The sequence below is a fragment of the Grampus griseus genome (assembly GCF_964374135.1).
Source record: "Grampus griseus genome assembly, chromosome: 11".
In the NCBI taxonomy this organism is placed as follows: domain Eukaryota; kingdom Metazoa; phylum Chordata; class Mammalia; order Artiodactyla; family Delphinidae; genus Grampus; species Grampus griseus.
The window spans coordinates 93,677,132-93,747,930 of NC_139005.1; the positions used below are offsets into that span (position 1 = coordinate 93,677,132).

The window sequence follows — 70,799 nt, forward strand, 5'->3', positions numbered from 1 at the left end:
TCCCCTACACCATTACATCCCTCTGCCTAAATCAAGCACTGCCAGCCACCTGAACCCGGGAAGCATTAATCGATCCTAAAATATATTTCCATTGTGATATCTAGAGGTTCTGTTGATCTCTCCAAAGCCTGCTCTCCTGAGAGCTTGGCCCCATCTAGTCAGTTCCCACCAACTCCTACCCTCCCATCAGCTAGGAAGGTGCAGCATGTACTTACTGGACCCTGGCCTATCGACCTCCCTCACAATGTGGGTCATGCCAGCCTTGTAGCCGAGGAAGGCTGTGAGGTGCACGGGCTTGCAAGAGTCATCCTTGGGGAAGCTCTTCACCTTCCCGCGGTGCCGGCTGCTGCGCTTCCGAGGCAGAAAGCCCAGGGACCCGTGCCTGGGAGCGGAGAACTTCCTGTGAGACTAGGAGAAAATGATCGATCAACGTTAGCACCTTCTAAGTAGCTCACGCCTCTGCATCCCCAGAGGCCTAGGTTCTAAGATTCCCAGCAATGCTGGACCCACACCAGGAACCCAGGTCACAGGCTTATGCGCTGGATTTACTTTTTTCGGGATCACACGTCTAAAAGGCATTATTCAGCCAAATGCGTTAAACCTGTATCTCAAACCCTCACCCTATAATTTAAAGGACATGAACCACCCACCTTTTCCTCTAAAGAGCACAAAGGCACACCAGGTAATGGCATTAAAAATCGCTTAACAAGCAGCCTTATATGCGAGTCAGTTAAGATTCTGACCACGCATGTATATACAATGGAATGTTACTCAGCCATAAGGAACGAAACTGAGTTATTTGTAATGAGGTGGATGGACCTAGAGTCTGTCATACAGAATGAAGTCAGAAAAAGAAAAATACCGTATGCCAACGCACGTATATGGAATCTGAAAAGACAGTACTGATGAATCTAGTGCCAGGGCAGGAATAAAGACGCAGACATAGAGAACAGACTTGACGACACGGGGGTGGGGAGAAGCTGGGACGAAGTGAGAGTAGCATGGACATATACACACTACCAAATGTAAAATGGATGGCTGGTGGGAAGCTGCTGCATAGCACGGGGAGATCAGCTTGGTGCTGTGTGACGACCTAGGATGGGATAGGGAGGGCGGGAGGGAGACGCAAGAGGGAGGGGATATGGGGATATATGTATACGTATAGCTGATTCACGTTGTCGTGCAGCAGAAACACAACATTGTAAAGCAACTGTACTCCAATAAACATTCTGTCCACAATAGGGACTCCTGGTCAAACGGCTGGGTGGCAGGTAATGGTAGTAAAGGTTCCTCATGCTCCCAACGGGAGCTAACTGGCAAGTGGAGGCCACTAGAACTCGACAGAACCAAATCAGAACATGACAATCAGCACACAAATCTCTGTCCGCCCGTCAATAAGCTCATCATCTCTGGTTTCTGATAACTCTAGAGGCCCAAGGAGTTGTACCAACCGTCCCAGACGTTTCAGAATGAGGATTCAACAACCCATACACAAGCCTCCCCTGCCGCCTGCGGCCTGGACTTCTGCACCTCCCACTTTCACAACAGTGCCAAACGCTCCCACCCAAGGTCCTCCTGGCGAAAGCGCTCATGACTCGGATCTCGAATGCTAAGGCCGAGATCTAGGAATAATCCATGGCTTGGAGATTGTCGGGCCTGGGCCCCCCAACCCAGCTCCCGTGGCAAGGCCTCTCGCCAGCCGACCGGCAGGCCCAAAGCCAACCTCAGGCCTCGGACATTTTCAGAAAATACACCTGACTGCGGATTCTGTTGAGTGCCCCATGCCCCTAGAGCAGAACTCCGGCACCGGGTGAGGCGAGATGGCGGGGATGTGCCGCGGATTCACTCATGCCGCCGCGACAGACAAGTAGAAGTCCGCCATAATGTCCCTTACCATCCTGCCGTCGGATGCTGCCGGTAGAGATCGTTCGACTCTCGGCGCGCGATATATAAATTCCAGTTTGGCTCCGCCCCTTCCGGCGTGCGAGCGCGCGCCCGCGGCAGACGTCGGGTCGGGGGGCGGGTACTGAGTGCCGTTTCCACGCACGCTCGTCCTCTCCTTGCATACGTTCCGACCGGGACGTCAGTTTCGTAGGCGGGACTTAGAGGTTCTACGGCGAGCGGCTGAGTTCAAACTTAGTGAAAAGCCTCGGACTCGCCGGCAGAGAGTTGTCCTGAGGCGTTGGGCAGCAGCCAAATTTGATGAAACGGCTGTTACGGTGAAGGAAAATGGCTACGTCGGTTCTTTTCATATGAAATCCAGGTTTCATATGAAACCTCTGGAACTGAGTAACCCTGTTGGGGCTTCAGTTCCAAGGCGCTTTCCCACGTGGTATCCCGCTTCCGTCCCACACAGCGTTGTTGCCATTTTGCAGGCACATAGAAGTGGGACGAGTCGCACCGCTTCCACCAGCTCGAAGTTGGAGAGGAAAGACGGGAACCCTGGTTTCCTGGCTCCCAACCCAGAGCCGCTTCCCGGTACCAGCTTGTCTTTAATGCTTCCTGATTTCGGGCCCCCCTCCCTCAAGCCCCATCTCGGCTATTCCTCCGAGAATCTGGCTGTGGGGGCCCGTGCTTGGTTCTGAAGGTCTTAGGCGACGGAACCACCTCACCGTCTAGGGTCATGGGTCCAGCTGCCCGGCCTCACGGACCCTGGCCCTCCCTGCTTCCCAGACTCTGCATGAATCGCCCTTGCTGATGTGTGCTTGGGCTCGGGGTCACCTAGGTCCTAGGCGGCTCCTAGCGGCTCTCCCTGCCGCCAGGCTTGCCCCTCCAAATCTTTCTAAGAATCAAATCCCTTTTTGTTACTTCCCATGACCCTGCCCACGCCCACCCCCAACCCTTGTTATTTTCCGTGGATTAAGCCTTAACTTCTGAGCCTGCCAGCCAAGAAGCTGCCCTAACTAGCTACTCCAGCCTCTTCGCTGCAGGCGAATACACACACTTTTTCATAGATCACCACCTTCCACTTCCATCCTACCCCGTCCTGTTCTTGGATTCTGGGACTGACCATTGCTCACACCATTGTTAAAAAACATTCTCTCGGGCTTCCCTGGTGGCGCAGTGGTTGAGAGTCCTCCTGCCAATGCAGGGGACGCGGGTTCGTGCCCCGGTCCGGGAAGATCCCACATGCCGCGGATCGGCTGGGCCCGTGAGCCATGGCGGCTGAGCCTGCACGTCCGGAGCCTGTGCTCCGCAACGGGAGAGGTCACAACAGTGAGAGGCCCGCGTACCGCAAAAAAACAGAACAAACAAACAAACAAAAAAACATTCTCTCATGTAACCCTCGCGCCATCCCCCAGTGGCAGTTCTGACAATCCTCAGCCCCTTACTGGAAACCTTTGGGGCCAGATATGTATCCAAATTCAGCATTCTTCATGTTTTAGATAATACCGTGCAATATGGTGCACATACTATATATTATGTAATCATCCCTAAGCTGTTGAATGAAACACGCTAATTCTGCTAAGAAACGTGAATATTCACATGGAGTGGGATAAGTATAAATAGCCTCACAGTTAAAGGCTAACTTAGCTACCTAAAAAATTCAGGTTAGGGCTTCCCTGGTGGCGCAGTGGTTGAGAGTCCGCCTCCCGATGCAGGGAACACAGGTTCGTGCCGCGGTCCGGGAAGATGCCACATGCCGCGGAGCGGCTGGGGCCGTGAGCCATGGCCGCTGAGCCTGCGCGTCCGGAGCCTGTGCTCCGCAACGGGAGAGGCCCGAGTACCGCAAAAAAAAAAAAAAAAAATTCAGGTTAGTTTGGTTTTTGCCACCAAATGACTTAAGAAGATTTTTCTTAATGCCATTTACAGCAACATGGATTGACCTAGAGATTATCATACTGAGTGAAGTAAGTCAGAAAGAGAAAGACCAATACCGTGTGATATCACTTATATGTGGAATCTAAATTATGATACAATTGAACTTATTTACAAAACAGAAACGGAGTCACAGACATAGAAAACAAACTTACAGTTACCAAAGAGGAAAGGGGGAGGGATGGATTTGGCGTTTGGGATTAGCAGATACAAACTACTATACATAAAATAGATAAACAAGGTGCTACTGTATAGCACAGGGAACTATATTCAATATCCTGTAATAAACCGTAATGAAAAAGAATATGAAAAAGATATAACTGAGTCATTTTGCTATACACCAGAAGCTGACACAACATTGTAAATCAACTATACTTCAATTAAAAAAAAGTTTTTTCATTTCAGAATTGCAGACAAGGAATTATGGCCCACATGGCACAAAAAACTAAGTTCAGGCCAAGAGGAAATAATTTGGCAAGTCATGCAATTAATAAAGGACAGAGCTCAAGTCTGACTGAGTCTAGGTTGGGTTTTCATGACATCAGACTCAGGGTTCAGTAGCCCCCCTTTCACTGGAATAGGAGCTCTGTGGTCCTGAGTCACTCATTCACTCAATAAGAAATTCTTCCTAAAGGCCTGCTCTGTGCCGGTACTGCACCAGTCTGTGGGAATTTGTAAGAGAACAAGACAGCTACCATTGCAGACCAAATAAGACTGTTTAAAATTGTGATGAGGGTTGAAAAAGATTTAACAATGTTACCAAAGGTCCTGGACAAACCATTCCCCCTAAAAGGAATTCCCTCTTTCCAGTCAGAGAAAAGAGAGTATCAACAGACCTGCACAGTCCTGCCAGTAGTGCACATAGCTCACTGGGTTATTGCCTTGGACCTTCTTTCCCCATCTGTCAAATAAGGGATTCATTCATTCACTCAGCAAATGTGTACTGAGCCTACTCTGCCTAAGAATGACATTAAAGGACCAACTAAAGGTGAGAATAAGGTAGAAGGGCTTTCACTACTCTATGGAAGCTGTCAGGTGGGTGACCTGGAAAAGGACACTGAGGGTAGACATGAAGGAGCAGAATCAGGAGATATTTAGGATAGCAGGATCTGGAGACTATTTGGATGAGTCATTGTGGGTGGGGGCAGGGAGAGGAAGCAGAGATGGCAGGAGTCAGGATATCCGTTTTGGAATATTGGATAGATAACGTTACTTTTAGAAAGGATAGATTATATATGTAGGTTTGGATTCAGTTATGGGGTTAACTGTATCTTTCCTTCTTCCAAGAACATGTCTAAGACTACAGAGCGAGGTGTATGCAAATCAACAAGAAAAAAATAAGGGACTTCCCTGGTGGTACAGTGGTTAGGAATCCGCCTGCCAATGCAGAGGACACTGGTTCGATCCCTGGTCTGGGAAGATCGCACATACCTAGGAGCAACGAAGCCCGTGCACCACAACTTCTGAGCCTGTGCTCTAAAGCCCGCGAGCCACAGCTACTGAAGCCGGCGCACCTAGAGCCCATGCTCTGCAACAGGAGAATCCACCGCAATGAGAATCCCGCGCACCGCAACGAAGAGTAGCCCCCTCTCGCCGCAACTAGAGAAAGTCCACGCGCAGCAACGAAGACCCAACGCAGCCGAAAATTTTTAAAATATATTAAAAAATTATTTAAAAAGGAAAAGTCTAGGGCTTCCCTGGTGTCAGTGGTTGAGAGTCCGCCTGCCGATGCAGGGGACGCGGGTTCGTGCCCCGGTCCGGGAAGATCCCACATGCCGCGGAGCGGCTGGGCCCGTGAGCCATGGCCACTGGGCCTGCGCGTCCGGAGCCTGTGCTCCGCAACGGGAGAGGCCACAGCAGTCAGAAGCCCGCGTACCGCAAAAAAAAAAAAAAAAAAAAAAAAAAAAAAAAGGAAAAGTCTATTTAAAAGAAAAAAAAAAGTAAGGACGTGAGTGAAGGGAAATAAGATGAAGCCAGAGAGGGATTGATGCCGAAAGCTCAGCCTCTCTGTACGCCCATGCCGAGTCGAATCTTGGAGACAGTTTTGGGTGAAGCAGAAAAGAATAGCTTTATTGCTTTGCCAGGCGAAGGGGGACACAGAGGGCTCCTGCCCTCGAAAACTATGTCTCCCAACCCAGGGTGGGGTTCTTAGTTGCTGCACGTGGGGTCTTCGTTGCGGCTGGCGTGTGGGATCTAGTTCCCTGACCAGGGATCAGAGCCGGGCCCCCTGCATTGGGAGGGCGGAGTCTTAACCGCTGGACCACCAGGAAGTCCCTGGTCCCTTTAATCTTGCCTCAGGGGGTTTCTCGGCTGCTCCTCCCTTGATTAGCAACGGTTCGAATCTGCCCTTTGGAACTCAGGGAAGGTCAGGAAGGCTGCAGTCTTGCCTACAAGAAATGGGGGGACAAAAAGGCCTCCGTGCCCGGGAGCCCCACAGGGCCCCGGTTTCACGATCACACCCCAAACAAACATTATAGAACTCTTGTTTGCACTAGAGTAGTCCTCGCATTAGGTTTCAAGCCTCTGTCCAGCTAAATAAGAAAGGTAAGTATGATTAGTAACATGATTCACAATATCCACATGATAAAAACAAACCAGTGGCCAAAGGAATCCACTATGCCTAAAACAAGGCTTGAAAGAAATTTCTCTGGGGAGATGGGCTTCTCCTAAAGGAGCCAAAGTGGGATGCAGCTGATGACACCCTGAGCTATCACCCCACAGCGAACACACAATGGTTGCGCATATTTGATGTGGACCAGTGAAATCAGGGTGACTCACCAAGCCCATGTGTGCGAGCTCTTTACAAAAGGCCAAAACAAGGGGGTTGGGTTACCCGATGCCGGATTGCTGGTTTAATCCAAAGGTAAAATCCAGAGTCTGGAAAGAAATGGATTAATTTTGTTTACAAATGATCCCCCATCGATACTGTTTTTCAAAATGGAACTTCTAGTAAGGAATGGAAAAGGGTCCAAGGTTTTGCTCACATCCCTGAAGGGCAGATGTTCTCTGCTGCCAGGGAAAACCAGAGACATGGACTAAACTCGGCAGAAGTTAGGGGGCTTGAGGAGCAGAATGGGGAAGCATGGGGGAATTCCCCGGTGGTCCAGCGGTTAGGAGTTGGCGGTTAGGAGTTGGCGCTTTCACTGCTACGGCATATGAAAGCACCAGGTTCATCCCAGGTTCAATCCCTTGTCAGGAACTAGGATCTTGCAAGCCACATGGTGTGGCCAAAAACAAAAGAACGGGGAAGCACGAGTGATGCAGTTTCGTCACGAGGGCGTTTCAATGTCCATCCCTCTTGCTGGACGGGAGGCTTTGTGGCGACAGAGATTGCAGGTCCTAGCCCAGAGAAGGCTCTGGGTCACATTTCGCGATGTGCGCATGAACTAGAACATCACAGTTTCCAAGGCTGCCTCCGTTGCCCATTGAAGCAATAACACTCTCTCTCTTTTTTTTTTTTAATTTATTTTATTTTTGGCTGCGTTGGGTCTTCGTTGCTGCGCGCGGGCTTTCTCTAGTTGCGGCGAGCGGGGGCTACTCTTCCTCGTGGTGTGTGGGCTTTGCATTGCGGTGGCTTCTCTTGCTGCGGAGCACGGGCTCTAGGTGCTCGGGCTTCAGTAGTTGTGGCACGCGAGCTCAGTAGTTGTGGCTCACGGCTCTAGAGCGCAGGTTCAGTAGTTGTGGCACACGGGCTTAGTTGCTCCGCGGTATGTGGGATCTTCCCGGACCAGGGCTCGAACCCGTGTCCCCTGCATTGGCAGGCCGGTTCTTAACCACTGCACCACCAGGGAAGCCCAGCTCCCTCTTTGACAAGAGCTCACATCCTGATCTTTTGTGCTGTCATTGATTGTCGCAAAGCCACCTGGCTCAGATGACAGGGCATTTGGGCCAGAGGCTCAGTTAATATGAGCTTGTGGCATGAGTGCAGCCCCTTGCCCCTGGAGCAGGAGGCTGGGCACAGAGCCTCTGGGTCATGAAGGCCCCCCTCCCTGCTCCTCCACCGCCAGCTGCCACGGGGATGCCCCTCAGAAAGGGAGTTGGCTGGCCAGAGGCGCCTGGCAGCTTCTGCTCCTGTGCGGGCCGGGCCTGGTGAAATTCTATGGAGCCCTGCTGGGGCTGCAGGCAACCATGGCAAACATGGCTTCTCACTGCCCTTCTGTTTCCATGCTGGGCCTCTGCATCCCGTGCGGCAGGAGTCTGCAGGTGACTGGGGGGCTTGTCCTGGCCTGGAAGCTGTGTGTGGCTGTACTGCTGCCCATCCAGCAGGCCTGCGGCAGCTGCTGACTGTCGTGCAGGGCTAGGGCCTTCAGCTGCTTGCCACACTGATGCGTCCTGTGGCTCCAGTGGCACTTGCGGTGGGAGGCCCCCCTAGCCCTGCTCTCTGTGGCCCAGTGGGCCTACTATAGCCTGGTCGACTTCCACCATGAGAACTGCAAGGCCTTGGAGTTGCTGCTGCGGGCTGTGCTGCAGCAGGTGGCAGTGTCCCTGCTGCTCCGCTGCCAGGACAGGCTGTGGGTGATCGTGGGACAGGTGGCTTAGGCCCTGCAGGGCAGTGGCCGGGCCGTGCGGGGCACCCTCCAAAGACCTGGATGCGGTCACCACCATCCTTCCAGCGACCACCATCCTTTTTAGCCAGCACTTCCCTGGACCTGACCTGGCCACCGTGAGGTGGGTTCATGCCAGCCTCCATCAGCCTGTGCCTAGTGGCTGGGGACAAGGATGCCAGTGAGGGAGAGGGAGGCTGCAGACTGGGGGCCAGTAAGGTGCCTATTAGCACCAGTTTCCAGAGCAATAGTACAAGCAAGATAGCCTTCAGGTCTTCATCCAAGCAGGCCCTTGCACGACAAGTCAAGACGACCTGTATTCTCATCGTTCTTCTGTATATCTACGCCATGTGTCTCTTCGTGCAGATCTTAAAATAAATGACCAAGTGTGAGCCAGCCTCTGGTATGTCCATGACTTGCTTTGTCAAGAAAAGATTGAATGGCATCAGATCTGTCTACCCAAGCCTTTGCTGGGCTGGGGGCAAGGGTGGGTGGTAACCAGTATGCAAGCCACATTGCATAGCAGGGCCTGGGCTAGGGGACCTGGTCTCAGCTCTGTCACTTCTATGTGTCCCTGGGGAATTTCCTGGGCCTCAGTTTCCTTCTCTGTAAAATGTGGATAATAAGCCTCCAGGGAGAAGAGATATATAAAACGGAGCCATTTGTAAGTTACAGAGTGCTCTTCCCCCTCAGGTATCCTAACAGCGTACAAGGCCTCCTCGGAGAACACTTAGATTCTATTAAAGGACATAAAAAGAAGACCCGAATAAAGAGGGACATAATCAATTTACGGGTGAACTGGCCTAATGTCTTAAAAAAGTCAATTGTCTCCAAATTAATCTACAAAGTCATTAGGATTCCAACCAAAATCTCAAGGGAGGCTTCCCTGGTGGCGCAGTGGTTGGGAGTCTTCCTGCCGATGCAGGGGACACGGGTTCGTGCCCCGGTCCGGGAAGACCCCACATGCCGTGGAGTGGCTAGGCCCGTGAGCCATGGCCGCTGAGCCTGTGCGTCCGGAGCCTGTGCTCTGCAACGGGAGAGGCCACAACAGGGAGAGGCCCGCGTACCACAAAAAAACAAACAAACAAAAAAAAACTCAAGGTATTTGAGGGCAAGGGAGAGGACTCATAAAGTGATTCTAAGATGTATATGGAAAGTCAAGGTCCTTAAAATTTTAAAGCATTTAAAAAAAAAATGGAGCCAAGGTAGGAGACGTGCTCTACCAAATATTAAGACATAGTATGAAATCACAGTAGTAAAAACAATGTGGCAGAAAAAAACAGGCAGATGAGTGGAGCAGAATGCAGAGCCCAGACGTAAGCTGTGGCGACACATAGGAACTTGGTACATGGAAAAGGTGACATCGCAAACCAGTGGGGAGAGCAGGAGATATTTAGCAGATAGAGTTGGAGAAATTGGTTCACTCTATGAAAAAATAAATAAATATGCGTCTTCTAGTTGGTTGAATGGTGGTCCCCCAAAGATATGTCTATCTAGAACCTGTGAGTGTGGCCTTATTTGGGAAAAGGATCTTTGCAAAGGACACTTTGAACTAAGGATCTTGAGATTAGATCATCCTGGATTAGGATGGGGGACCCAATGACACGTGTGTTTATAAGAGAAGCTAAAGGGAGGAGAAACACAGAAGAGAAGGCCATGTGAAGCGGGAAGCAGATTAGCCAAGGAATGCCAAGGGTTGCCAATAGCCACCGGAAGCTAGGAGAGAGGCATGAAACAGTTTTACCCTCAGCCCCTCCAGGAGGAACGAACCCTGCCGACACCTGATTTCAGACTTCCTGTTTCCAGAACTGTGGCGGAGTGAGTTTCTGTTGTTTTAAGCCACCGAGTTTTTGGTGATTTCTTACCGCAGCCATAGGAGACTAATACAGATCCTTACCTTGTATCTCAACTCTATACCTAAGGTCCAAAAATATTTGTGGCAGTATACCAACGCAGAGGTTATTTTAATGTTCTTGAGGCATTTATTATTCTTGGGGAAATGATATTAGCTGCCATTTACTGAGGGCAGAACAGTCTTTTATTTCATCGGATCATCCAATCCACACTTTGAAGAAAGCACTCTTTTATGTCTCCATTTTATAGTTAAGGAAATTGTCTCAAAAGAATTAAGTAACTTCCTGAGATCATACAGCAGAGCTCACACCTTCAACCACAAGCCTTCACCTCCTGCTCAGGTGTCATGTAGATGGGCTCTGCTGAGTTCCCTGCTAAAGTCCTAGAGCATTTATCCTATGAATGAAATCAGATGCAGGACTTCCCTGGTGGTCCAGTGGTTAAGAATCCACCTCCCAACACAGAGGACACGGGTTCAATCCCTGGTTGGGGAACTAAGATTCCACATCCCTCAGGGCAGCTAAGCCATGTGCCACAACTAGAGAGTCCACACAGCCAAAAATAAAAATAAATAAATATTAAAAAAAGAAAGAAAAGAAATCAGGTGCAGTGTCCCCTTGTAGACTTTCGCCTGTGCCATCCCCATTTGTTTGTGGTTCAGCAGATACTCAACCCTCAACTCACCAAGTCCAGGTCACGGTCACCTCCCACCTGGATTGCTGAACCAATCTACAGGTGCATCCTCTTGGTCTCCCTCCTGCCCCTTCAAGCCGTTCTCCACTCAGTAGCTAGGTAGGTATTATGCTGAGAATCAGACCATTATCCCACTGATTAAGACCTCCAGTGGCTTTCCATATGAGGCCTCTGGGGACTGCCAGCTGGGTCCCAGCACATCCCTTGGTCCCAGGGTTTCCCCTCACGCTGACCTCCCCCCTTCCACATGCAGCCCTCCCCGCAGCAGAGTCTTTGGACCTGCTTCTCTTTCTGCCCGGAACATGGGCTGACTTCTATTCTTGTTAAAGCATAAATTGTAAAAGATGATAAAATCACGACACTTGTACAGATATAAAAGGAACATATGTGAAAGATTTTTATTTAGCTCATTAATTAACGAGGAAACCAGGCAGATGCTGCAAATGGTTCAAAGGAGAACACAGAACCACGTAGTTATATGGAGCAAAGAAATGTTGAAATGAATTTACAAATAGACATAAAACTGGCTTTTTCCACTGGTGGGGGTGGGAGTGTCCTTCCACTGGACAGGATTTATTTGCATGTGTACAGATAAGGATTATGTGCATTGCTATCCTTTGTCTACAGTGTACAGAGATGCAAAATAGTTTAAGGGCAAAGAAGAACCTTTAAACTACAAAGAACTAGATGATCTCTGAGGCTCCAGCTTGTCATTAAAAGGATAGCCAGTGATCTCTTTTGTTTATTCCAAAAATCTTTAAATATTCCTATACTCTTCACATCTTATCTTGTATGTTATCTCTTCGGGAGCCTTCCTCAGTCACCTGATCTTATAAACTGGCCTCTCTCCCTTCCTCAGATCTTTTTTTTAATTTTATTTTTATTTTTGGCTGCGTTAGGTCTTCGTCTCTGCACGCGGCGGGGGGGCTTTCTCTAGTTGCGGCGAGCGGGGGCTACTCTTCTTTGCGGTGCGCAGGCTTCTCATTGCGGTGTCTTCTCTTGTTTCGGAGCACAGGTTCTAGGCACGCAGGTTCAGTAGTTGTGGCTCACGGGCTCTAGAGTGCAGGCTCAGTAGTTGCGGCGCACAGGCTTAGTTGCTCCGGGCATGTGGGTCTTCCCGGACCAGGGCTCAAACCCGTGTCCCCTGCATTGGCAGGCGGATTCTTAACCAGTGCGCCACCAGGGAAGTTCCCGCTTCTCAGATCTTATCCTGCATTGTGGATTCTAACTTATCAGCTTCTTCAGAGATGGGGCTATTTTCTGTTTTGTCCAGCAGCAAGCACAGAGCAGGGCTGCATAAATATTTGTGGGTAAATGCAATGGTGAGCCTGTTTGTTTTGGGGATATGTAAGTATTGTCAGTGGAGCCTCAAGCTTGGACATCCTGAGTCTCTCTAACAAAAAGTGTAGTGGTGTGTCCTGGCCTTCAAGTCTCTGGAAACTTCCCTTTTTGCCATCCCCCAAACACCATGCCCATCGCCCCCAGCATTTTACTAATTCGACCAGCTAACCTAATGGCCAACTAAACCATTGTTTCCTCAGCTGTAGAATGAGAACAATCACATCTAAATCAAGGCGTCGTTTATTCATTCAGCGAACACATAAGGAATGCCTGTTACCAGATTCTGTTATACTCGTTACATATAATTCATTATATAATTATAATATTCACTATCTCAGTGATTCTTCAAAATCTCCTGAAACAGTGTTTTTCAAACTTTACTATGCAAACAAATCAGGCAGCTTGTTAGAATGTGGGTTCCGATTCAGGAGGATTGGGGTTCCGAGGCCGCTGGTCCAAGGTACACACTTTAAATAGCAAGGCCCTAAGTACGTCTTATTAATTATACCCATTTTACAGCCCATTCCTGAGGCTCAGAGTGGCTGAGGGTCCCACAGCTGGCAAAGGTGGAGAGTGGTTTCAGGGACAGAGTAAAGCAGAGATTCTTCAGCATTGACTGAACATTAGAATCACCCAGGGAGGTTTTAGACATTCTGAGTCCCAGGCTGAATCTCAGCACAACAAATTGTGGTTTCTGAGGGTGAGACTCAGGCATTAGACATTTTGAAAAGCTCTCCAGGTGATTCCAAGTATAGCCCAAACTGACAACTACTGGGCTAGAGAATTCAGGAGGAGGATGAAGTTGTAGGTTTCGACGTTATCCATTCAACCAATCTTTTCTATTTTCTGAATGTGTGCTATGTTCTGCCCTGGGGGGTTGGGGATTTGGAGATGAATCCCCTTGGTGTTCATTCAATTTACCTGGAGAGAGGTGGGGAAGGGCTGTAGGAGGGGAAGGATAGAGGGGGAGGAGTGGGGAAGGGGAGGGGGAGAGGGGGCCGCCTTTCAGAAGGAGGCAGATCTCCCCTGAGGTGAGAGCGTTTCTGTGTCCTGCCCTACAGGCTCCTGGGCTGAGTAACTTGTGCTGGGGTAAGTCTCCCAGGGACCTGAGGTGACCCTGGTGTTGTTCGTGGGCACAGAATCCCCTGAAAGATAAAAAAATACATATCAGTCAGGGGTGGTGAAATAAATCACAGCTCACCTTACCCGACATTAAGACATTTCACAAAGTCACTCATTCAGCACATATTTTTTGTGCACCTGTTGTGTGCCAGGCACTGATTTAGGCATTTGGGAAAAATCAGTGATTAAAACAACGCTTCCTGGGCTTCCCTGGTGGCGCAGTGGTTGAGAGTCCGCCTGCTGATGCAGGGGACACGGGTTTGTGCCCCGGTCCGGGAAGATCCCACATGCCGCGGAGAGGCTGGGCCCGTGAGCCATGGCCGCTGAGCCTGCGCGTCCGGAGCCTGTGCTCCGCAACGGGAGAGGCCACAACAATGAGAGGCCCCCGTACTGCAAAAAAAAAAACAAAAAAACACAACGCTTCCTGCCCTCTGGGTGCTCACATTCCAGCCTTAATGATAAAAAGAGCATGGAACCGGGACAGGTACAGACAAAGGAGTAAAGACAGAGCATGGAAGCAGATCTCCATGCACATTGGGACCGGACCCATGATTGATGAGCCACAGGCCATGGGGCACAGATGGACTGACAAGTGATATGTATGGTGTGGGGAGAACCGATTCACTGGGGGGAGAAAAACTATGGCATCTTCTACATATGCCGTATATGAAGGCAAATTTTAGGTAGATTAAAGAAATGTACGACTATAAAGATAGCTCTTTTTAAAATGGAAGCAAAATCTTTGTGACTTACGGATGCTGAAAGACTTCTTATATAAGGCCCCAGAGGGCTTCCCTGGTGGCACAGTGGTTAAGAACCTGCCTGCCAAAGCAGGGGACACGGGTTCGAGCCCTGGTCCAGGAAGATCCCACATGCCGCGGAGCAACTAAGCCTGGGCACCACAACTACTGAGCCTGCGTGGCACACCTACCGAAGCCCGTGCGCCTAGAGCCCGTGCTCCGCAATGAGAAGCCACCACAATGAGAAGCCCGCGCACTGCAATGAAGAGTAGCCCAGGTTGGCTGCAACTAGAGAAAGCCCGCGCGCAGCAACGAAGACCCAACAAAGCCAAAGATAAATAAAATTAATTAATTAATTTTTTTAAAAAAAGAAAAAAGAATCTACCTGCCAACGCAGGGGACACGGGTTCGAGCCCTGGTCTGCGAAGATGTCACCTGCCGCGGGGCAACTAAGCCCCTGCACCAAAACTACTGAGCCTGCACTCTAGAGCCCGTGAGCCACAACTACTGAGCTTGAGCACCACAACTACTGAAGCCTGCGCGCCTAGAGCCCATGCTCCACAACAAGAGAAGCCACCGCAATGAGAAGCCCGTGCACCACAACGAAGAGTAGCCCCCGCTCACTGCAACTAGAGAAAGCTCGCACACAGTAATGAGGACCCAATGCAGCCAAAAAAAAAAAAAAGATCGACACCATTGTAAACCAACTTACTTCAATAAAAAAATTAAAAACAAAATTTTTTTAAAAAGCCCCAGAAAAACACATTATAAGGGGGTGATTGTATTCATCTATGTCAAAATTAAGGATTGCTTTCCATTGAAGGAGATTATACTTAGCACTTGCAGAGTATTTCCTAGGTGCCTGGCACTGTTCTATGTGTTTACAAATGTTAACCCATTTCATCTCCCAGCTCTATGAGCTCTGTTCCATTCATATCCTCATCTCATACATAGGAAAACAGAGCCATGGAAAGGTACACTTGAAAGTGATGAGAGCAGATTCAAGCACAAGTAGTCTGGGTCCAAGGCCTGGGGTCATTAGCCAGGGATCCACAAAAGCGTTCTGTAAAGGGCCAGAGAGGAAATATTTGGGGTTTTGTGGACCATATAGTTGTGGGGATTCAAAATGCACTCCAGTGGCATTAAGATTATTTTAAGCTGAAAATATCTGAACAAACCGCAGCCACAGAAACAAAACTTACCTAAATGTCTTTGCTGCCTTAAGCAGGACCTCCTGAAAGATACAGCCACCATAAATCCCCGGTCTGGGAGGTTCACGGTCAGAAAGGAGACTAAGCATCATAACCTGAATATTGCTTAAACCAATTTTATCTGAAACTGTCACACCTTCCATTTGTTCTTCCATAGAAGCCCTTTCTACCCACTCCCTATCCCCTTATTAAGTGGGTATATAAATTTATTTATTTATTTATTTATGGCTGTGTTGGGTCTTCATTGCTGTGCGCGGGCTTTCTCTAGTTGTGACGAGTGGGGGCTACTCCTCGTTGCGGTGCGTGGGCTTCTCATTGCGGTGGCTTCTTTTGTTGCGGAGCATGGGCTGTAGACTCGCGGGCTCAGTAGTTGTGGCCCTTGGGCTCTAGAGAACAGGCTCAATAGTTGTGGCACACGGGCTCAGTAGTTGTGGCTCACGGGCTCTAGAGCGCAGGCTCAGTAGCTGTGGTGCACGGGCTTATTTGCTCTGTGGCATGTGGGATCTTCCCAGACCAGGGCTCGAACCCTTCTCCCCTGCACTGGCAGGCGGATTCTTAACCACTGTGCCACCAGGGAAGTCCCTAAGTGGATATATAAACCCTTATCTTCCTTTCTTTTTCTTTCTTTTTTTTTTTTAAGTATAGTTGATTTACAATGTTGTGTTAGTTTCAGGTAGTACAGCAAAGCGATTCAACTATACATATATATTCTTTTTCAGATTCCTTTCCATTATAGGTTATTACAGATATTGAAGAGAGTTCCCTGTGCTATACAGTACATCTTCCCTTTACTTTAATTCAGTAGTTCTTGAAGCAAATGTGAACAGTGGAATTGAAGCAGGAGGTGGCTGCAGCCCCAGTGGCCACCACTAGGGGGATGGATGAATAAGATGTGGGGATGTACACAATGGGATGCTGGACCACATTTGGAATTGCCAAGTTCGATGCTCCTACTATAACATGGAGAAGTCTTAAAACATAATGTGGAGTTGAAAAAGGGAAGAAACAGTAAGATGTATAGCCCAATGCCATTAATACTATTTAAAAACACAAACACAAATGCATCCATACTTAATTTACAAGGGGGAACAAGGTAGAAACACAAAAGCCCAGGCCATACCTGTCAGCAAAGCTCGGGCTCCGTGTTCTTTCTTAGCTCTCCCGGGGAGGCTGATGCACTCCAGCGTTTGAGAACCTCTCTTTAGAAACTGTTGTGAGGAAGGGCCTGGGAGAGGAAAAGGCAAGAAATTAGAGGAGACAGGAGAGGGCTTTTGACCCAGTCTGGAGACCGAAATGTGTTGTGAGCTGAGGAGACCAATGAACGCGGCAGTTTGCACTTGAGGTGAACAAAGAACAATAATTATTATTATTACCATGATGCTTGTAGGGGAGGAAAAAATTATTTTTCCTTCTACGCTTCTAGGTTCTTGGCTGGGGCTCTATAACATATGACTGATTAACAAGAGAAAAACAAACAGAAGTTTATTAACATTTATATAGTATATACACATGGGAGAAACCCATGAGTAACTCAAAGCAGTGGCTAAACCTTGGGCTTATCTTGCAGCTGCAATAAGGAACCACACGATTATAGAAGAATGACGGGACAAAGGAAATGGGTTTAAGCTTCCAAGGGTGGCAAACTGTGGGGAAGTAAGTACATGGGGGGGAAACGAATGGAATACAGTTTGTTTTCAGATTCCTCTGGTGCTGTCTCTGGGCTAATAAGAGTCTAGAGTTGTCTCCAGGAAAGGAAAATTTATACCCTAGAAAAGGGGAGGGGAAAGAGAGCTTTTCCTGTATTTGCTATTTATTAAAAAAATTTTTTTCTTTTTTTTAATAGATTTATTTTATTTATTTATTTATTTTTGGCTGTGTTGAGTCTTCCGTTGCTGTGTGCGGGCTTTCTCTAGTTGCCACGAGCCGGGACTACTCTTCGTTGCGGTGCGAGGGCTTCTCATTGCGGTGGCTTCTCTTGTTGCCAAGCACGGGCTCTAGGCATGCAGGCTTCAGTAGTTGTGGCACGTGGGTTTCAGTAATTGTGACACGCGGGCTCAGTAGGTGTGGCTCACGGGCTCAGTAGTTGTGGCTCATGGGCTCTAGAGCGCAGGCTCAGTAGTTGTGGCGCACGGGCTTAGTTGCTCCACAGCATGTGGGATCTTCCCGGACCAGGGCTCGAGCCCGTGTCCCCTGCATTGGCAGGAGGATTCTCAACCACTGCGCCACCAGGGAAGCCCTTGTATTTGCTACTTCTTAATTGCCTTCAGCTCAAAAGAATTCTTATGTCAAAGAGACATATTTGGGGGTGACACATTCTGGTTTCCTTCAGTGATATTTCTGTACAATGAAATAGTTTACAGCGTGTTAATCAGAATTAGGTAGATCTACATATAGTGACGTGAGAAGACTTTCGAAACACATCAAGTTAAAGAAAGAAAGCAATTCATGGAATAGTCCAAATGCTATAATCCTATTTATTTAAAAATTAGGGACTTCCCTGGTGGCACAGTCCACTCAGCTAGGGAAAGTTTGGGCAAATCATTTAAGCTTAAAATCCGAGTAATTGTGTAAGTCTTTGCTGTGCACCAGAAAGCTCCTGTAGGACGTTACAAAGCGCTTGTTGGGAGCCTTTGAGCAAATCCCTTCCCGTCTCTGGAAAATGAGGGGGTTGGACCAGAATCTCTTTAATGGATGGTCCCAGGCCCCTTCCACTTAGCTTTAGGATTCTAGATGAGCTGTTTCTAATCCAACCAACCAAAATCTACTACTATGTTGTTAAAAAACAAAACACCAGATAACAGCTGTGCTAATAAATACAGAAAAATAATAGAAAAATCACCCCTTTGTAATTCCTAATTGAATCAAGCAAGGATCGTCAAGAGACGTTAAAACCGTTGGGTGAAACACGGCTGGGAAACGGGCTAGTCAGGCGAAGTATCAGCTACAGATTACTTATTAATAACCAAGGAAAAGTGCGCTTCAACATCAGGGAGACTGATGGTCACACTTTAAGCCAGCAGCACATAGTAGGACAACCTGGCATAATGTCCCTCCCAGTGGGGTGCACGGTGAAGTGCGTGACATCATATGTGAACTACTAACGTCCAAATGTTTCACATAGGTGTTATCATGAGGAAACAGACAAATCGTGCCGCTCTGGCCTCCACTTTCCCCCAGCCCCTTCTCAAGCTCTCCCCTACAGCTCCTCTAAATTTATTGCAACTCCCACAGATGGGGTTTGCAGTGTATGTAGAGGTGACACATATGACAAGTACAACATAGAGCAGGGAGGGTAAAGGGACTTCTACGATGGCGAGATTTTTACAACCTACCTGTATGAGTTGAAGTTCTCCAGAGAAACAGAACCAACAGAACCAATAAAAATATATGTATGATTTATTTTAAGGAATTAGTTCATGGGATCATGGGAGCTGGCAAGTCTGAAATTTGTAGAGCTGGCCAGCAGCCTGGAAACTCAGAAAGGGGTTGATGTTGTAATCTGGAGTCTGAATTCCTTCCCCTCTGGGAAGCCTTCAGGCCTTTACCTGATGAGATGAAGCCCACCCATATTATTGAGGATAATTTCCTTTACTTAGTCAAATGATTATATGTTAATTACATCTACAAAATACTTGCACAGCAACAACTAGACTAGTGTTTGACCAAACAGCAGGGCGCTCTAGCCATCAGTAAACTGTACCAAGGCATTTAATTACTCTGGTCATCCATCTCACTAATTCATTCTTCAGCTGTATCCATGCTGTGTCCTTTATTTCAACATTTATATTTTTCATTCAGTACTTCAAGGGACTTCCCCGGTGACTTAGTGGTTAGGATTCTGCGCTTTCACTGCCATAGCCCAGGTTCAATCTTGGTCAGGGAACTGAGATCCCACAAGCCATGCAGTGCGGCCAAAAAATAAAATAAAATGAAATACTTCTGCTGGATTCACTTTGATTATTTCTTATTCCTCATTTATATCATTAATATCATCCCTTAGCTCTGTCAGGTCTATTTTATATTCTTGGTTTGTGTTTTCCAGTAGCCGGGCTTCAAATGGTATATGTCCTGCAGTTTACTGTGTTTATTTTCAGGGACTTGTCCTACTCAGACATTTAGTTATTTTAGCCTCTGAGCCCCACCCTCCCCCACAAGGATTTCAACTATTCAATCTGGTAATGTGTATTGGGAAAAGAAAAAAGGCAGTTTCAGGCTTCCCCGGTGTCGCAGTGGTTGAGAATCTGCCTGCCAATGCAGGGGACATGGGTTCGATCCCTGGCCAGGGAAGATCCCTCATGCTGCGGAGTAACTAAGCCCGCGAGCCACAACTACTGAGCCCGCGTGCTGCAACTACTGAAGCCCGCGCGCCTAGAGCCTGTGTTCCACAATGAGAGAAGGACACTGCAATGAGAAGCCCGCGCACCACAACAAAGAGTAGCCCCCCACTCGCCACAAATAGAGAAAGCCCGCATGCAGCAATGAAGACCCAACACAGCCAAAAATAAATAAGTAAAATTAAAAAAAAAAAAAAGAAAGAAAGAGGGCAGTTTCTAGTGTGTGTTTGTCCCAGGAAATTGAAGTAGAGGGGAGGGTGAGCCCTGGGGCAGTAGAGCTCCAGGCTCCACAAGACAGCCAAGCATCCCCTCTTGCTGACACTACCTCTCACTTTACCATGGTTTTACCTGAAAACGCTTAGGGTGAAGGGGTTTTGGGAGGAGGCCGTCTCCCAGCTGTCATCCCTGAGCTGCTGATTTGGAGGGGAGGGGTGGGTAAGTGACTCCTGCGGCCAGTCCACGCCTGTTTTCACAACTGTCACACCCGCTGGGGCTTTTGATTTGCGCTGATGGTACTTGCAACCAGCATGTGGAATTAACTTGTGTGAATGATGTGAGGTAGGAACCCAACCTCATCTTCCCCCCCATATGGATAGCCGTTCTTCCCAGCTACTACTTACTGAATGGCCCATCCTTCTGTTTGCAGTGTCACTTCTGCTGTATAACACACTTCCATATGTTCACTGTTCTGTTTCTGGGCTCTGTATTCTGTTCCATTGTTCTTTCTGTCTACCACCTTCCTTTAGCTTTATAATCAACCTTTACAGCTGCCCTACCTGTCCAATAGGGCTTGCCTTGCTTCCTCAGACTGTTGTACCAATTCTTGGCCCTTTGTTTTTCCATAAAAATGTTAGAATCAGCGTATCAAGTTCCACTAAAAAGCTTATTGATATTTGAATTGGAATTACACTGACTCTGTAGATCAATTTGGGAAGAATTGAGATCTTTATAATATTGAGTATTCATACCTGATTATCTTGGACTACATCTCCATTTTCTTAGGTCTTCTTTACAGTAAGACCCCTACATACGAATGAGGTCTGATCCAAGAGCGTGTTTGTAAGTCCAATTTGTTTGTAAGTCCAACAAAGCTAGCCTAGGCACCCAACTAACACAATTGGCTATATAGTATTGTACTATAATAGGTTTATAATACTTTTCACACAAATAATACATAAAAAACAAACACAAAACATAAAGAAAACAATTTTAATCTTACAGTACAGTACCTTGAAAAGTACAGTGGTACCGTACAACAACTGGCACACAGGGGCACGTTCGCATCTTTGAAAGTTCACAACTTGAAGGTTTGTATGCAGGGGTTACTGTGTTAGGGCTTAGGTTTTATTTTTATTTTAAAAATATTTATTTATTTATTTACTTAATTTGGCTGCGCTGGATCTTAGTTGCAGCACGTGGGATCATCGTTGTAGCACGCGGGATCTTTTAGTTGTGGCATGTGGACTTCTTAGTTGCGGCATGCATACACGATCTAGTTCCCCAACCAGGGATCGAGCCTGGGCCCCCTGCATTGGGAGCATGGAGTCTTACCCACTGGACCACCAGGGAAGTCCCCACACACCCCCTTTTAAAATTACCCCTAGATTTTTAAAAAATGCATTATAAATGACTCCCTTTTAAATTTTACATTTTCTAACTATTGGCTGTGGGAATATAAAAATATGATTGCTTTTGGTATTTTGATTTTCTAGTCAGCATACTTATTAAACTCTAATCAATTCTAATAATTTGACTGTACGTTCTTTAGAGTTTTCTATGTACAGTAATGATATCACCTGGAACTAATGAATATTTCTTTCTAATCTTTGTACCTTACACATGGTTTTTCCTTGTCTTACTGTGCTGGCTATGATCTCCAGAGCAATGTTGAATATAGTGATGGCTGGTATTCTTGTTTTTTCTCTAATTTTTAAAAGGAATGCTTTTAATGCTTCATCTGTTAAGTACACTCATCCTGGGGCTTCCCTGGTGGTTCAGTGGTTAAAATCCACCTGCCAATGCAGGGGACACGGGGTCGATCCCTGGTCCGGGAATATCCCACATGCCGCGGAGCAACTAAGCCCGTGTACCACAGCTGCTGAGCCTGTGCTCTAGAGCCTGCAAGCCACAACTACGGAGCCCGAGCGCCCCAACTAATGAAGCCCACGTGCCTAGAGCCCATGCTCTGCAACAAGAGAAGCCACAACAATGAGAAGCCCGCACACCACAATGAAAAGTAGCCCCCATTCGCTGCAACTAGAGAAAGCCTGCGCGCAGCAATGAAGACCCAACGCAGCCAAAAAAAATAAATAACTTTTTAAAAAAATTAAAAAAAAAGTATACTCATCCTATAGGACTTTTGTAGATAATCTGAAGTTAAGGATGCTGTATTTTTAGTTTGGTAAGAGATTTTATATTGAATGGGTATTGATTTTATCGAATAGTCTTAATGCATCTATTGAGATGATCATGTAGTTTTTACCTTTTAATCTGTTTATATGAAAAATGACATTTACTGATTCCCTAAAAATGAACCAAGTTTGCATTCCTAGGATAAAGTCAAGTTGCTCATGATGTATTATCATTTTATGCGTTGCAGGACTAGGTTTGCTAATATTTTCTCAGCACTCTTTGCAATGATATTCATGAATGAGATTGCCCTGAGCTTTTCCTTTCTAGTACTATCTTTCTCCGATTTTGATGTCAAAGTATTCTAACTTCATAGAATAAAATAAGTATACCCACTTTTTTTTTTTTTTTTTTTTTTTGCGGTACGCGGGCCTCTCACTGTTGTGGCCTCTCCCGTTGCAGAGCACAGGCTCCGGACGCGCAGGCTCAGCGGCCATGGCCCACGGGCCCAGCCGCTCCGCGTTATGTGGGATCCTCCCGGGCCGGGACACGAACCCCTGTCCCCTACATCGGCAGGTGGACCCTCAACCACTGTGCCACGAGGGAAGCCCAAGCATATCCACTTTTTCACTCTAAAAGAATTTGTGTGAAAATGAAATCATCTTTTTTGGGTGATTGTTAAAATACACTCATAAAATTATCTGGGCCTTGTATTTTATTTGTAACTAGATTTTTTAGCCACTGTTTCAGCTTCTTTAATGGTTATAGGACTACATAGATTTTTCTATGTCTTGTTGCATCCGTTTTGGTAAGCTATATTTTTCTATAAAAACATAGGCAATTGTCCATTTTTCTTTATTTTCAAATTTTATTGGCATAAAGTTCACAATACTCTCTTGCTATATTGGTATTATTATTTTAAATCTCTGCAGCTCTCACAATGATGTGTTAGGGCTCTTTCCTATGGACATATCGGGGATGCCTTGTCTGGGGATGCAGTGGGAGCCTTGCTTCAGCATTCGGTGGCAAGCTAAATCTTTGTCCTCCCTTCCCGGACCCATCACTTTCTTAAGTCAGAGTCCCAGGCAAGAATCCCCCGCAGTTCTATTCTTTGCTTCCTTTCCCGGTGATGGAGTGCCACCCCTGTTGCTGCCTTCAGGCAAGAGCCTGGCTCAGGTTCCGTCTCTTTTGGAAAGTTTTAATCTCTGTTATCCTACAAAAGCCAAAGCTTCGGTGGCTGCTTGGATCCAGAGCTCAAGTATCCATGACTTCCGCCCTCTCCCCAGCTCGTATTTCTGCTCTGTGGTATTCAGCTGGTACGTGATCAGTCTGGAGGGTTCAGGACCGTGGTGGTGATGGCTGGAAGGATGCGCTCAGCTGGGAAAGTGCTGAGTCGTCACCACTGGACTGCCAGGGGATTCCCTCAGCTGGGATTCTTAACCTGAGTATGGACATGATGTCTCAGCGGTGTCAACATAGTCAGACTTCTTACATGACAGCTCAGGGCTGAGTGTTTCAAGAGGTGGAATGTGAAAGCTGATATGTTCTTAAGGCCTGGGCCGGGAAAAGGGCACAATGCCATCCTATTGATCAACGAATCACAAGCCTGCCCATATTCAAGGGGAGGAGACACAGACTCCACCTCTCTGTGGGAGGAGCATCAAAGAGACCACGTACTACGTCACTGTTGGAGGGTCTTCAACGACTTGGAGCACAGTGGTGTTAATGATATATTGAACAAATGACTAGGCGAATGTGCAACCCAGTCTTAGAGCTAACTAGGTCTGTGTGTACTTCCTACATCCCTTCCTTGGGAAAAGAATGGGATTTCTGTATCAAATGGCACACTGCCAAACAGCTCTCCAGAAACGTACCTTTGGCAAATTTTTAACGTTATCATTACGCTGTGGCTCATGCACTCAAATACAATGAATGCATTGCCCATCTGCCCAGCTAACTCCACACTCGCACAAAACAGACCAAACACCTTCCATACCAAAGCGGCCTCCAGGGGGCAGGAGAGAAGGAACAAAGGCGAGTTACAGCTCAGCCTGGGCTGGGAACTTGAACGACCAGGCAGTACAAGGCATGATCCAGGCAGCTCTGGGTTTGCAAAAGCTTGACCTACGAAGGACAGCCTGGCCTTGCTGCTAATGCAGAACACATAAATACAGACAGTAGAAGAGGAGGATGTTTCTATGACCTGCAATGATAGTTAAAAAGTAGAGGTTCCTGGGTGAGTCGGGAAGCTACCCACCATTTATAGCTTTGTGTTTCTAAGAAAGTGCCTGTATACCCTGCTGTACACAGCTACCCTGAAGACCAACGGGGATGGGTAGCTCACTAACGTTTACTGAGCTCATTCTTTGTATCAAGCGCTATTCTAGGCACATTTTGTGAGTTCTCTCCTTTAATCCTGTCAATAATCCTCAGAGGTAGGTACTATGCTTATTCCATTTTTCAGATGAGGAAACAGGCACAGAGAGGTGAAGCCATTTGCCCAAGGTCACACAGTGAGTGAAGGGTGGCAGGAGCCAGGACCACCCAAGAATATCTCAGTCTGAAGCTCAGGTTTCTGAACACTACCCTTTCTGAGATTTAATACATTAGTGTGATCAAACCTTAGTGCTGGAAGGTCTAGGGACAGTCTCTAAATTCTTCACTCTTATGGCCCTATGCGTAGCACAAAGCCTTATGCATGGTGGGCTTCAAATAAATATTTATTGAATGAATAAATGAATGAACATGACTCACTGATCTGAATATCACTCACTGATTCAGCCCATCAGCCTTGCACACTTTTTTCTCCATTAAAAAAAAAAATTAGAGGGGCTTCCCTGGTGGCACAGTGGTTGAGAGTCTGCCTGCCGATGCAGGGGACACGGATTCGTGCCCCGGTCTGGGAAGATCCCACATGCCGCAGAGCGGCTGGGCCCGTGAGCCATGGCCGCTGAGCCTGCGCGTCCGGAGCCTGTGCTCCGCAACGGGAGAAGCCACAACAGTGAGAGGCCCGCGTACCGCAAAAAAAAAAAATTAGGTATAACTTCAATACAGTGAAAGTCACCCTTTAATGGACATTTTTGCAAGTTTTGACAAACATATATAGTCAATTGTATAACTATCACCACAAACAAGACATAGAATGATTCCATCATCCCCCCAAATTTCCCTGTGCTTCTTAGTAGTAAATCCTACACACACACACACACACACACACACACCAACCTCACTCCTAGCCCCTGGCAACCACTGGTCTGTTTTTTGTTCCTATAGTTTTGCTTTTGTAAGAATGTCACGTAAAGGAAGTCATGCAGTCTGTAGTCTCTTGTGGTTGAGTGTATCAGTTGTTCATTCCTTTTGATTCCTGAGTAGTATTCCATTGTATGAATGTTCCACAATTTTTTTTATACAATCTACAGCTGAGGGACATTTGGGTGGTTTCCAGATTTCAGCTATTCCCAATGAAACTGCCGTAAAAATTCCTGTACAGGGTTTTGTGTGAATGTAACTTCTCGTTTCTCTAGCGTCAATACCTAGGAGAGGGTTGCAAGGTCACATGGCAAATGTATAGTTACCGCCATAAGAAGCTGCTAGATTGTTTTCCTAAATGGCTGCACTATTTTGTATTTTCATCAGCAATGTACAAGAGTTCTAGTTGTTATAAATACTCATTAACACTCAAAACTGTCAAATTTTTATTCAATTTAATTAATTAAGTTACTTATCATTTTTGGCTGCGTTGAGTCTTCATTGCTGCGCGAGGGCTTTTCTCTAGTTGCGGCGAGTGGGGGCTACTCTTCGTTGCGGTGCGCGGGCTTCTCATTCTGGTGGCTTCTCTTGTTGCGGAGCATGGGCTCTATGCGCGTGGGCTTTAGTGGTTGTGGCACGCGGGCTCAGTAGTTGTGGCTCATGGGCCTGGTTGCTCTGCGGCATGTGGGATCTTTCCAGATCAGGGCTCGAACCCGTGTCCCCTGCATTGGCAGGCAGATTCTTAACCACTGCGCCACCAGGGGAGCCCTAAATTGTCAAAATTTTAAAACATAAACCATTTTAATAGGTGTGTGGAAATATCTCATTGATTTTAATTTGCATTTCCCTAATTACTAATGATGTTGAGCATCTTTTCATGTGCTTAGTTGCCATCTGTATATCTTCTCTGGTGAAGTGTGCCTGCTCCAATCTTTTGCCCATTTTTTAAAAAATGGCTTGTTTATCTTATTATTGACTTTTTAGAGTCCTTTATATATATTTGGGACGCAAATCCATTGTCTGAAATGTGCTTTGCAAATATTTTCTCCCAGACTGTGGTTTGCCTTTTCATTCAGTCTTTTAACAAGGTCTTTGGATGAGTGTTTTTTTAAAAAATATTTATTTATTTATTTGGCTGTGCCAGGTCTTAGCTGTGGCACGTGGGATGTTTGTTGCCATGTACTGGATCTTTGTTGTGGCGTGTGGGATCTTTTAGTTGCAGCATGCAGGATCTTTTAGTTGCGGCATGTGGGATCTAGTTCCCTGACCAGGGATCGAACCCCAGCCCCCTGCATTGGGAGCGTGGAGCCTTAACCACTGGACCACCAGGGAAGTCCCCGGATGAGTGTTCCTAATTTTGACGAAGTCCCATTTATCGATTTTCTTTTATGGATCATGGTCTTGGTATCGTATCTAAGAACTCTTTGCCTAACCCAAAGTCACAAAAAATTTCTGTTTGCTTCTAGAAGTTTCATATAATCATAGAATATGATTGCTGTATTAAATGGGATAACGTATGTAAAGCCCTTAGCTCAGGCCCTGGTGCTGAGTTAACAGTCACTAAACAGAGCCTAAGATGGACATTTGTCTATGGAATGTTTATAAGGGGTGGCCTCACACCCACCACATTTCCTCTGCACGGATCTGGTGTCCTGTCATCACAGGATGCGGCATGTTCTGTCATCACCAGGACAGCAAAGGCCCCTGCAGATAGACATCCTTATCCAACAGCCTCCTGGAACCAGTGGAGACATGAGGCCCTGGGGACTACAGGTCATGCTAAGAGCCAGACCTGGAAGGCAGTCATTCTCACTGCAGCGAGCACTCCTCCATCCAGCCTCGGTTTCCATGAAAGCTGGAGCTCTAGGCCAAGCAGTGATGGGGTGATGGGGATCAGGGTCTGTTTACTGAGCACCTACTGTGTGCCAGGCCCTTGGTTACAGCAGTGAACAAGTCAGACAAAATTCGCAGACTAGCAGAGGAGCACAATGAACAAATAACTACATAATTAATTAGTGGATTAAGGAAAAGGTTAGCGTGCTGGTGGGGTGGGGGTGAGGGTGTCTCATAAAGAATTGATTGCCGTTCCTAGGTCTCTGCCTCTGAGCCGGGTACCTCGGACCCCTCCAGGCTGGGGGTGGGGTTGCGCAGACTCGGGGACTCACGTGACGTCAGCGTAAAAACAGGGTGGAAAGGTCCTCCGGGGAGGTGGGGCTGTGCTTAGGAAGGCACTGAGAGAAGGGTAATTCATTCGTGAATCGAATTCATTCGTGGTTCATTCATTCGAGAAGTCCTGCGGCACCTACTGTGTCCCAAGCACCCCATGAGGAATACAAACGCGGCCCCTGTCCGCTCACTATATTGGGGGCAGACAGAGCGACAGGAAACCAGCAAAAAAGTCACGAAGGTGGTTTCATCCAGGGCCGTAGGCTCGGAGCGGGTAGGGCGGCCCGGCAGACCCGCCACCCGGGGGCGGGGACAAGTCCTGCATTTACTGCACCCCCCCACTCCTCGTCCCCACTACTCAGCAAAGAGGTCACCAAGCCAGCGACGAGCGCGCCCTCCGCCGGCTCCGCAGCACCCGCGTCCCCGCGATCGAGGGCGCGCGCGGCCCGCCCGCCGGCGCCGCGCCCGCCTGCCCGGCGCCCTCGGCTTACGGCGCCCCCTCGCGGGAGCCCTCGGCCTCTCCGGTCGCGCGAGCAGGGGAGCGGGCGGGAGCGCCACGCACGCGCACGGGCTGGCGGAGCGCGCCGAGCGGGGTGCACCGCGCGGGTGCAGCCACGATGGAAGGAGGTGCATACGGAGCGGGCAAAGCCGGGGGCGCCTTCGACCCCTACACCCTGGTCCGGCAGCCGCACACCATCCTGCGCGTCGTGTCCTGGGTAAGGACGTCTGGGTGGCCCGGCCAAGCAGGGGGTGGGGCGGGGTGGGGGCGCGGGCGAGGGCGGCGCGCCCGGACGGACCCCAACCCCACCGGGCCTGCTGCCCGGGTGCGGCCGCGGGTGGGGAGCTGGCCGGCCGGCGTCCTGGCGCCCGCCCCTCCCTCCTTCCCGGGCTCCGGGCGGGGGTCCTGGCCCTCGCGGGGGCGCCTGCTCCCCGACCCCTGGCTTCCCGGTGTCCCCACTTCTTACTCTCCCCCCCGCCCCCCCGTCGCGGTGACCTCCAGACCGCGACCTGGCGCCTCGTGGGTCGGGTTGCGCGCGGCCGCCTGGGCGGACCGGCGACCGTGGGGACGGAACCCTGGTTTCAGGTGGCCTTTATTCGGGGGTGGATCGGGGCGTGGATCGTTTCGCGGGGTGCACGCGCTCTTGCCATGGACGTTCAAGGAGGAGAGGGCAGGAAACCGGGTTTTTGTGGCTTAGCTGGGCTCGTGTGGAGCGACGCGCCGGGAGCCGGATACCTGGGCTCTCTCCCCGGGAACCGTCTTTCTGCAGCGTGACCTTGGGCTGGAAGCCACCCTAGAAATGTTCACGGAAAGTGAGGAGTTAAATTCCGAGGTGGGCAGCGTCACCTCCTCTAGCTTGCCTCAGTTTCCCGATTTGTAGCGAGGTGGGAGGAGCCTCCCTGAGACCTCCTTGGGCTTGGATATTTCCTGAATTCGTGCAGACACCTGGATGCCTGAGGAGGGCCGTGGGCCGGCAGGGCGGGAGAGAGGTCCCCTGCCCACAGGGAAGAGCAGAGAAGCCCGTTCTGGACCTCCAGCCTGGCGAGGGCAGAATCCCTCAGTGCAGAGAGCTGAGTGGGGGTCCCTGTTCAAACCTGGGGTCGGGGAGAGGAGGATGGGACAGAGTCAGCACACGGGGAGGGGTTCACATGACCTGGCAGCACCCCAGGGAAAGGAGGCCTGCTGCTGTCTAGGGAGGGGTGTCTGGGGCTCCCTAGGGTTGCTGGCCATTGCCCAGACCCCCTCACTAGAGGGTCTTGCCTCTGCAGGCCTGGGGCCCCTTCCTGTGGGCCTAGATCAGAAAGGCCTGGATTGGGGACACTGGGCAGGGCCCCTGTCAGCCACCCCACCGGGCTAAGCCTAAAGCCAGCTGTGGGGTGCTCAAGCTCCCTCACTTCCTGGATTTTCAGGGCCATATAAGGGTGTGATGGGTGGGACAGCTGGGGTGTTTATCTCTGGCCTCCCAGAGGGAAAGGGATCTACCTTTCCTTTGTCTAAAAACGTTAAAACCTCCCTCTGGTGCCACAGGAAGGGTGGCCACGTTTAAACCCCTTCTTCTCAAGTGCCCACCAGATGGGGAGCTCTTTGAGGGCAGGGAAGCCCTGTTCTTTAGTCTTTGGGTCCCTGGTGCTGGCACATGGCCTGGCACCCTGGGTACATCCAGGAGGGTTTGTGGTGCTGAGTTCATTCATCCATGTGTTGTCTCCAGCTCCCCAGAGACTCTGGCAGGTCCTTGGCAAAGGTAGAGCTCTGGGGGACACCTGCCTGATGAGGTGGGGTGGCTCTGTGCACTGCTCCCCTCCGCCGGCCCGAAGCGTGAAGTCACTGGCTTTGTGACGGGGTGTGGGCGTTTTGTCTGCTTGGGTCACTTCTGCTGGTGAAGGCTTCATTTAGCAAAGCTTTATTGAGTTGGCTAGGCTCCGAGGGAAGGCGGCGTGACTCAGACGCAGCCCTTAGTGCTCAGGGAGCCTACAGTCCCGCTGGGGAGTGAGCCAGGCACCCTCAGGCAGAGGCCAGCAAAACCAGGAGAGCAATCAGAGAAGCTTCCTGGAGGAGGCGATGTCAAATTGGGCCTGGAAGGATGAGGAGGGTTTACATGTGTGCACATCAAGGTGCCGGGAGGACATTCCAAGCAGAAGGGAGAAAAAGTCACTGAGCACCCACTATGCAGGGCTGTTCTCACGGTTGCCTGGCTAGTTCCCCCCACAAGTCTGTATCACACTTGAGGGAACTGAGGCTCAGAGAGGCCCAAGGTTACTGAGCATGTAAGTAGCAGATGGAGGATTTGAACCCAGATCTTCCTGTCTCCAAAGCACAGTGCTTCCCCTGGATCAGGAAGAGTTTGAAGTCCTGGGATTTCAGGTTTGGAAAGGATAAGGGTCATCTGGGTCAACCTCCATCCAATGTCCAAATCCCCCCAGAGGCCCCCAACAGTCTCCCAGCTCTGCTCACTACCTCTGCGTGAGCAGAGGTATCTGATACAGGCTGATGTACTTTAAAAAAATATGTAGGTTTTTTTCTGATCATAGAAGTAATACCTGCCGATTGTTGGAAAACATAAATCACTTGTGATGGTTGCACAACCATATATATGTGCTGAATACCACTGAACTGTGGTATTAAAGATGGTTAAGATGGTAAATTTTATGTTGTGTGTATTTCACCAAAAAAAAAAAAATTGGAAAAAGAAGCACATGTGATCCCACCACTTAGGGAGGGCTGCTGTCTCCTACCAGCCTTTTTCAAAAACACGTGATGCGCTGAGACATTTTAACACGTGGGGGCACGTGGTGGACGCACATGGCCACCTGCCCTCCTCCCTCGAGCTCCCTCTGCTTGCTCACCACAGGGTCTGGCAGGCAGGGTCTGGCTGGCGTTAAGCTTCACCTTCCAGCTAATGGAGCCTGAGCATTCAGCACCCGCTTGCCCTGGTTTGCCAGAACTTTCCTGGCTTCAGGACTGATAGTCCCATGACCTGGAAGCCCCCCTGTTCCAGACAGACAAGACGGTTGGTCACTCTATCCAGGACTCCCGTGCTCCCCAAGACCCCTTCTGCCGCCCTGTAGGGCCCTAACAACGTGAGCACTTGGGCTTGCGATTTTGTAAAACTTGCAAGAGAAAGATCTTTTTTCTGTTATTTTTTTATTTGAAAGTGGGTCCCCAAACCATGTAAGCTTCAGGGAGTCACCAAACCTGGACCTACCCTGGAACCTGAGCCCCCAGGCCTGCAGGAGCCCTTATCTCTTGACCGAGGCTTTCTCAACTCCTCTCTGCCCCTGTGTGCCCTACACCACCTCCCCCAACCCCCCACACACACCTGGGGGGGGTGGTGATTACTCACTTCGGGAATTGAGGAATGGACCCTGAGGGTTAAGGTGGGGAGGGAGCTGGTGAGCCCTCTGGCAGATCCCAACTTGGACCCTTCCTGCCCTGGGCGAGGAGGTGATGGCTAAGCTGGGACAGTGTCCAGGGTGAGCTCAGAGCTGCCTCCTCTGACCTGGGTTGGCGGGGAGGTGGGCTGTGCTGGCCGGGGGCCAGGAGATCTGGCACCAGCTGTGGCCACCCCCTCTGCCTCTGTCTCCCCATCGGAAAGCGGAGGCTGGGCTGGATCAGAGGGGCCCAATCCTGCCCTGATCCTGCAGCCTGTCAGTGGCCCCTTTCTTTACCTGGAGCCAGATGGGGGAGTGGAGTTTCAGCAGGGCGCTAGCTGATTTCATATAAAGGACTACCTTCTACTTGGAATTTACATCCTTTTAGAGCTTTGAAATGACCTATGGGAAAAGAATATTAGCACTGGTAGATGAGAGGTTTTCGTTTTCTTTCTTTCTTTTTTTTTTTTAAATTAATGCTCTGTTTTGGCAAAAATAAAACAATAAAATGTTGGAAATTTTGCCATTTTCAGGGTTGATCTCTTAAGGGCTTTGGCTGTAACACTCAGGATGTTGTAAGGAGGGTGGGTGTCATCCCTCGCATGACAGAAGTCAGGGGCAGGCTGGAGGTGACTTCTCTACTGACTAGAGACAGAGCTCCTGGGCCCGGGACTGTCAGAGCCGCAGTTTCAATCCAGTCCACTGGGTCCACATTCAGTGTACTCCCCGTGGCTTCCCTGTCTGAGTCGCAGTGGCACCAAGGAGTGGCTTGAGGGAGCGGTTTTACACCCTCATTTTTATCAGACCCCCTCAATCACTCCAAGTAAACACTGAGTACAAGAGCCGAGCTTGCGGGACTTCCCCGGCGGTCCAATGGTTAAGAGTCCGCGCTTGCACTGCAGGGAGCGCGGATTCAGTCCCTGGTTGGGAATTCCCGACGCCGCGAGGCTCAGCCAAAAAATAAAAATAAAAAAGCTGAGTTTGCTTTGCAGACGCAGCAGCTTCGAAATGAGACCCCTTGTCTCCGTTCCCAGCCAGATTGCCACACTCTAGCTGTCCCACATAGAAATTCTAGAGCCTGCAGGGGCTGGGGTGAAACGGGTCCAGGGTGGAGACAGAGCCTCTGGCCAGCTCTGGCATTCATTCATTCATTCCACAAATACCGAGTCCCTGCTCGGTGCCAGCCTGTGTGTCCCCTCGGAGATGCTCTAGGTCAGTGAGAACAGAATTGAGTCGACAGGCACCATCCAGAAGGCTTGGTATGCAATGAGAAGGAAATCCAGTGGGGAGTAGGTACCTCTGCCAGGGGGCGTGGAGGGCTTCCAGGGGGAGGTGACCCCTGTGTTGGTCCTAATAAAGAAGGTGGGGGTGGAGGTGCATTCCAGGTGGGAGGAACAACATGTATAAATAAATACTTGGGGGCACAAGGTCTGAGTGGGTTTTAGAAACGTTGCTGAGCTCCTGGGGACCCCGGGTGTGTGAGTGAGAGCAAGTCAAAGAGGTGTGGGGGGCAGGCAGGGTGGGCAACCCAGGGTCGGCCTTGGACGCCAGTTTCACAAGCTGGGCTGCATCGGAGGGCCATGGACAGCCTCAGAGAGGGGTTTTAAGCAGAGAAGAGGTGTGTTTTCGGAAGTTCCCTGCGGAGCCATGTGGAGGTGTGGCTTGGGGCGGGCTCTGGGGACAGGAGGCCCAGCAGGAAATGTGTGATGTGGTCTAGCCTGTCCTCTCCCAGCGCCAGGCAAGGCCCTGCCACTTACTCAGGGGGCTGGGTCCACGCAGGCATGTCCTGTGCTCCTTTGGTGTGTATCGCTGACAGCCTCAGAATCTTCTTGTCCTCTTCGCCTGCCTGTGACCGACCTTTGTCTGGTCCATCTCTCTCAGGCCTGGGAGAGAGTCAGGGCACGGAGGTCAACAGGAGACGTGGACGGTAGGCTTCTGCATGCGTCTTGGGCATTTCTTCGTGTCCTGGGGCAGTGTGGGAGCTTGAGGAGTCTTGGGTTTGGCATCGAGACCAGGGCCGCCAGAGAGGGACCTTGGAAAATCCTCACCTGGAACGTGGGATTGGAGCGCCTGGGTTCAGGGCGCACTCGGTTTGTGAACATGGATGTATAAAGGGCCTGCCATCCAGTTCATTCCTCTAGGCGCGTGACATCCCTGTCCAGTGGGTTTCATGGCCCCCGCTTTGGGTGAGGTGCTGAGGCCCAGAGAGGTTAACTGGAGCTACTGGGATTGCAGCCCATGCCTGACTTCCAGGACGTGGCCCTTTCTTCCTGCTTTGGGGAGTCCCCAGCCACATGGGGAGTCCCACACGGCCACTTGTGCAGAGCTGTTAGGCAGGCTTGAGCCTGGGGAGAAAGAACAAAGGCTGGGGGAGGGAGGGCGGAGAGGAGGAAGAACCAAGGGGAGGAGGGAGGAAAGGGAGAGGGCAGATGGCAGAGCTGGCACGGAGCCACAGTTGGCACCTACACCGGAAGAACCAGCTGTCCGGTGGGAGGAGAGGCAGGGCAGAGCGTCAGGAAGTGCTTGGGGCCCGAGGCCTGAGTCCGTGTTCTGCGCCCACTCCGCCCCTGACAGGTGGTGTGACGTGAGCGTCTGCCAGTGCTCTCTGGGCCTGTTTCCCCATCTATCAGATGCGGGGAGGACAGCCAGGTTGGGCTGGTGGTTCCCGGCCTTTCTACCCTCAGCAAATGCTACTCCTGCTCCTAGTGGGCTGTAGGTTGGGAACTTGGGGACTGGTCAGTATTTAAAGAAGTGATGTCAGGGACCAGCCTCCTGCACCCCTGATGCTTTGTGGGGGCCTGCAGGGGGAGCCTGGGCCCCAGATCCATACTGCAGGAGCAGAACAGTGTCAGCTGGAGCCGGCAGGGTGGCCCGTGCCCCTGTGTTTCTGGGGAAGCCCTCCCTTCCTGGAGGGAGATGTGCTCACCCCACCTCTGCCTGGGAAGATGGTGTGGGGGGAGGGGGACCGCGGGGAAGGGGTGGCTGGGAGAGTCCCAGGCTGTCAGGCCCAGACTGTTCAGAAAGCCATCACCTGGGAACCCCAACCATCCCGGCTCCTCAAATGACTCAGGGTCCAGGGGTCAAGAGGACATGGTCTTCCCCAAATCTTGGGCCCCCCTCTGAGCATCCCTGACACCTTTTTTAAGTTGCACTGTAACCTGGCCTCCCCCCCCCACCCAGACCCGGCTTCCGCAGCAGCCTTCTCAGTGGGGGCTGTTCTTTGCCTCATGCCCTCCCTCCGCCGGGCCTGGAGATGGGACACAGTCATCCCGGCTCCTGAGGCTGCTTCCAGACCATTCTCCCCCAGCTTTGAATCTCATCACAGCACTGGGCCAGCCACTCCCCTCATTGCAAGCCAGCCCCAGGTCACTTGCCCTGTCCCTCAGCACCGCCCCGCCTTCCATCCTGCTGACTGTAGCTCCCGCTTCCGTGATCCTTCTCACAGCCTGGCCTCTCACTTCCTTGGCCTCCAGCCTCCCACAGTCTTGTCCTCCGTGCCTCAGCCACTCTCACTGGGTGTACCCTGGGCCTGGCCCTTGTTCCTGGCGAGAACTCAGGTGTCCGCCTCTCCCCACCCCTCCTGTCGTTCCAGCGCTCTGCCTCGCGCGCGGTCCTTGGCCTGGGGCTCCCTCTGTACACCGGCCCTCACCCCCTCCTCCCCGCCCCCCTCGCCAGCTTGGGCTCCCTGGTGGTCTCACCCACCTGCTCCCGGCTCTGGCCCCACTGTGTCGCTGCGCTCACCTGGCAAAGCCCTGCTTGCATCCACGCTCGGCCTCCTCGCACCCGCCCCTCCCCCAGGCTCTCTCCTGTCCTGGTGGCCAGGCCAGCCTCGCAGGGCCCACCAGGTGCACCCTCTCACCTGCTGGAGCGCTCAGATTTCCTCCTTCCCGCCCTCCCCCCGCCCTTGCCTCCGTCCTCCACTCTGGCTCTTTCCCATCGCTCACAAATGGGAGTTCTCCCCACCCCCTTGCCCGTGCCTCTGGTCCTGCGGAAGATTTGTCTACGGTCTCCGTCTCTGGTGTTTCTCCCCGGGTTTTCTCTCACTTGCGCCCTGCTCAGGCTCTCGCCCTCACCTCTCCATCTCGTCAAGGTCATCCGTGACCTTCACGTTGCCAGATCCTGTGGCCAGTTGTTATTAATGGCTGTCACGGCCGCATCTGGCGCGGTGAGGGGTTCGTACGTCCTCCCATTGGTTCCGTGGGCTCCGACAGCCGCGGGACTGCCGCCTTCTCTTTAATGTGCCTGGCCTTTGCGAGACTCACAGTCTAGCGGTGGGAAATGTGGCTGAGAAACCACTTAAAGTATGGAGGTGAGCATAAGCCCTAGAGTGAGGGACGCTCCCTCAGGCTCCCTCGGCTCGGGACAGGCCGGAGGGATGGGGCCAGCCAGGCGGAGGGGGGGACATTCCAAGCAGAAGGAGCAGCACGGGTGAAGGCGCGGCAGGGCGGTGATGAGAGGCTGCTGCCCCCCACCTCCACGCCCCATGGGCTGTAAGCTCTGGGGGGCAGGGACCGTGTCTGTCAGGTCCCTGTCGTATCCCCAGTGCGAGACGGCACCTGGCATCTTGTCATGGCTCACACGTGGGTGAATGAGGCTGGGAATTGCCGTGCTCTGTCCTCCTCCGTCCACCCACCGTCCCCATTCAAGTCTGCAGTCTTCAGGGCTGGGTCTCAGTTTCCCCGTTTCTAAGGAGGCTCCCTGCTCTCCTGGTGTTTGTGCAGCCACAGGAGGGAGAAGACAGGGGAGCCTTCAGATCACCAGGTCCAGCGAGTCTCAGTGCCGCAGGGACAGGGCCCCTGCCCAGCAAGCCCACTCCCCACCCCCACTGCGGAGAGCACACAGAGACAGCTTGAGGGAAGATTACTGCCTAATCCGCAGCAGGTCTCTGCTTCCAAGGCTGCAGAGGTGGTGGCCGGGCCGGGCCTGGGAGGAGAGAAGGGAGCCCGCCTGCCCCGCCCCCACCCTGCGGCTCTGCACGAGGCTCTTGAGGAAGCCGAGTGCCCCCCCACCCAGTGCCCATCACGCGCCCCTGCGTTGGCTTTGGCCCTTTCCCTCACGTGACCCAGGGGGAGGCAGGGCCTGTTCCCATGAAGGGGGGCCCTTGCAGCCTGACTCATCCCTCAAACGCTCCGCTGCCCGTTTCTTTGTCCGCTCTTCCCGTGAGGCCCAGGAGGCAGGTTGAGGACTTCATGGGGATGCGGGCAGGAAGGCGGGCTCAGCTCGTGCTGAGGGAGAGGACGTGGCAGCCCTTTGTTACGGAGTGAGCTCCCTGTGGTCAGAGGTGTGCAAGCCAAGGATGCTGAGGAGAGAAGAGTCTTTCTCCCAACTCTCGTGCTGCCTGTGCCTCTGCCCATCTATCAGGCTTGCTGTTCACTCACCTTGAAGCCTTTCCTGACCCTCCCTCTGGGTCTGGAGTGGAGACATACACCCAACAACTGAACCAAAAAATAAGAAAAAATATGTAATGAGGTTATCAAGAAAATAAATGGGGGTATTGGAGAATATTGGGAGTCAGGTCTGGAGAGCTTCTCTGAGGAGGTGGCTTGCATTGAGATTTGGATGTTGAGAAGGAACCAGCAGGAGCCAGCCTGGAAGATCTGGGGAACTCTAGGCATCCCAGGTAGAGGGAACAGCCAGTGCCAAGGTCCTGAGGCAGGAATGAGCTTAGGAGGAAGCAGAGGCGAGTGGCAGGAGAGGAGGCTGAGAGGAAGCTGGAACCCTGGGGGTTGGGGTGGGGAGGGGGATTTCACCATGCGGCTGTTGGTGAGTGAGATGCAGCAGGGGGTGACACGATCTGACTTAGGTTTAGAGAGGTCTTTTCAGCCCCAGTGAAGTGGATGGTGCAGGGGTGCAGGAGTGGTGCACAGAGGCTGGGAAGCTGCCGTCATCGCTTAGCAAGAGGTGATGGTGGCCTGGACCGGCACAGGGGCGGGGGCGGGAGGCTGCATGGAGGAAATTGAGAATTTTTGGGGAAGGATGAAGAAATAGACCCAAGTGCCAGGTTGGATGGGGTTCAAGGACGCGCCCACTCTGGGGTCTGAGCAGCTGAGTGGGGGCCAGTGTGCAGATGGATGAGGGGGCGGGGAGAGACCAGAGATGAGACCAGCAGCCCGTCGGTGTCTTCTTCTTCGGGGCTGGACTTTATCCTCAGCCCCGGGAGGGACTGGTGAGAGTTGGGGGAGTGGTGAGCGCCCCCTGGCGCCCGTCTGGAGATGGGTTGGAGGAGGCGGGAGAGGAGGCTGTCCTGAGTCAGGCAAGCAACACTGTGGCCTGGAAGTGGACAGTAGCCGATGCCGCGAACTGGAGAGCCGGTGAGCGGGTCCGCTGGCTGCCTGCAGCGTGAGGCAGGGACCAGGGACTCCTCCCAGCCACCGGTCTGGGGAACAGATGTCTCTGTACAGGGTGAGGTAGTTAGAAGGTACCATCCGGAGCTGGCAGGACCGGAGAGTCGTGGACTCCTGACCTCATCTCTTGACAGCTTGTCTGGGGGAAGACTCAGCAGGTGCCCAAGGATGTTTAAAGCCAGGCCTCTGGGAAGTTCCCTGAGAACAGCAGGGACCTCTGTCCCCACCTGCCCCTGACGCTGGCTGGGCCCAGCTGTCCCTGGAGCCCAAGTTAGCCTGATGCCCGGCACTGGCCCAGGCACAGCCTGCCAGCTCTCTGGGCGGATGTGGAGAAAAGTGGGCCGGGCCCCTCCTGCACTGTGGGGAGGTGACAGGCTCGGCACAGCAGCTGTCTCTCCTGGGTCTCGTGCTGGTCCTAGAGTCTGGGATCTGGAAGTCATTTCTTCATGGGGAGGCAGCTGAAGGTCGAGGTTTGGCACACGTTCTGGAATGGGGCTGGACCTGGGGCAGGCCTGGGCAGGAGGCCCGGCACCATGCTTACCTGCTCCGGGTCATCCGGCCGTGGGTTGGCCAGAGTCCAGGCCTCATGGAGCCTCAGCTGCCCTCTGCTGGAGTGCGCTAAGTAAGCCTGCTTTGTTGGGGTGGGCGTTTTGTTGTTGTTTTTGTTTACCTGTTGAAGTGTAGTTGATTTTTACAATGTTAGTTTCTGGTGTACAGCAAAGTGATTCAGTTATACATATAGGTGTATATATATATATATATTTTTTTTTTCAGATTCTTTTCCGTTAGGTTATTACAAGATACTGAATCTGGTTCCCTGTGCTCTACAGTAGGACCTTGTTTATCTGTTTTGTACATAGTAGTGTGTATCTCCTAATCTGTGGGGTGATTTTAGGTTTATTTTTTTCCTTAGAGGTTTTGATGAGGATTAAATGAGATGATTTTTGGCAAGCCCTCCCAGTGGATGCAGGGCCCCTGCAGAGGCTGTGGGCTGGCTCAGGGTCGGGGGTGAGGGTGGACCGGGGGAGACAGACCGTTAGATGAATCCCAAGCAGGAGTATGTGCAGGGTTAGGGTGGGCGAGAGTGACTGGGAAGGAGGGTGTCCCAGGAGGCAGCTGCAAGTCACCACCTCCCAACAGGGTTTTGAAGGGTGGGAAGGAGTTCGTTCCTGTTTGAAAGATGAAGAAGGTGGGGAAGGGTGTTCTGGGAGGTGGGAACAGCCAGGGCGAAATTATCAAACAGCCTGTGGCTTTGCTAGTGCTGGCCCTCTAGGATGGTTGAGTCGTGGGCTGGGAGAGAGAGCGATGTGAGGCCAGGGCAGGGTCTGGCAGTTCTGGGGTGTCTGTTTCTGTGTGTCTCTGAGTCCAGGAGCCTGAGATGCTGAGATTCCTTCGGTTTGCTTTTCTGAGTTGGAGATAGCTCTGCTCTAAGTGCCATCTGGAATCCGTTTTTTTAAGGCTCAGGATTGGATTATAAAGATGGTGAAAAAAACAGAGTCTTGCCCCAGTTTACCTTGGTGCTTTTTTTTTTTTTTTAACATTTTTCTCTAGTGCAAGGGAGGGAGGTGGTTTTTCCTGTGCCTGCCTGTGCCCAGTGGCCCCCTGAGTACCTCCCGGGGCCCTCACCCTCCATCCTCTCCTGTTTCCTGGCTGCTGGTTCTGCCTCCGCAGACCTGTCCTGGCCCCTGCAGCAGATCTGCTTGTTGGGGTGAGCTTCTCCCTCCCATGCCTCTGCCACTGTGGCCAGCGTAGAATTTCATTGTGGTTTAATTTCCGGTTCTCTGATGGCTGCTCTGCGTGCTCCTTGCCATCCGGCCTTAGCAAGTCACCCCAGAGGCCGCCTGACACGGGGCACCGGCCTTGGATTTTTGTCAATACTCCATCCACCCTTAAACAGCCGTGGGACCTGGGCAGTTCCCTGGACGTGGGGAAAATGAGAATAAGGCCATGGACCTTGTGGAGTGAAGAGCATGTGTTTCAGTCACATCGTGGGTCTGGAGGGAGTCCCCGTTCCTCCTGCCTTGGACTGTGGAACAGAAACCTGGGGCCTGGGCCTGCTTTTGGGAGGCTCCCTCCCACTCGGGGTGGGGAGACTGCAGCTAAATGGAGGAATTAAGCTGGGGCCCAGAGGGTCCTGCAGGGGGTGTGGTGAGACTGCAAGGGCCTTGTTGTGTGTCCTTGGCAATGCTGCTTCCCCTCCCCTAGGCTCAGTTTCTCCATCTGTAGACTCTCAGCCTGGTCCAGGGGTGGCTCCCTGCCCTGGCCCGGCCCTGCAGCCTGCGGGGGACCTGGCACGACACCTCTGTTCCCAATTCTCATCCAGCCCAGCCCCTCCCCGACTGCCCTGCTCCCCGCAGCAGGCCAGTGTCTGCAGATTCTGGTGGCTTTACCTCCAAAGGACATTCAGCCCCCACTACTTCACCCCATCCCGCTGCCCATGCCAGCCCCGCCCGCTTGTCCCTCACCTGGGCGCTGATTAGCCCCTCTGGTCTCCCTGCTTTCACCCTCGCCCCACAGTCTTTTCTCCACCATGACCAGGGTGGGTCTTCTTTTTTTTTTGTGGTACGCGGGCCTCTCACTGTTGCGGCCTCTCCTGTTGCGGAGCACAGGCTCCGGACATGCAGGCTCAGCGGCTATGGCTCACGGGCCCAGCCGCTCCGCGGCATGTGGGATCTTCCCGGACCGGGGCGTGAACTCGTGTCCCCTGCATCGGCAGGCGGACTCTCAACCACTGCGCTACCAGGGAAGCCCCGGCAGGTGGATTCTTAACCACTGCGCCACCAGGGAAGCCCAGGGTGAGTCTCCTTAAACCTAAGTCAGATCAGTCACTCACCTGCTCGTAACCCCAAAGTGACTCCTGAACTCAGCCTTCCCCTGCAGGCCCTGGAGGCCGGCCCCTGCCGACCTCGGGGACCTCCCCTCGCTCACTGTGCTCCAGCCACACCCTGTGCACCTCCTCGAGGCACCAAGCTTATTCGCGCCCCAGGGCCTTTGCACTTGTGGTTACTTCTCCCTGGAACATCTCTCCCCAATATCTGCATGGCTCTGCCTTTCTGCATATGGGCGTCCGCGCAAAGGTCACTACGTCAGTGACCCCCATCTGCCCAGTCTGTCTCCTCCTGCCTTGCTTGGTGCTTCTTCGGGACACTCGTCTGGACTCTTGTACATGTTTCTCAGCTGTCTGTCCCCCTGATGAGAACAGGGACCTTGCCCCCTCAGCCTCTCGCACAGGGCCTGGCACGTACTAGGTGCTTAGAAATACTTTAAAATGAATGAACAACCGATAGCAAGCCCCAGTTCTCTGGCCTCCGAGCTGCGGCCTCCCAGGCCCTGGAGGCAGGGGGCCCTGTGGCTGCAGAGCGGTCATCTCCCTGGGGAGTGCAGGCCCAGCAGAGGGGCAGCTCACCCCACCGCCACCTAGCATAATCAGAAAAGTTAGTTATAGCCCAGCACCTACCGCGTGGTAGAAAGAATATTACGGAAAGAAAACAGTGGAAAGGGCCGGGGGTTGTGAGGTGGGCAAGTAGGTGGCTGGTGGGAAGTGGAGGGAAGGGAGGCACCGGGAGAGGTGGGCAGAGCGAGTACTTAGAGGACCTTGACCACCAGCCCTAGAAGCTTGGATTGTGTCCAGAAGGCCCAGGGCCGGGGATTGGGGGCACTTAGGTGACCTTCGTTCTGCAGGGTGGGGACCATGATCCATAGACCCAGATCTCGTTGCTCCTGTGGCTTCTCACTGCATTTAATCCCATGTGCCCGTGGCCCACCAGGTCCTGCCCTCCCTGCCGCTTCCTGTCCCATTGCCTCCTCCAGCCGCAGCTCCCTGGTCCCTGCTCCAGCCGTGCTCCTTCCCTCACCTTCAGCCTTTGCCCCTTCTGTTCCTGTGCCTGAAACACACTTCCCCTGATCTGTGCAGGACTGGCTCCTTCTTGGCCCAGCTCAGAGATCCCTGCTCAGGGCTCCCTCCCCTGACCACTGCCACCTCTTCCCAGCACTTGCCACCGTGGGTTATTGCCTCAATTATCTTTTCCACTTGTTTAGTGTCAGTCTGGCATTTTTTGGTTGTTTACTCTGCATCACATGCTCTTCCTTACACGTAGGACCTCATTTATTCCTCACAAAATGTCAGTGGTTTAGGTGCTATTGTTGTTGGGAACTGAGACTCAGAGAGGTTAAGCCCAAGGTCACCCCGCTAGACAAGGGGCCAGGCTCTCGCCCCCTCACTCCTGTAGCTCCAGATGGTCAGCTCCCCGACAGCAGGGGCTCCACGGACGTGGTCCCCCTTGACGCCCCCTCCCAGCACAGTGCAAGGCACTGAGAAGCCTGTGACCTGTGATGAATGCCTGACGGAGGCCCAAGTCTGCAGGAGGGAGCCGGGGGCGGAGAGGAGGGCGGGGAGCCCAGGGGCTGAAGGACTGGCTGCAGGGAGCTGGCAGGCCAGCTCTGCCAGTTCCGTGGCCCCGCCGGTCAGGTCCAGGAGGCTGTTTAATCTTGCTCCTTCCCCTCTTGGGGACACGCCCTCACCAGCACTTTCCTCCTGGCGTCTCTGAGGACTCCCTGCTCCTCTCCCCCAAGAGGGCCCGTCTTAATGCTTCCTCCTCTGCTGTCCCCAACGCCCAGACTTCCGCCCACCTGCTGCCCCCACCCCTCCACTCAGCCTGCTTTAGGGAAGGGGTCCACCCTTGTTCCAGCCCCCAGGGAGCGTGTCTTCTCTCCCAGGGCCTCTGGAGAAGGGAGTTAACCTTTAACGAAGTCCTGCCTGCTGTGCTCTGTGTACTTGTGTATAATGTTTCCATCAGCCCTGGAGGGAAGGTTAATTTTTACAGAGGACCAATCTGAGGCTCAGAGAGGTTAAGTCGTTTGCCTGAGGCCACACAGCATGAGCAGCAGGCCTGGGATTTGAATCCAGCAGGTCTGTGTGACTCCTCAGTGTCTGAAGTCTCTGTCTAATCAAGAGGCTTTTCCATTTTGCTGGATTGGTGATGTCTGATGACATTGGGACTGGGCCTCAGATTCCCAGCCTGGCAGTTTTCTGGTAGGAGCCTTGGACTTGTCTTGGTGCACAGGCCCAAGGGGCTGTGTGAGTGGTGGTCCCTGGAGTTGTGCAGTGCACGGCCCAGGCAGCTGGCTGTCAGAGCCCGCCTTTGTCTCCCAGTGGCGTCTTCGTTGCTTGTCTGGGCTGTCAGTAGCCCAGGGGTCCCTTTGACAGTTGCTCTGAAGTCTGGACTTCGTGCATCTCCCCTCCTGTGCCCCTGAACGCCAGACTTGCCATTCCAGTCCCACAGCCTGTTCCCATCACACTGATGCTTTCCTACGGATCCCCTGGGTCTCTGGAAATAAAGGGTCACGCCTGCTTCAGGGCCCACCTCCTGAGGCTGAGGGTCAGCTTGGTCAGGTGGAAGAGAGCGTAGGGCTGAGGTTCAAGAGACCTGGGTTCAAGTTCAGCCTGTACCCTGACAACAGTGTCACCTTCTCTTTCTGAGCCTCAGTTTTCCTTCTCTGTCAATTGGGCGCAGTACGAATTGCCCTTGCTGCTCCACGCGGAGATTGTGAAGATGCAGAGCCTGTGACCGGGCAGAGCTGTGTGCCAGGAGGCCTGCACTGGTCTGCAGGTTGAGGTGACATGTACATTCCCAAATCAGGACTGGCACATGTGTGGCTCACAGGCCACCACTGCCCATTTCAGTGCCCGTGGCTGAACCAGGACACAGCACCCCCCGCATCCTTTCTTTTGTTTTTTGAATTGCAGAAAAATTCATATTACCCACAATAACCCATTTTAAAGTATACAGTTCAGTAGCATTTAGTGGATTCTCGATGTTGTACAACTACCACCTGTCTAGTTTCGAAACTTTTTCATCACCCCATAAATACCCCCCATACCCATGAAGTAATCACTCCTCATTCTTCCCTCCCCCAGCCTCCGGTAACCTCTAGTCTGCTTTTTGTCTCTGTTTTGCCTATTCTGGGTATGATACATAAAAGAAATCATAATACTGACCTTTGGTGTCTGGGCTTCTGTCACTTCTTTCTTCACCTGTTTTAAGGTTCATCCAGTTGCAGCATATATCAGAACTCTGTCCCTTTTTATGGCTGAATAATATTCCATTGTATGGATGTGCCATTCATCCATTCATGGACATTTGGGTCAGAATCCTTGTTAACGCAAGTGTCATGAACCAGCGGTCTCCAAACCTTAGTTCGTGCCGTCCTTCAGGAAAAATTTTTGAATCAGTCCTCCCATTAAACGTAAATTTGAAACCCACGCACCTATGGTCAGTTAATCTATGACACAGGAGGCAAGAATATATAGTGGAGAAAAGACAGTCTCTTCAACAAGTAGTGCTGGAAAAACTGGAGAGCTACATGGAAAAGAATAAAATCAGAGTGTTCTCTAACACCATATACAAAAATAAACTTCAAAATGGATTAAAGACCTAAATGTAAGACTGGAAACCATAAAACTCCTAGAGGAAAACATAGGCAGAATACTCTTTGACATAAATCATAGCAGTATTTTTTTGGAATTATCTCCTAAAGCAAAGGAAATAAAGGCAAAAATAAACAAATGGGACCTAATTAAACTTAAAACCTTTTGCACAGCAAAGGAAACATGAACAAAACAAAAACACAACCCTACTGAACAGGAGAAAATATTTGCAAATGATATGACTGGTAAGAGGTTAATATCCAACATATATAAACAGCTCATACAACTCAACATCAAAAAAACAACCTGATTAAAAAATGGACAGGAGACCTGAATAGACATTTTTCCAGAGAGGAAATGCAGATGGCCAGCAGGCACATAAAAAATGCTCACCATCGCTAATCGTCAGGGAAACGCAAATCAAAACAAAAATGAGATATCATATCACACCTGTCAGAATGGTTATCATCAGAAAGAACATAGGGACTTCCCTGGTGGTCCAGTGGGTAAGACTTCACACTTCCAATGCGGGGGGCCCGGGTTTTATCCCTGGTCAGGGAACTAGATCCTGCATGCATGCTGCAACTAAGAGTCCAAATGCTGCAACTAAAGATCCCGCATGCTGCAATGAAGACCCGGTGCAGCCAAAATAAATAAATAAATAATAAATAGATAAATAAATATTTTTTTAAAAAGAACACAAATAACAAATGTTGACGAGGATGTGGAGAAAAGGGAACCCTCCTACACTGTTGGTGGGAATGTAAATTGGTGCAGCCACTGTGGAAAACAGTATGGAGGTTTCTCAAAAAACTAAAAATAGAACTACCGTATGACCCAGCAATTCCACTCCTGGACATATATCTGAAAAAAACAAAAACACCGACTTGAAAAGATACATGCACCCCAATGTTCATGCATTATTTACAGTTGCCAAGAAATGGAAGCAACCTAAGTGTCCATCAACAGATGAATGGATAAAGAAGATGTGGTACATGTTGTGTATATATATAATGGAATACTACTCAGCCATAAAAAAGAATGAAATTTTGCCATTGCAGCAACATGGGTGGACTTGGAGGGTATTATGCTAAGTGAAATAAGTCAGACAGAGAGAGACAGGTACTGTGTATCACTCATATGTGGAATCTAAAAAACACAACAAACTAGTGAATATAACAAAAAAGAAGCAGACTCACAGATATAGAGAACAAGCTAGTGGTTACTAGTGGGGATTAAGAGGTACAAACTATTACATATAAAATAAGCTACAAGGATTTATTGTACAACAAGGGACTATAGCCAATATTTTATAATAACTATAAATGGAATATAACCTTTAAAAATTGTGAATCACTATATTGTATACTTGTAACTTATATAATATTGTACATCAACTATACTTCAATAAGAAATGTGGATTTGTTTTATATATATTACTGCTACACTAATATGTCCAGTACATTATAAAACCCATGTAAAGTGTAGACATCTTAAAAAGATACAATTTAAAAAATGATGCTGCTTGTATTTTTTCTCACACCTGCGCTGGAGTCACTTCCCATCATGGGTGTTAGCTAAGGACAAAAACGTGTCTGGGTCATATTGAAATTCTAGTTCCTTATTATAGAAAAGTTGGAAAGCAAAGTGAAGTGGACAATGGACAATAAACGCTCTGCAGCCTGCACCTCAAGTTCACTGTAGGCCACATCTGAGGTTCTGTTTTCCTGTTTGTGTGTTTGTCTGTTGGGTCTGGGCCTCCTCATAATCATAGTTTCTGGGGAGGCGAGAGGTAGGAGGAAAAAGCATGAACTTCAGAGTCAGGTCCCTGGGTTTGAAGCCAGCCCTGCCACGTACCAGCTGTGTGACTCTGGGCACATTCACCAATACCTATACCTTCCCTGCTTCATCTGCAAAATGCCGATGATGCTGATTGTCCTCGTTAGCTGCTGCTGTGTAACAAGACACCCCAAAATGTAGTGGCTTAAAACAACAAACATTTGTTATCTCACAGTTTCTGTGGCCAGGAATCTGCTTAGCGAGGTGCCACTGCCTCTCACATCATGGTGTCAGCCAGGGCTGCGGTCTCATCTGAAGGCTGAGGGAGGATCCATTGTCAAGCTCACTTACATGGTGCTGGCCGGACTCGTTCCCTGTGGGCCGCGGGGCTCAGTTCCCTGCTGGCTGTTGACTGGAGGCCTCTCAGTTCCATGCTGCGTGTGTTTCTCCATAAGGCAGCTCAAAACCTGGCAGCTGCTTCAATCAGAGCAAGCAAGTGAGAGGAGTCAGGAGGGGGTGAGCACGATGGAGGCCAGGTCTTTGTAACCTCCTCGCGCAAGTGACATCCTGTCACTTTTTGACGTATTCTGTTTGTTTAGAAGCAAATCGCTAGGCTCAGCCCACAGTCTAGGGGAAGGAGATTGCACAAACGCGGAATACCAGGAGGTGGGGTCTTAGGGGACCACCTCTGCTGGCTGCCAGCCCAGCTGAAATAGACCTGTCTTGGAAGTTGTTGGGGAGCACTTAAGGAGGTAACACATGTTACACTTGGGGTCCTGCAAGTAATTGACCTGTTGCTCTGTAATTGACAGGATTGTGACTGTTGTATTTTTTTCATTTATCATTCTTTCCACTTGTCAGGGCCTGGGCAACAGGGAAGGGTGGGACCAAGGACAGGGCCTGAGACCCCAGAACAGCCCGTGGCTCTGCAGAGCAGAGGGGAGCACAGAATGGGGCTGGGCACGTGCCCACATCCGGGGGAATAAGCTGGGGGCTTGCTGGCTTGGCAGTTTACCACCCAGAGGGCTGAGACCTCTTCTCCTGGGAGGCCAGGTCCAGTCCTAGAGGAACTGTGGTATCAGGGCCCAGGAAGACCTCTCAGCACCTGGCTGGAAGGGGAGTGGGGCCACATCTGTGGTCAGAGGGTCCTCAGTGCCTGCAGCTGAAGAAGAAGGCGATTGACCCCGCCTGTGCTGTGTGACCCCAAGCAAGTTCCCTTCCCTCTCTGGGCCTGCCCTCTGAAATGCATGCTTAACACCGGCCCTGTGGCTGTTTGGGGTGAAGAGGGCTCACAGAGAGGCAGGCAGCGGGCCGAGGGGGTTGGCAGCCCTCCCCTCCCCTGGGGCTGGTACTGGGAGGGGTCTCACGCCTGCCCCTGCCCCTCCCCCGCCACCGCAGGTGTTCTCCATCGTGGTGTTCGGCTCCATCGTGAATGAGGGCTACCTCAATAGCCCCTCAGAGAGCAAGGAGTTTTGCATCTACAACCGCAACCCCAATGCCTGCGGCTACGGCGTGACCGTGGGCGTGCTTGCCTTCCTCACCTGCCTGCTCTACCTGGCCCTGGACGTGTACTTCCCGCAGATCAGCAGTGTCAAGGACCGTAAGAAGGCCGTCCTGTCTGACATCGGCGTCTCGGGTGAGCCCCCATCCCAGTGGGCACCCCCCAACCCCAGCACAACAGAGTCCGCAGGGGGCTGTCCTGGCCGTGGTCCTCCTCAGCCTCACGCACACCTGGGAGGCGGCTGCCACCCTTCTCCCTATTTTCCAGATGGGGAAACTGAGGTACAGGCAGGTGAAGAGACAGACTTGGGGTCACAGGGCTGGCAGCAGGGAAGGGTGGAACCAGGGCTGGGCTGAGACCCCAGAACAGCCCACAGCTCACGCGGGGAGGGGAGCACAACGACCAGAGGAGTCACCCCTTCTTTCAGTGGCCTCCTCTGGCCCCTTCCCTGGTGGAGCCCCGTGAGAAGTAAGCAAGGCAATGGCTGAAGGCCCTAGCACACAGTAGGTACCCCGGGAGGGTCAGGACCTGGAGCTGGGGAGCCACCGTGACCTGCCACCCTTGCCCTTCAGAAATGGCCTTTGGCAGAAGTACCCTGGTCTCTGTCCCCATGAGTTCCGAGAGACTGATTGGAGGGTGCTTGGATTTGGTGTCACTGGCCTGGGGTTGTGGTCTCAGGTGTCTGGCTGGGACCTCCCCCCACTTCCTGGCCCCAGGACTCTCAGGATGTGCCTGGCTTGCAGGCAGTGAGGCCCGGGGTCCCTTAGACTCGAAGGAACTAGAATGACATGAGTGGTTCTCAAACTTCGTTCCATGGAGCCCCTGGGTTCCCCAGCAGTGTCTCTGGGAGGGGCTGGGCTCTAGGCACCACCCCCGGCACACACGCTTTTTATCCTGAGCAGCTCTGGACTTCTATGGATAGACTGTGGGCATCTAGAGATCTTGTTGCCACAGGGCTCGCACCACTAAACTCCCCAGACCTCGGCTCTCCAAGGGCCCCTCACTAACCTCGGGGCCTTGTGAGGCTGCAGTCACACTAGTGGTTGAGACTCTGACCTGCTGGCCCCGGCGTCCCCTCATCCTCCCCTGCCCAGTTCTCTGGGAGGCTGCAGGGTTGGGTGGACGCTTCCCCCAGAGAGCTGCAGGTCTCAGGGTGGACCATGGGTCAGTCAGGGATTCAGCCAGGAAACGTGTGTTGGCTGAGGTTAGAGACACGCCGGCCGAGGCTGACTGACTTTTCTCTGTCTCTCCTCCCCTCTGTGTCTCCCTCCCTCTCACTGCCCGGCCCTCCCTGGATCTGCTCCCGGCCTGGCTGGTTCCTTTCTGTGGTCTCTCTCCCGCTCTGCATCTGACCGGCCTCTCTGTTTCCGCCTGCACCTTGCCTGTGCTCTCCCCACTCTGACCCCCACCTCCTCTCCCTTTGGGGGTGGGGGAGCGTGGGAGACGTGCTCTTGAACGTCCCCCGTTCCTCGGTTTCCAATCGCCTCCCTCTTCGCCCTCTCTCCCCACGCGGGCGTCTGCCTGGCCCCGCGCACACCCCAGCCTTTTGGGCCTTCCTGTGGTTCGTGGGCTTCTGCTACCTGGCCAACCAGTGGCAGGTCTCCAAGGACAGCCCGCTGAACGAAGGGACAGACGCGGCCCGGGCTGCCATCGCCTTCTCCTTCTTCTCCATCTTCACGTGGGTGAGTATACCGCCCACCCAGCCCACACTCGCCGGCCCCAGCCAGGCTCCCGGGCTGGTGGCCTTTGAGCATAGCTATGGACTCTGTTCTGCTTCCCTCCTCAATGCTCATGGCGGGGCTGCTCCCTGAGGAAGGAGACTGTCCAGCAAAGACAGTCAGGTGGTGGTGGCAGACCCTGGCTTTGGTGCAGAGCACCATTCCTGTGGTAATGGACTCCCCCCCCAACCACTCCAATAGTTGGGTGGTAGGTAGTTACTGTCCCCTTTTACAGATGACAAAGCTGAGGCCTAGATGGGAAGATAAGGCCTTGAGGTTCAAGGCAGGGAAGGAGCCCAAGCAGAGAGTCAGGAGACTTGGGTCAAATCATGGGGCTGCCTCTAATTTTCTGGGCCTCTGTCTTCCCATCTGTAAAGTGGAGAGATTGGATTTGCTGTGGGGTGTGTCACAAACGCAGATGGCCACGGGGCAGGCAGGATGTGAGAAGGTGTGAGTGGACCGGGTGGCATGTGCACACCGTCCTAAAAGGGTACCCTCTGCCCGGCCCCTGTTCTGAGCAGTAATGGGGACCCACAGAGGCCAGGTCTTCCTGTTTTCCCAGGGAGCCCAGAAGTCTGAATTTCTATGAGAAATCTGATCTTTATGTGTTAGCAATTTGTTCAAGTTTAAAAAAATATATTGTGTGGGTCCAAAAAAGCATGTCTCTGGGCCCCACTGGCCAGAGGTCACCCCTTTGCAGGCTCTAGACCACGTGGTGTTGAGCACCCATCAGCGTGACAGCAAGGCTGGTCCTTCTTTCCCACTGGTTCCAGGTCCTCTCGATTTACTTTTTCTTCTCTCGTCTCCCTCCTGCAGATATCTGGGGTTATATAGGCTCCGTTGCCACATCCCAAGGGTTCTCGCCTCCCCTCTGACAGTGCCCCCTTCCCTCCAGACCTTCCAGCTGTCCTGACCCCTCCTGTGAAGCCTTGCTGCAGCCAGCCTTCCCTGTCCCCCCTGCCCTCCTGGGCCTGTCCTAGACTTCTTCCTTTTTTGTGGGCTCCTGGCTATCCCTTTTCTCTTGGGGGCGGGGCTTGCAGAGGAGGAGTGGGTGATTGGACACCAGGACTTCCAGGGGTGGGTCTGAAAGCCTGACTGACAGGTGCCCACCAGCCCACTGCAGTCAGCCTCCCTGCCGGCACCTCTGCCTCTCCCTGTTCTTCCGCGCTGGCCTCACACCTGCTGTCTCCTGGCAGAGCCTGACCGCAGCCTTGGCCGTGCGGAGATTCAAGGACCTTACCTTCCAGGAGGAATACAGCACGCTGTTTCCCAGCTCAGCACAGCCGTAGGCCCGCCCGGCTTCCAGAGGCAGGGAGCCCTAATCATGCCCAGTGGCAAGGTTGGGGGGCAGCCCACTTCCTGGACCGGCCAAGATGCCAGGGCGTGCAGGGCGGTGGAAAGCTGGCTAGAGGGGCCAGTTAAGACTCACCATTCGCTCATTGCCTCCTTTGTTTATTCTTCATGTGTCCGTTCATTCAGTAAACATTTATTGAGCAACTGTTATGTGCCTAGTGATGAATCAGATGTGGTCCCTGGCCCCAGGAGCCCACATCCTGGGGAGGCGAAGACAGACAAACCGAAACCTCCCCCAAATGTACTGCACAGGTCGTAGAAGGGCTGGAGGTGGCTCCACACATGGGCTGTCAGGGTGCCGAGCTGTGGGCTGAGAGCCTGTCCCATGGCTGCAACATGAAGGCCGATTTTCCAGTCGCCATGGAGGCTGGCTGCCAAGGGGGGTCTGGCCCAGGACATCAGAAGACTCATGGTCTGGCTCTGCTCTCGTGTGCTTTGTGACCCTGGGCAGACCTGTGCACCTCTCTGAGCCTCAGTCTACTTCCCTGGACTGAGGAGTGATAATGGACCAGCCTCTCAGGGCTGTTGCACAGATGAAACAAAGCTTGGCACAGGGCTTGGCACAGAGATGCTCAATAAATTGTAGGTTCTTTTGTTCATTCATTCATTCATTCATTCTCTCCAAGGAGTCAAGGACACCTTCATAATCTCTACTTTGGGAGTGATTCCCGTGTGGTGAATCCCTGTTCTTCCAAAGGACCTTGGCCCCCATTTCTACACAGGTTCCCTCTGCTGCCCTGGAGTACAAACTGGCCCCCAGGGCAAAGCACTGCACGGTGGAAATGCCACAGAGAGTGCACCTGCTCTGAAGAAGCAGGGCCAGGTGGACCACCAGGTCCCTGGGCTCTGAACAGAACGCCCAGCCTCACCTCTGCACCCCAGTCCAGCAGGGGCCCACACCCCTCCATGGCTCCTGTCTGTGGCTCTCTGAACTGGCTGGCTAAGGGAGGCCTTGACTCAGTGGGGATGGAGGAGTGACCACAGATATAGCACTAGGTGCCTGTAGCTAGAGGCCCCTTCCTGGAAGGGTCTGCAGAGGTCATGTGCTCCAGCCCTCTGCCTCCGTGCAGACCCCAGTGGAGCCAGGGAGCTGTGGGAGGACCAGGTCTGCAGAAGTTCCTCTCGGGGACTCATTCATTCATTCATTCATTCCCCTTGTGCTCTTGTGGGCTCACTGATGGCTCAAGGGTGCTGACAACGTTGCTGGTACCCCAGGGGGGACTTTCCACCTCCCTGCTTCTCCAGGCTCCTGCATCCGAGTGCCCCACAGCCAGGACCTCTTACCAACATAGTGGAAAATACAGGAGGGCCACTCCTAACTTCCTCAGCCCACCTCCTTGAGGCCTGGTCTGCCTTTCCCAGGCCCCTGGCCCTTTGCCCCCTGCCTCTCACCCATTGACCCTTTTGGGTTCCTGGTTGACTCAGTGCCTTGTCAGCAGGCTGATCAAAAGGAAGGAGGTGGGGAGGGCCGTGGCCTGGGAAGGGGCAGGACCCCTGTGTTTAGGTCTGGGTTCTGGCACTGACTGCCATGAGGCCACCCTTTTCTAGGCCTCAGTCTTCCCAGACCCCAAACAAGGGTATGTAGAACATTAGCATTTTCCCATCACAGGCAGATTACCTGGACTGGGAAGGTCTCTGGAGAAGACTTTCAGTGCAAACCTATAAACATTGTCGTTTAATGACAGATTTAATTTATTCCCTAGCTTGGTGTGATCAGTGTCATTGTCCTTCATAACAATGTAACTGCTTTTACTGGAAAAGAACTTCCCGCCTATGCATTTATGCGGTAGACAAGTCTTTCCCAACTGGGTCCTGTGAAAAAAGGGCTTCAGTGGTTGGATAAGGTTGGCAAATGTTGCTTGCCATAGTTTTCCCCTTGGGGATCCCAGCATATATTAGTCATTAGTCAAAGCTCTGACAAGTCCTATAGTCTTCTATTTAACTCAGTTTCCCAAACTTGTTTGGTGGAGCATTTCAGTTAGAATTAGGTTCAGTGACAAATGACAGAAGTCACAAATGACAGTGGTTTAAACAAAGTCTAAGTCTGGGAAGACAGTCCAGGGCTGGCATAGTGGCTCCAGAAGTCTATAGTGACCCAGACTTCGTCCATCCCTATAATTTGGCTCATGGACCTCATGGTCCATTATGACAACTAGAGCGCCCGCTATCACACCTGCATTCCAGGCATCAGGTCAAAGGGTGGGACAGAGAACTTGGGGGTGACCCATTGACTAGAACTTAGTCATATGGCTATGCCTAACTGCAAGAGAGACAGAATAGCTTTTAGGAGATGCCGACATTTCTCTGTCCCACCAAAACCTTTTTTCTCCATTCCATCTAACTCCCTAAGAACACATCTTGAGAAGGATGCTGTGGGCCTTGGGGGCATTTTAACACTCCAAAATGAAGACTCTAGAATTTTTGTTGACCCAGAGTGACCTCTGGGATTAGGGGCCATAGGGCAGGTGATTTCTGAAGTTCTTTGTGGCTAGAGAGTGTGGTTCTGGGCTGGCTTCGAGGACGGCCTTCCCTCCTCCCCAGTCAAGCTTGTTTCATCTTCTGTGTTTTGAGGATATTTAACCCTCTATTGCCCGTGTCCTGTGGACTAACCTCTACTAACCCAGTGCTCTTGTCTGTCTTTCCCCTAACCGTCCCCTCCCGCCTGTCCTTGTCCCCGCCGACCCCCGTCCCCAGGCGGGCCAGGCTGTGCTGGCCTTCCAGAGGTACCAGATTGGCGCAGACTCGGCCCTCTTCTCCCAGGACTACATGGACCCCAGCCAGGACTCCAGCATGCCTTACGCCCCCTACGTGGAGCCCAGCACCGGGCCAGACACCACCGGCATGGGTGGCACCTACCAGCAGCCGGCCAGCGCCTTTGAGCCCGAGCCCCAGGGCTACCAGTCACAGGGCTACTGAGCCACAGTGACCACCTGCCCCCCGCCTGCCTGTGACCTGCCCCAGCTGCCCCCTGCTCCCCTTCACACCTGGCCCCCTTCTCCCTCCCAGGCTGCCCTACCCGGTCCCTCCAGGTGGTTCCACTGAGGTCCAGGGCAGCTCGGGTGGGATGGGGCAGTGAGGTGTTGGGGGGGTATCCACATGTGTGTGCAGGTGTGTTCAGCAGGGCCCTGGGGTGTTTGCATTCGTTCCTTGTGTCTTCGAGCGTTCGTTGAGCACCTACTATATATCAGGCCTGTGCTTGGCATGAGTGCTGAAAGACAAATGGTCCCTGGAAATGGGGAAGAGGAGATGTGGAGGAGGCCCTACTGGTACCAGAAGTAGGAATGGAGAGAAAACTAGACCCGGAGGATGCTGGGAAGGTTTGGCTGCAGGGTGTGAGCACCCACAGGACACTGGGGGCTGTCACCCGCTAGGAGTGATACAACTGCCCTGCTAGGAGTGTTGGCCTGTCTCCATTTTATGGCTGAGGAAACTGAGGCCTGGAGAGGTCAAGGTCACTCACCCAGGGTCATTCAGGCAGCCAGTGATAGAGATGGGGCCAAGCCCAGGCCCCTGACTACAGAGCACCTGCTGTCCCCTGGCCTTCCCACCATCCCCCCTCCCCGAGCTGGGGGCTCCACCGCTCAGTGCTACCGTCACTCTGGGAGGGCTTGGGGACCTCAGCCCATGAGACACCCTGATTCTGCTGCAAGCCAGGGGCCTGCTCTTCCCCGACTGTTCCCTCAAGTGGGACAGCCCTGCCTCCAGGCCCCTCTCCCCACATCCCGCCAGCCCCTCCCCTGGCCGCCTCCCAGGGCGGGAGAGCCAAGAGGGCGGGCCTGGCTCCCGTGTGCTGCTCCGTGCTGCGCGTATCCCGCCAGGAGCTCCAGCACGCCTTTGTGGCCTCCTGGCGACTGACCATGTCCCTGCCTCTCGGAGGGGCTCGCTATGTCCCTGCCCGGGGCCGAGTGGACGAGGAGGCCTGGATGGGGAGCACGTCGCCCAAGGTTACAGTGAGTGAGTGGCAGGGCTGGGCTTGCTACCTGGTCTCCTTGGTCCCAGCTACCCAGCAGGTGCCCCATTCCCTGCCCTTGTGACCTCCCAGGAAACAGAACTGATCTGGGACACTGTGTCATCTTCCCTCATTTGGGGTCAGCCAGGGTCCCAGGGGCTGGGACAGCCAAGCCAAAGCCTTCCAGAAGGCCTGCCAATGGCCGGTCTCCCTATGGGAAGACAGGGGCTCTAGACCCAGCAAGGCCAGCCTGCAGTTGCTGTCGTGGGACAAACTGTCCTCAAGATGAACGGTGAGAGCCCCTGGGGCGTGGAAGGCTCCGGGAGGCCACAGGCTTTAGGAGAGAGGGTGGCAGGTGTCCTCAAAGGCACAGGGAGGGTTGTGGGGGACAGGGAGGGACTCTTACACAACGTGGGCTCTCCACTGAGCCTTAAGGGTTGGGGAGGCCTTGAAGAGGGGAGAGGTGTGGAGAGACCTGGGGCCCAGTGTCCACCAGCCAGTGCCTCAGGAAGCAGGGCACTGGGATTGCAGGTCAGCACGGTGCTGGGTGTTCCCACCACCAGCCCCCACGAGAACCCTAAGGGGCAGGTAATATTTGTTCACTTGCCTGTTGATTCAGCAGTTATGGGGCATCTGTGCTGGGAATATAGAGGGTGGGGTCCCTGCCCTCAAGGAGCCGACAGTCGTCAGAGGTGAGCATTAAACCGACAGCTGTATCCAGGGTCCATTACAGGGGTGAGGCGCTATGCGAGTGCATGACGGGCTGCGGCTCCCCAAGGAGGGGCCCTGAGGATGGGCAGCAGTTAGCTTGGCAATGAGGGAAGGAGAGGAAATTTCCTAGGCAGAGAAGAAGCATCGTTGTCCCCACTTAAGGGGAAACTGAGGCTCAGCACGTGAATTAGCAGTGGAGCATGGATCAGGTCTGGTCAAGTCCTCCCAAGAGGCAGTGGTGATGGGAGAGGACCCCAGGCAGCCAAGTGACAGCTGCTTGTTGCTGACTTCAGTTTTCCACATCTGGGGAAGGGGCTCTATCTATGGTTCTCTCCCCCTGGGTGGCCCAAGTGGGGACAGGATGGGGCTCTGGTATCTGCCAGGTTGAGCAGTGGAACCGGTACCAGAGCAGCGGTTTGCGAAAAAGGTAAGGGTGGGAGTGGGTGTGTTTCTGGCAGAGAGAAGCTCTGTGCCCACATAGGATTCTATGAGAAGTCCTCTCCCTCACCCACTCCCCACCAAAAACATCCCTTGCTGATGGGCACCAGGAGACCCCAGGGTGCTGCCCATCTCTTCCCCTGGGCACCGACCAGCTGCTGGTGATGCTGGGCTAGAGGGCAGGATACCATTTAAACTTTACCCGGTCGCTGGGTGTTTATTACAGACTCTACCTGCCACCCCAGAATGGGAAAACTTACAAGGCCCTGCCAGGATTGGGGGCTGCTGAATCATCACTCAGCATCCCCACTAGTCCTGGGGTGCTGCCCAGACAGGGTCCCGTGGTCAGGCTGTGCTGCGGCGGGGGTGAGAAACAGGAGCAGGGATTTGCAGGGCGGGAGTTGATTGAGACCCAGGGCTCCCGACTCCCCTGCTGAGTGGTTGGTGGGGAAGCCCTGCTCCTTCTGTTGGCTGAGGACAGCCCCCGGGGACCCCAAGCTTAGAGCCTGTGCTCACAGGCCAGCGGTATCCCCTTTTCCCTCCCTGCTGCCCCCCTCTGCCTCCCCCTTGCTTCCAAGCCCTTCCTTGGAGAAGGGCACCCCTGCAGTCCGACCTTGCTGAGTTTGGGCTCCCTCCTCCCGTCAAGCGCAAGAGAGGGCCAAGGAAAACTGGGTTCCACACAAGTTTAGAGCTGCACGGACGCTTAGGGGTGGTAGAGTCTGGGCCAGGAAGACAGTGACTTGTCCAAAGTCAAGCACAGAGCCAGAGGTTCGGGATCCAGGTCTCCTGTCTCCGAGTTGACACTCGTCCTGCTCCATCACAGGCATCTGGTCCACCTGGGTGTGTAACAATTGAGGGACTAACTCCCAGAGTGCTGGCATCTGCTCCCCACTCCACCCTTCCCTGGTGGTTCTTGATCTTCGAAGACTGTTGGGGGTCCCAGGCTTCCCCCCACATTACCCCTCGGGAGCCCCCAACCTTGGCCCAAGACCCCTTTGATTCTCTAAGGAGCACAAAGGGGGAGCACCCCTCCCAAGAGTTTGTGGGAGGATGGACTTGTCCATCCGTCTCCCAGCGCTGCCCCTTGATGTGACGCTCGCCATCCCCTGGTGCCCACAACCCTTGTCTGGGTGCCCTGGCCCTTCCCGCAGCGTTACTGCCTGTGTATAGTATAAATATATATATTTTCTGTATATAAGATGTATAATATAAGGCTCCACAAATATATCTCTGTGTGCGTGTGTATGCAGTGAATGGCAGTCCCCATCCTGGGCCCCCACTCTGGACTCCCCCACCACCTGGTTAAGTCTCAAGAGTGAATCCTGTGGCCCCATGGCACCCTCCTCTATGACATCCGTCCATTTGTGGTGAACCAAGTGAAGGTGGTGACTTCTGGTGACATAGTAATAAAGTGAAGACTCCAAACCCACCAGTGGACTGCAGAGTGTCACGGTGTTTTTTTGGTTCTTGGTGAGTGTGGCTTGGCATTTGCCCATCCCTTCTGTCTCCCCTGACCTGGAACATGCTTTATTTGTTCATTAATGTTTAGTAAAAAGTAAAGTCATTACAGATGAAGCCAATGCCCCTCACCTTCACATGTGTGCATGCACGCACACCCCATCGCCACTCCCTTTCCTGGTCCCTTCCCCAACCACACAGGCAGCCAAGATTAGCTTGGCCTCATTCCTTCCGGACCATTCCCATGCTCTTACATACACATGTTTGCAGGGCGCTGTTTTTAAAGTTAGTGGCCCTCAGCTGCCACAGGATTTATTCAGACTCTGTAAAGTGCCAGACACTGTGCTGGGCCCTAGGAGTTCAACACTGAACCAGGTAGACACCCCTGCCCTTGCAGAGGTGGTCTTCCAGCAGGGGAGATGGACGTTAAACCAACGTGCAAGCAAAAATCTCAACTGTGTGAAGTGCTGAGGGTGTCAGAAGATGCGGTTTAGACCTGGGCCCTTCTGAGCAGATGACCCTTAACCTGAGCTGTCTAGGATGAGCAGGGGTTCGCTGGCAAGAAGGTGGGCTGGTGAGCATTCTGGAGAGGAACTAAAACGCTGTCCTGTCTGGGGAAGAGCTTGAGAGTGGCGGACAACGGAGAGAATGTGGAGGGTACTCGAGTTCCACGGCGCAGGGTCTTGAGGCCTGCGTAGGGGTTTGGTTCAGAGTCAGTGTGTGGAACCCACTGAAGAGCGAGTGACCGTCCCAGTGTGTTCTTTAAAAAGACCACTCCGGTGGTGAGATGGCAGTCGAGGTTGCTGCCCAGTGTTCAGACAGGAAGGTCACCATGGCGATGAGAAGAGTGGAAGAAGTTTGACGGAGGAGCAGATCAGTAAATAATGGACTGAGTAAAGAGGGGTGAGGTGGGTGTGAGAACACCTCCCAAGTACTGGAAGTGCTGGAGGTCAGGCTGGCGGGGAGGAGCAGGTGAGCTTGGCTCTCAGTATGGACCTGTCAGTTATGGTGCTGGCCACGCCCACTCCCCTGCTCTCTGCAAATTCCGCAGTAGTCCCGGCCTGGGAAATAGCCTCTAGGCCTCTGATTGGACAGAGGTGAACACCTGATCCATGGGCCGCCCCTTCACAGGCTGATGTGTCCCAGGGCCTTGGCGCCATGGCTGTTATAAAGCACCGCCCCCCCCGTCCCACCCCACCCTATGACCAAGCCAATCAGGTTGCTTCCCTCGGCGATGGAGCAGAGGGACTGGTCAATCGGGTGGGCGGAGACTCAGGAAAGGGTGCGAGTTCCAGGAGAAAGTGGAGAACCGCAGGTTTCAGCCTACCCAGGTTCTGTCCTGCTTTGCTTTAAGGAGGCCCGAAGGCCGCAACTGCTTGCAATCAGAAGAGCCCCACCACCCCTGGAAGGCCCGCCCTTGAGGCTGCTGTCCCCCCACCCCCAGCCCGGCGTGAGGAAGCGTACCCCTGGGACACAGTGGGGCCGGGCTCCAGCCCGCTAGCTTCTGCTTGACCCCGGGGCTCACCTGTAACAGCCTTTCCCCTCAGTCTTCAAGAAGATTAATGGAATTGTGATCATTTAGTAGTCACACCGTCCTCTATTTGCACTTTCTGTCCTCGTCATCATTATTCCGGTATTCCCTCCACCCTTTACAGTTACCACTTGTCACATATTGCCAAAGGACTTCAAAAATTGACATCGAAGGACTCAGATCTGCCATCTGGGATGGGGGTGGGGGAGCGATTCAGAGGAAAGTGTCTCAGGTGGAGAAGACTGCACCCCAAAGGGGATGAATAGGACATCACAGTGAAGAGCGTCAGCCTTCCAAGATGACCAGCGCTCCACACTGTGATGTGGGTTTTAGAAAGTTATCACGTGGTGGCCATTCATTGGACTGGAGGGAAGTCTGTAAAAGCCTGAAGGTGTTGTCACAGAGGCAGGACAATTTGCAGAAGTGTGAAAACCCTTGAAAAAAATACTAGTTTTCAGAATCAGGGCCGCTACATAATTTGCAGAGCCCAGTTCAAAATTAAACGCAGGGCCTCTTGTTCAAAAAGCAGTTAAAAAAAAAAAAATAGTGCAGTTAAAGGTACTAAAATATAAAGATTTTTCCTTTCAAAATATTTTATTACGTTTTTTTTTTTTTGCGGTATGCGGGCCTCTCACGGTTGTGGCCTCTCCCGTTGCAGAGCACAGGCTCCGGACGCGCAGGCTCAGCGGCCATGGCTCACGGGCCCAGCCGCTCCGCGGCATGTGGGATCTTCCCAGACCAGGGCACGAACCCGTGTCCCCTGCATCGGCAGGCAGACTCTCAACCACTGCGATACCAGGGAAGCCCATTTTATTACTTATAATGATAAGTAAGAGGTAATAGTGATACATGAGTAACACCATAAACCTAAAATTGAAAAATAAATTTTTTATTGTCATAATTTTATATAATACAATAAATAATAATACCTTGTTAATATGATATCTGATCATTAAACTATTCTGGCTTACTTTTTTGTAAATTCATTTATTAAGTCATCAAAACGTACTTTTGTCAACTTCATTTCCATTGACATAATTAAAAGCTATGACAGTCATTCTTGGCAAATGCAAGATCACAAATAATTTTTTATAATTTTTAATTTTGAGGATCTTTCTGCTGATGCAGTTGTTACTGGAGTTGTTAAGAATATTTTATAGGCTGTCACATTAGGAGAAATTTCTGATAAACTACTTCAAAATATATCAAATATTAGTACATCTAGAACTGATGATTCTTGTGGAACAATTTTTCTAAAAAGACTTAACTCTTCATACAAACCAATTTCATATGTCTGAATTTAATTTTATATGTAGTTATACAGTGACATTTTAATGTTTCCCCTAACATTTTCTGTAACTTGTGGAAGTTGTATAAGAAACTGAGTGACTTCATGATTTGTATATAATTTTTTTTTAATTTGGTTGCGCCAGGTCTCAGTTGAGGCAAGCGGGCTCCTTAGTTGCAGCTCACGGACTCCTTAGTTGTGGCATTAGAACTCTTAGTTGCAGCGTGCATGGGGGATCTAGTTCCCTGACCAGGGTTTGAACTCGGGCCCCCTGCATTGGGAGCGTGGAGTCTTAACCACTGCGCCACCAGGGAAGTCCCTTTATATAATTTTAATAACCTGTTTATACATTTGCTTGCTCTATCTTCGATTACAAGGAAAAATTAATTTTAAATTGCCTTCTTCATTAATAATGAAACTTCAGTGAAAATAGAATTCTTTTCTGAAGAATATGATCTTTAAATTTAATTTGTATTTCTAAGCCTGTGAATACTTGCTTTGCAGTGCTGCAGCGGTTTTTAAAACCAGAGGTTCTAGCTCTAATGAATTCTGATGACTCCCTGATATGCTTTATTGCAACATCCATGTGTATGCTTTAGTTTTGTGATAATTTGCTGACATCTTACTGTGTGAGTGCTGGCAGCTCCTGTCCCAGACTTAGGCCGCAGAGCTTATATTTGTGTAGATGCTACAGAACGGGCTCTTCCATATGCGGTTCCTTCTCTCACCACGGCCTTGGTGGACTGCTACCATCTTCTACTGCTGCCGATCTGGGGTCAGATCCTGGCCCCTTGCAGCCCCACGGTGTCCCAGATTGCCCAGCCAAATGGGTGCACTGGGGTGGCCAGGCCAACTGCTCAGCACCCATACCGCCCACTAACTGCTGTTCTTTTTTTTTTTTTTTTTTTTTCCTGCTGTTCTTGATGGCCAGAGCCTGCTTGCTGCCACCTGGTGTATCTTCTCCGCTCATACACATGCATCAGCATCCCATTCGACTTCTCTTACAAAACAAGTTCAAGTAGGGCTTCCCTGGTGGCGGAGTCCGCCTGCCGATGCAGCGGACATGGGTTCGTTCCCCGGTCCAGGAAGATCCCACATGCTGCGGAGCAGCTGGGCCCGTGAGCCATGGCTGCTGAGCCTGCGCGTCCGGAGACTGTGCTCCGCAATGGGAGAAGCCACAACAGTGAGAGGCCCCCGTACTGCAAAAAAAAAAAAAAAAAACAAGTTCAATTATTAAGAATTTCAAGATGGTGTATGCTGGCATTAAACCAAAAGCTGGGTCCATTCTGAGAGCAGGGCTCTGTGTGACTGCACAGGTCACATGCCCATGAGTTCAGCCCTGCCCAGAATACTGATTCTGCCCCCCTCTCCATTTCCCCTTTATTCTATTCTGAATCTTTTTTTTCCTTCTCCTTTTACTCTCTTTGTCAAGTACATAGCTACACTTGACTGTGGGCCTGTAATATTGTGCTAACAGAAGAAATACATATTTGGTCTTCATCCAGTCCCAGTTCCTGGCACAGAGCTCCTAAAATCCTTGGAATTTCTGAATGATATGGGTAAAAGAAATGTCTTTTATTATTCATAATAAGCCCCTTTCAACCACACCTGAGCAGATGTTAATGAGGTGACTTTTGGAAAGCCCCTAAGGATGGGGGATTAGTTCCAGGGGTACCAACCATGTGCTTAGAGGGTTGGAACTTTCAGCCCTACCCCCTGACTTCTGGAGAGATCGGAGGGGCTGCAGGTTGAGTTCAATCACCAACAGTCAATGATTTAATCAATCATGCCTACATCATGAAGCCGCCATAAAACTCCTAACCAAAGGGGTTCCAAGAGCTTGTCGGTTGGTGCTGGGAGGATGGCAGGCCTGAAGAGGGTATGGAAGCCCTGTACCCACTTCCACATGCCTTGCCCTATTCATCTCTTCCATCTGACTGTTCCTGAGATGTATCCTTTTATAATAATAGGTAAAAATAAGTAAAGTACTTTCTGGAGTTCTGTGAGCCATTCTACCAAATTATTGAACACAAAGAGGGGGTCATGGGAACCTCTGATTTATATCTGGTAGGTCAGAAATAGTTTCTGAAGTGAGGGCAGTCTGTGGAACTGATCCCCTAACTTATGGGATGGGACCCTAACTCCTAACTCCAGGTGGATAGTGTCAGAACTGAATAGGGTTCGGTTAGGACACCCAGCTGGTGTCAGAGAATTGGTCAGTGTGGGAGAAGCCCCACACTTTTAGTGTCACAAGTGTGAGTGGGACTAGGTATAGAAGAAAACAGTGTTTACCTGCTGTATAGCCCAGGGAACTCTACGTCACTATGCTGTACAGTAGAAATGAACACAACATTGTAAAACAACTATACCCCGATTAAAAAAAAAAAAAAGAAAACTGTTTTTTTCTTTTAGGGCCAGCGCTATGCTAGGCACTTTGTATTATCTATTTCACTTCTTCAACGCCTATGGATAGAGGCACTAAGCTGATCCCATTCTACTGAGGAGGAGCTGGGTAGAGCCAGGGTCACACTGGGGCAGAGCCTGAAGCCCCATAGTGCACCCAACTTCAAAACCCATGGCTCTGCTGCGCTCTAGAGCCCGCGAGCCACAACTACTGAGCCCGCGTGCCTAGAGCCCGTGCTCCACAACAAGAGAAGCCACTGCAATGAGAAGCCCACGCACCGCAACGCAGAGTAGCTCCCACTCGCTGCAACGAGAGAAAGCCCGCGCGCAGCAACGAAGACCCAACGCAGCCGAAAATAAATAAATAAATTTATAAAAAACAAAAAACCCATGGTCTGGGACTTCCCTGGTGGTCCAGTGGTTAAGACTCCACACTTCTCCTGCAGGGGGCGCGAGTTTGATCCCTGGTTGGGGAACTAAGATTCCGCATGTTGGGCGGTGCGGCCAAAAAAAAAATGCCCTTAGCCACTTTGCTGCTTTTTGTTGAAATATTTTTATACACTTTCAGTAGTTCACATGTCCTTAAAGGCTGTTTTCTGCAACAATTCCCCCGGCTCTGAATATTTCTGGATCAGCAAAGGCTTCAGCTTTGGTACCCATCCATCCTCTGGGCTTACCCATCTCTGCTGTCTTCCCAAGCCTGTCCCAATACATGTCCTAGAAACGCTACTTCAAAGGTTTGAGAGAGCTCCGACAAAACCAAAAACCTTTTACTCAAGTTTTTCCAAAGTCTGCAGGCTTTTCAAGTCACATCAATTGGGTGGTGGCATCGGTTGAGCCCTAGCGTCAACATGGCAGACTCCCAGACCCATCCTTGGCCCTTTTCTCAATCCATACTCACTTCCTGGGTGAGCCCATCTGGTCTGTTGGCTTTAAGCATCCACCGTATACTGACCACTCCCAAGGTGACACCCCCAGCTCAGGTCACTTGTAGATCCAAGCGCCTTTACACGGAGATACCGCGTCGACATCTCCCATTTAACATACTCAAAGCCCAAGTCCTGCTGATGTTCCGCCCTGAAACCCAGACTCCCCAGCTCAGTGAACTCCGTCTTCCACATGTTCAGGGGGAAATCCTTGGCGCGGTCCTTGGTTCCCCTTTCTGTCATATTTCACATCTGATCCATTGGCAAATGCTGTAAGCTCTTCCTAATTCTCCATTTCCACTGTGGCCTCTAGTCCAAGCCCTTCTCATCGTTCTCCTGCTTCCACCATCATCCCTGCTTCCACCGTGGTCTCCTCCAGTCTGTTCTCAACGCCAGCAGCCAAGATATAACTATTCGATATTATCATAATCACTGCTCCCACTATACGGTGCTATAATATGCCAGAAACTGTTCTAAGTGCTTTCTTTATATTAACTTTATATAATCCTCACAATATCCATACAGAGTGAGTACTATTATTATCATCATTTTACAGATAATGAAACTGAGGCACAGAGAAATTAAATAACTTGTCCAAGAAGGGAGGGATAAATTTGGAACATGGGGTTAATAGATACACACTACTAAATATAAAATAGATAAACAACAAGGACCTACTGTATAGCACAGGGAACTATATTCAATATCTTGTAGTAACCTATAATGGACAAGAATCTGGAAAAGAATACATACATACATATATGTATATATACGTATATATATACATAAAACTTATCCAAGGTCACCCAGCTAGAAAATGGTGGAATTGGGAATCTAAAGACCAAAGAATTCTTAATCACTAAGCTTTTAAAATACAGGTTAGAGCTTCCCTGGTGGCACAGTGCTTAAGAATCTGCCTGCCAATGCAGGGGACACGGGTTCGATCCCCGGTCCGGGAAGATCCCACATGCCGCGGAGCAACTAAGCCCGTGCACCACAACTACTGAGCCTGCGCTCTAGAGCCCGTGAGCCACAACTACTGAGCCCGTGCACCACAACTACTGAGGCTGCGCTCTAAAGCCTGTGCTCTGCAGCAAGAGAAGCCACCACAATGAGAAGCCCGCGCACCGCAACGAAGACCCAATGCAGCCAAAAATAAATAAATTAATTAAAAAATAAAAATAAAAAAAGATAAAATACAGGTTAGCTCATGGTCCTCTTCTGCTTAAGACTCTCCAGAAAGTTTTCCTGTCCTTCTGAGCATAAAAGCCGGAGTCTTTACAATGACCCACATGGCCCCACAGGATCTGCCTCTGCCACTTCTCCCATCACATGTTCTCCAGCCACACTGGCCTCCTCACTGTGTCTTGAACACACCTAGCACGTTCCTGCCTCAGGGCATTTGCACTTGCAGTTTCCTCTGCCTGGAATTCTCTTCCCCACTCCAAGTCTCTGCCCACATGACACCTTCTCAATGGCATCTTCCCTAGTCATGCCGTTAAAAACAGCAGTCCCTACCCCCACTTTATTTTCCTCCGTAGCACTTTTTACCATTTAACATGTTTGTCTGTTTATTTCTTTACTGTCTGGCTCTCCTCACTGAATGTACGTCTCACGAGAGTAGAGACCTTGTCTTTGCTCTATCCCAAATACAAAAGTACCTGGCATTAAAAAAAAAGAAAGAGAGTGGATATATGTATATATATATATATATATATATATATATATATATAACTGATTCACTTTGCTGTACACCTGAAACTGACACAACATTGTAAATCAACTATACTCCAATAAAAATTTAAGAAAAAAGGTACCTGGCATAGAGCAGTTAGGTGCTTAATTGGGAATTGTTGAGCTACTGAATTGATCTTCCCACCAAACCTCCACTTTTCTCTGTGTTCACCATCTCAGAAAAAGATGCCATCAGTCTCCAGTTCCCGCCGGGGGTCTTATCCGAGATTTATCCCTCTCTGCAGAAATCCACCCCCGGATCTTATTGACTCAACTTCCTAAATTTTTTTTTTTTGCGGTACGCGGGCCTCTCACTGTTGTGGCCTCTTCCGTTGCGGAGCACAGGCTCCGGACGCACAGGCTCAGCGGCCATGGCTCACGGGCCCAGTCGCTCCGTGGCATGTGGGATCTTCCTGGACCGGGGCACAAACCCGTGTCCCCTGCATCGGCAGGCGGACTCTCAACCACTGCACCACCAGGGAAGCCCCCTAAGTATTTTTTAAACCATCCACTTCCCACCATCCTTCTGCCACTTCCTTGGTTCTGCCCTTTCACAATAGATGCCAGGAATGCATACAGTAATACACTGAGTTTGCATATTTTGAATTTTTCTGTGTCTTCTCCACCCCTGCCTCTCCCCATCCATCCCCAAGTCCTCCCAACCCGGGCCCCAACCTGCTCCTCCTGTCTCAGGAAACCCTCCACCATTGGCCCAGCTGCCCGAGCCAGGCACCCGGGAGGCATCCTCAGCTCCCCTCTCTGCCAATCTAAGGCCATTCTTTCTATTTTACCTATTTGGATATTTTGGAAAACTGCCCATTTCCTTTCCTCCTCATGGCCACCATTCTAGTCCAGGCCACCACCCCTGGACTTTTATTTGGGTTTTCTTAGCAGCCTCTTAGTCCTGGTCTCCCTGCCTGCTGCCTGGCCTGGGGTGATCTTCCAAAAACACAAGTATGATCACGTGACTCTTCCACCTAAATGAAGCCCTACTCTTTCCCGTGCACCCTCCCTGACTTGCCATCCCCAGCATCCTGCCACATTCAACTTCAGCCATTGCCCACCACCCCGCAACCCACCCCTTGGTCGTGCTGTTCCCTTGGCCTGAAATGCCTTCTCCCTTCTCTGCCTGCCCAATTCCTCTCCCCTCCTAGACCCAGCTCCGAGGTCACTTCCACTGTGAACTCTTCCCTGACCACCCCTTCCCACCTCCCCAGCACTGTGTAATTACCACCTTCCTCACCGGGGGCTCACTCATCCAGTTCTCACGAGCAAGGTCACCCTGGCTGAGATGATTAACAGGTGAAAAAGCAGTTTGGGGGGCCCAAATGGCAAAGGCCTTAGTAAACACCTTCTGTGAATCTGGGACTGTTCCCAGAATCCCAAGGTCAAATGGTAGATGCATGTGGCATGAGAAGAGGGAAATGGGACTGGGAAAGAGAAGGAGAAGGGACGAGAACCAACATGTTTGGAGCAGATTCTATGTTCTCGTGCTAAAGGCTCTGAAGATGCTACTTCATTTAATCATCATCACATCGCTGGGAGGTAGTAGGGATTTTAAAAACAAAGGAACTGGTGTATAGGATTTCCAAAACTAATAAAGGTAGCATTTCAAAGCCGTGGGGGAAAGAAGAGACTATTCAATAGAAGACTTTAATGTGAAATTGGCTATATACTTGGAAACAATCAAGTTGGACCCCTTACACTGCATTAAAACTCCAAATGGAGTAAACACAACCATTTAAGTGATTATTTATGTGAATTTGGGGTAGGGGAGGTCTTTCTCAGCATAACACAGAAGGCGGCCACCAGAAAGGAAAGTACTAAGAGACTTGACTACGTAAAAGTGTAAACGCTTTAGGTCAACAAATTAAGTTAAAAAGACAATGGAAAACTGGGAAAAATACTTCCTACATGTTACCAGAGAGAAATATAGGTTCCTAATCTAAACAGACAATTCACATAGGAAGAAATTTAAATGGGCCAGAGTTCAATTTTTCTAGTAACCAGAGAAATATAAATTAAATCAAATTGAAGTACCATTTAAAATTTACCAAATTAGGGACTTCCCTGGTGGTGCAGTAGTTAAGAATCCACCTGCCAATGTAGGGGACACGGGTTCGAGCCCTGGTCTGGGAAGATCCCACATGCCACGGAGCAACTAAGCCCGTGTGCCACAACTACTGAGCCTGCACTCTAAAGCCCGCGAGCCACAACTGCTCAAGCCCATGCACCTAAAGCCCGTGCTCCGCAACAAGAGAAGCCACTGCAATGAGAAGCCCATGCACTGCAACAAAGAGTAGCCCCTGCTCGCTGCAACTAGAGAAAGCCCGTGCGCAGCAATGAAGACCCAATGCAGCCAAAATAAATTAATTAATTAAAAAAATAAATTTTACTAAATTATCAAACATTCATTTTAATAAAACGAGAGCGTCATGGGGCGCCATGGGAGAATGCATCATAAAACTGCCGATGAGAGAAACTGTGACAACCGTAAAGGTTATAAACGTCTTTTGCATTCTAGGGCAGCAGAGGGGATCTGTTTACAGAGACGATCGTCCCTTTGTTCTGGATTGTCTTGGAAAGACCACTTTCTTGAGCCCTCTTGGTCAGGCAGCTGTGAAGTAAGAGCTTCCTGCTGTTCTTGGGGACGCCCAAAGACAGCTGCTTTAGACTAAGATGTTAAGTATTCTATTCAGTTATATAAACTGGGTCAGCTAGTTAAAGAACTTTTTCTCCCCCCGTAATCTCGATTTTGGACTGCTCTGTGCAGGAGGGTGTAGGAGAAGGAGGTGAAGCAAGCTTTAGACGGGAGGCCAGGATTTCTTCTCCCCTGGGGTGGGGGGATGGGGAGGTCTACATGCTGGGCAATAGGGACCCAGTCAAGGGCACTGAGCCCCTGCACAGAGGCCAGTGGGGGCTAAGAAGAAAGCAGGCATGTGGCCCCCGTGAAGAATCCCAGACTGTGGACTTCCAGTTTATTTTTAATTTTTAAATATTTATTTATTTATTTGGCTGTGCTGGGTCTTTAGTTGCGGCCTGTGGACTCTTAGTTACGGCATGTGGGATCTAGTTCCCTGACCAGGGATCGAACCCAGGCCCCCCTGCATTGGGAGCACGGAGTCTTAACCACTGGACCACCAGGGAAGTCCCTGATCTCTGATTTACATCTGTCTTTTGTTCTCCCCAAACCTGCAGCCAGGTTTTGTCAGGTTGGTGGTAGCTGTGTTTTAGGGAAGTCAGGGGGGGTGCTGAGCCCAGAGAAGCCATCCTGAGAGCTGAAGCCTGGAGATGTCACCAGATGGCAGGAGGTTCCCCATTTCTGGGGAGAAGGGCAGTGGTCCAGAGGAAGGGAGGTGGCCGAGGTGACGAGTGGCAACCAGGTCAGAGCAGGAAACAGAAAGCATGGCTTGGAAGTCACTGGCAAAGTGAGCCTTGGAAGGCGTGGTCTCCCGGGCTGACGCTTAGGTGATTTTCACTTCAGTATTAGAGAGCAGAGTGGCCCAGGGGATGCAGAATCCCAGGACCCCTGGCTGCAGGTTGGAGGCAGGAGAACAAGCCCTTTTATATGCTGGGTGACTGGAAACTGCACCTGCAAACTGGAAGACAATTTTCCAATTGCAGCAAAACCTTTTAAAAATGTGCATCTTCTGACCCGACAAAACCATTTCCGGGAGTTTATCAGAAGGTCAAAGAAAGGTAACTGTACAGCAGGGATCTGTGAACCTGGATGGGGAACAAAAACACGACACCTTTATTTCCAGGAACGTCTCGATGAAATTTAGCACTTCCTTCACTTACAAATATAGGCAGCAAACCACAGTAGAATTAGCCATACCTGTGGCTTTGCTGTCAACAGAAATCACAGCGTTGCAGAAATCAGAGCGTCGGCCACTCATCACCATTTCAGAGTTCCATCATTATTAGCCCCGCTATGGGATCTTGCTATTAAATGCATTCATAAGAAGCACAGCCATAAGTACAACCCATTTTCTTTTGTTTCATAAGACTATTTTTTAGAGCAGGTTCAGGTTTACGTAAAAGTTGAGTGGTGATCATTTTGAAATGTACAGAAATATCGAATCACTCTGCTGTGCACCAAGAACTAACATAGTATTGTAGGTCATTATATTTCAAAAACAACTGAACAAACTCATAGAAAAAGAGATCAGATTTGTGGCAGGGGTGGGGGGGTGGGGAAAGGGGGAATTGGATGAAGGTGGTCAAAAGTACAAACTTCCAGTTATAAGATAAATAAGTACTAGGGATGTAATGCACAACCTGATAAATATAATGAATGCTGCTGTATGTTACATATGAAAAGTTTTGAAGGAAGTAAATCCTAAGAGTTCTCATCACAAGGAAAACAACTTTTTTCTATTTTTTTAAATTTTGTATCTATATGAGACGATGGATATTCACTAAACTTACTGGGGTCATCATTTCATGATGTATGTTAGTCAAATCACTATGTTGTACACTTTAAACTTATACAGTGCTGTGCGTCAGTAATATCTCAGTAAAACCGACAGAAAATAAAATTGAGCAGGAGGGAATTCCCTGGTGACCCAGTGTTTAGGACTTGGCGCTTTCACTGCCAAGGGCCCGGGTTCAATCCCAGGTTGGGGAACTAAGATCCCACAAGCCACGCTGCGTGGCCAAAAAAAAAAAAAAAAATTAAAATTGAGCAGGAAGGGACTTCCCTGGTGGTGCAGTGGTTAAGAATCCGCCTGCCGATGCAGGGGACACGGGTACGAGCCCTGGTCCGGGAAGATCCCACATGCCACGGAGCAACTAAGCCCATTAGCCGTAACTACCAAGTGTGTGCTCTAGAGCCTGTGAGCCACAACTACTGAGCCCGCGCGCCTCAACAAAGAGTAGCCCCCGCTCGCCACAACTAGAGAAAGCCCGTGTGCAGCAACGAATTCCCAACGCAGCCAAAAATAAATAAATAAAAATTTTAAAAAGTGTTAACAAAAATTGGGCTTCCTTGGTGGCGCAGTGGTTGAGAGTCCGCCTGCCGATGCAGGGGACACGGGTTCGTGCCCCGGTCTGGGAAGATCTCACATGCCGCGGAGCGGCTGGGCCCGTGAGCCATGGCCGTTGAGCCTGCACGTCCGGAGCCTGTGCTCTGCAATGGGAGAGGCCACAACAGTGAGAGGCCCGCGTACCGGGGAAAAAAAAGAAAAAAAAAAATTGAGCAGGAAATACAGAAGGTTCCCACATACTTCTCATCTCACTGCCCCCAGAGTTTACCCTATTATTAATGTCCTGCATTACTGATACATTTGTCACCATTGTTAAACCAATAATGATGCATTATTATTACTACTTTGAAAAAATTTGTTTTGTTGAAGTACAGTTGTGTTAATTTCTACTGTACAGCAAAGTGATTCAGTTATACATATATATATTCTTTTTTATATTCTTTTCCATTATGGTTTATCACAGGATATCGAATATAGTTCCCTGCTCTGTACAGTAGGACCTTGTTGTTTACCCATTCTATATATAATAGTTTTCATCTGCTAACCCCAAACTCCCAATCCCTCCCTCCCCCATCCCCCTTCTCCCTTGGCAACCACAAGTCTGTTCTCTATGTCTGTGTGTCTGTTTCTGTTTCATAGATAAGTTCATTTGTGTTATATTTTAGATTCCACATATAAGTGATATAAAATGGTATTTATCTTTCTCTTCCTGACTTACTTCACTTAGTATGATAATCTCTAGGCCCATCCATGTTGCTGCAAATGGCATTATTTCAATCTTTTTTATGGCTGAGTAGTATTTCATTGTATATATGAATGATACATTATGCTTAACTAAAGTCCACAGTTTACATCAGGGTTCACTCTTTATGTTGCACATTCTATGGGTTTTGACAAATGCATAATGTCACGTATCCACCATTACAGTACCATATAGAATATTTGCATTGCCCTAGAAATGC

At 51.0% G+C, this 70,799-nt stretch overlaps 2 protein-coding genes across 4 annotated transcripts in view; one reads left to right on the forward strand and one right to left on the reverse strand.

The window, feature by feature from the left end:
- RPL3 (ribosomal protein L3) overlaps window positions 1–1,932 on the reverse strand; it is a 7,208-nt gene extending 5,276 nt beyond the window's left edge. The window contains exons 1-2 of the mRNA XM_082665073.1: window positions 1,895–1,932; window positions 216–408 (exon numbers count right to left, since the gene is read on the reverse strand). Coding sequence (XP_082521199.1) covers window positions 216–408; window positions 1,895–1,897 — 196 coding nt within the window. The 5' untranslated portion in view covers window positions 1,898–1,932. The remainder of the gene's footprint in view (window positions 1–215; window positions 409–1,894) is intronic.
- Window positions 1,933–27,995: 26,063 nt separating this feature from the next.
- On the forward strand, window positions 27,996–53,327 carry SYNGR1 (synaptogyrin 1; the record flags this gene model as incomplete). 3 transcript variants are annotated; one of them, XM_082666502.1, is made up of 4 exons in its annotated part: window positions 27,996–28,246; window positions 47,238–47,475; window positions 48,883–49,022; window positions 53,106–53,327. In XM_082666502.1, the coding sequence occupies exons 1-4, from the start codon at window positions 28,040–28,042 to the stop codon at window positions 53,325–53,327; spliced, it is 807 nt and encodes a 268-aa protein (XP_082522628.1). In that variant the 5' UTR covers window positions 27,996–28,039. The 3 variants fall into 3 exon arrangements, with proteins under 3 accessions (XP_082522628.1, XP_082522629.1, XP_082522630.1); XM_082666503.1 differs by having other exon boundaries at window positions 27,996–28,138; XM_082666504.1 differs by lacking the exon at window positions 53,106–53,327 and adding an exon at window positions 50,255–50,959 and having other exon boundaries at window positions 27,996–28,138.
- Window positions 53,328–70,799: the final 17,472 nt, after the last annotated feature.